The 72,089-nt window shown below is 33.7% G+C and overlaps 1 protein-coding gene across 1 annotated transcript; it reads right to left on the reverse strand.

Moving 5' to 3' along the window:
* Window positions 1–21,992: 21,992 nt before the first annotated feature.
* On the reverse strand, window positions 21,993–50,756 carry LOC107949710 (callose synthase 10). Its single transcript, XM_016884453.2, has 51 exons — window positions 50,285–50,756; window positions 48,967–49,064; window positions 47,672–47,838; window positions 47,113–47,224; window positions 46,727–46,837; window positions 46,382–46,507; window positions 45,498–45,587; window positions 44,717–44,814; window positions 44,499–44,616; window positions 44,014–44,142; window positions 43,517–43,593; window positions 43,342–43,420; window positions 42,329–42,421; window positions 42,128–42,230; window positions 41,849–41,972; window positions 41,564–41,750; window positions 41,420–41,472; window positions 40,911–40,971; window positions 40,704–40,785; window positions 39,413–39,462; window positions 39,034–39,120; window positions 38,856–38,941; window positions 37,930–37,957; window positions 37,533–37,630; window positions 37,356–37,437; window positions 37,103–37,263; window positions 36,886–37,003; window positions 36,368–36,462; window positions 36,193–36,283; window positions 35,935–36,095; window positions 35,732–35,841; window positions 33,330–33,461; window positions 33,145–33,213; window positions 32,888–33,059; window positions 32,386–32,494; window positions 31,388–31,507; window positions 29,723–29,838; window positions 29,546–29,629; window positions 28,758–28,870; window positions 28,130–28,182; window positions 26,864–27,040; window positions 26,736–26,783; window positions 26,251–26,409; window positions 25,947–26,060; window positions 25,759–25,847; window positions 25,443–25,601; window positions 25,222–25,324; window positions 24,129–24,248; window positions 23,257–23,307; window positions 22,935–23,117; window positions 21,993–22,390 (listed from the first exon to the last, which is right to left on the reverse strand). The coding sequence occupies exons 1-51, from the start codon at window positions 50,496–50,498 to the stop codon at window positions 22,154–22,156; spliced, it is 5,697 nt and encodes a 1,898-aa protein (XP_016739942.2). The 5' UTR covers window positions 50,499–50,756; the 3' UTR covers window positions 21,993–22,153.
* Window positions 50,757–72,089: the final 21,333 nt, after the last annotated feature.

Genomic DNA, 72,089 nt, shown 5'->3' on the forward strand with positions numbered 1-72,089 from the left:
GGGTATATTATTGGTGACTCGGAAAAACCCGATGTGAATGATTCCACTTACTATCAGTGGGAATGATTCCACTTACTATCAATGGGACTTTGATAACTCTCTTGTTCTGTCTTGGCTTATCAACTCTATGCAACCCCCAAATTTTCAGAACATACCTATTACTTAATTCTGCAAAAGAAATATGGCATGCAACTACTCTCACCTACTCACAAGTTGGGAATGATGCTCAATTTTTGAAATCAGCAATAAAGTTCACAGCACTAAGCAATGTGAGATGTCAATTTCTCGGTATTTTTCTGAACTAAACGGTTTATGGCAGGAGCTAGGTTATTACCAAGATTTCCAAGCCAACTGTACTAGAGATACAGTAAAGTTTCAGAAGCTTGTGAAAAAAAGAGAGGGTTTACAACCTTTTGGCCGGGTTAAACACTAAGTATCATCAAATTTAGGTTCAAGTTCTAGAAAAAAATCCTTTTCCTCTCTTAAGGAAGCATACTCCAATGTCCAGCAATAAGAAAGCAAAAGAGGTGTTATGCTTTATACAACACCAACTGAAAAGGTTGGGTTGATCGTTAGTGGCTCTCAAGAGCTAAAGAAAGATGGAAACCTTGATAAAGATAATATGCACTGTGATTATTGTGGGAAGCCACGACATACTAGAGATAAGTGCTGGAAATTACATGGTCGGCCCACTAGAGGCCATGGAAGAAAACAAAATAAGTCAAATCAGGGTCGAGCAAACTTGTCTGAGGCCGCAGAGTCATCTATAGAAACTGCATCCACTGGAACATTTTCTTCGGATGAAATTCGACATCTCAGACGTCTTCTATCCGAACTTGACTCTTCCTCGAATCCAATATCCAATTTTGTAAAAGTCAGGTAATGCCTTTAATGCTCACAATAATACTGACTCATGGATGATTGATTTTGGTGTGAATAGACATACGACAGGTTCCTCTAATTTTTTTAATTACTCCCCAAGTTAAACAAAAGATAGTGCCAGGATAGCCAATTTGTCTTTTATTCTTGTAATAGGATAAGGTTTTGTAAATTTTACACCGAATATCAAACTATCCTTTGTACTACATGTTCCTATTTTTTTGGTTAACTTTTTATTTGTTAGTGCCATCACAAATTCCTTAAACTGCAAAATTAAGTTTTTCTTTGATCATTGTGTACTCCAGACCTTCAATCAGGGAGGAAAATTGTATGATGGCTTATATATGTTGGAGGGTAGTAGTGGTTCTATTCAAGCTTTTTTTTGGAGGCAATAAGATTATCAATTAAGAAATAATGCAATGGCATAGGCGATTAGGACACCCATAATTTTTTGTTATGGAAAAGTTATATCCTAGTTTATTTTCAAAGACTCAATTTGATTCATTGTCTTGTGAAGCTTGTGAGTATGCTAAACAGACTAAAATTTTTATCCTTTCAGAAATAATAGAAGTAATACTTCTTTTATAACTATTCATTTGGATGTTCGAAGACCAACTCGACATGTTTCTTTATCTGGTAATCAGTGGTTTGTTACTTTTATTGATTGTTGTACTAAGATGACTTGGGTATATTTGTTAAAATAAAAAAATAACAGATAAAAATTTTTCTTTCCATTTATTAAAAGATTTTTCAACTTTTATTAAATTTATGTTATTATATATGGTTTGCTATTTTCATCTTGAAATATGTAGTATTATTGGTATAGCTGAACGTGAAAAATTTTATCAGCCATATCAAATTTAAACTATCTCCAATATGATTATAGGAAGAAACCTAACTACAACCATGGAAGTGGAAGAAAACTTGACAAAATATGTTGGCAAGTGCTATAATAATTTTGTTTATTATCAAATTCAAGGAGGAATAGATCTAATCTCTAGAGCTCGGGATCTACTCCAACAAAAAACTTATAAATTTTGGTCTGATGGTCGAAGAATAATGGCCTATTATATTGGAAATTACCAAGAAGTAATAAATGAAGAATCCATTTAACTACTAAAAAAAGAAAGCTGACACAAAAGACAAAGGTTGGCAAGAAAAAAAAAAGGAAGCAACATGGAAAAAATCACAATAAAAAAAAATAATCTAGTATCAGATGAAGGAATAATCCAATTACAAGATAAGGGATTATAGAATTATTTTTCATAGTCTTCTAAGTTTATCGAATTATTAGAACTACTATTACTATATGTAGAATCATAGTTTAACATATAATGATAACTAAATGGTGTCAGATGGTTTACCCGGCCACTCATGGCATAGAGAAAATGAGGTTTGGCAAGGTCACTGTAGCAATGGTGAATGCTGATATTGCATTTGGTCCAAGGTCCGATGAAGATTCTTCTTGAATGCATGTCTTCTGTCTTCAGCATGCTCTAGAAGTAGAGCAACAACTTTGACAAATTGGAGGAGCCCATGTATTTCTCCTTTGTCATCCAGGTACACCTTGGCATACGCATGCACAAATAAATATTTCGCTAACTTTTAACTAGCTGTCTCATCCTTCCTTCGAAAATATATATAAAAAAAAAATCAGGGGATACTCTTTTCTTTGAAATAATGTTCGTCATCTTATGTTTCCCTTACCGTATGCAACCATATTGGGTGATAATGAATGCGGGTTAAAAGGTTGTGCAGAAGTATTACATGTGTTTAGCCTTTTCCATGTTCAGATTATTATGCATATAGAAAGCGAACGATGGTGAAGTTAGAGGATCAAAGTCAACATGTACCTTGACATGTTTCTTCTAAGGCTAAAAATAAACCCCTCATAAACTAATATCACTTTGCGCAAGTAAGCCCCTATACTTCTATTGTACCCAATTAATCCATTTTCCTTTGGTTTTTTATCCAATAACCCTTATTTCAATTGAAAAATCAATATATGTGAAGGGTATTAGGTATGAATTAAAGGTTTATCTAGGTAGAAATTAATCTCTTATTTTGCCTGGCTAACGTCTTCAGTTTCCAGTTTTTATTTTTTGCATGTTTCTGAAAGTTTATTAATAGTTCTACCAAATAACTGTTCTAGGTTCTTTTTTTGTTTGTAGTTGTAAACTATTTGCTGTAAAACAATGCAGACTATCCTAAGATAGAAGCAGAAGTGAAGTCAGTAGCTGAAGAACTAGGAATTGACCATCCCTGTAATGACATTTTATTTGGGGATGCTACTGTTGATGACGAGGAGAGGATCCGTTCAGCTCTTGATGGTGAGGATGCAATACCCGGGAGTGGGGACTGGGCGGTAAAGCTCGGTATCAACCTATTTTATAGCGCTAATCTCAAACAGATGGCATACAATTGTGTTATATACAGTGCTTTTGGCCGTATGAGAGGTCTGGCAAACTTTAAAAAGTAGTGGCAGGAAGGTGGTGTGGTAAAGTTTGGATGTCGAATCAGGTTCATCCACTTTTGGCACGAGGGGATCGTGAGGAAAAAGATCAAGAACGAAGCTTCAATGCCCAGGCACCTTCAGATGAAAATTTCAAGAGAGAACCCAAAATGCTCAGAAAGCCGAAATAACCAAGGTGGTTAAATAGTTTCATAAAAAGAGAAAAAGGAATGCAGAGCTTGCACCGAGTAAGAAAGTGAAATGTGTCGAGCCAGAGGGTGCAGCTGCAGATGATTCTTGGGATGGCAGTTCTCTTAGGCAGCGACACAGGTTTTAGAAGCAAGCAACCTAGAATGATCAAGGAAAAAAGGGCAATTTCATATGACTCGCTTGTGGATGATTCTCTTCTACCAAAGAGGAATCTCTCTAGAAAAAAACAGGGAAAATTTATTGAAAGAGAAGACACTAGATCAGATGATGCAGATGAAGATTTTACCCATCAGCAGCATTGGAGGAATCTCAGAGGCAAGCAAGGCAAATATATTGAAGAAGATGACATAGTTTCGGGTGATTCACTTGACGAATGTTCTCTTAACCAGTATAGGAAAATTCATAGACCTTGTAACAACCCGACTCGTGTCCGTCACCGGATTAGAGTTACGAGGCATTACCGATCAAAACCCAACTCGAAAATTTTTTTTGTACTAATTCAACCACAAAATTTCCTCCCATATATATATATATATAAGCATATAATCAATTAAAATCAAACATGCATCATTAATCAAATTACATATACCAACTATGTTTCAAAATTCAACCATATCATCATCATTTACCTAATCAAAATTTGATATAATTCAAATCCTTAAAACATTTCCAAACCTATATGATTATATATCATAAATCAAGCATGTATCCAAACATTTATTTGTACACATTTATTTCATTTCAATTTACTAACTATACTACATATTACAATATAGGTAATCTACCTTGTTTGGACAGCTCTTATACATCAATTTGGACAGCATTTATACACCAAAATTTGGACAGCTTATATACAACAAATGGGCAGCATATACATACCAAAATTAACAGCACTTTTACACCAAAATTTAACAGCATATATACAGCAAATAGGCAGCATATACATACCAAATTTAACAGCACATTTACACAAAAATTTAACAGCATATATACAACAAATGGGCAGCATATACATACCAAATTGAGCAGCATTTTTACACCAAAATTTAACAACATATATACAACAAATAGGCAACATATACATACCAAATTGAGCAGCATTTTTATACCAAAATTTAATAGCATACAACAAATAGGCAGCATATACATACCAAATTGAGCAGCATTTTTATACCAAAATTTAACAGCATATATACAACAAATAGGCAGCATATACATACCACATCATATACATATAATACACATATTACTTTCGAAATAGGCTTAAATATAACTAATTTATACAACTATTAACAATTATGCTAAACACATTACACTTCTATATATATATAACCGAAATTTGCATAAACTTAAACATCATATATATATCAATAGATCAAAAACATAAAACCAAGCTTAACCAAAATGAATAAGCCATTTTCGCTTGGCTCATATCCACATATCCCAAAATTAAACATATTAACTAGACTATACATGCCATAGGTTCAAATTCAAATTTATAAAATACCAAAGACGGTCGATAGTGTGGTAGACTATGCTGACGATCCCCGAGTTCGTAATGCGACTCCAAAATCTATAAAATAGAGGTAAACAAATACAAACACACATTAAGCTATTAAAGCTTAGTAAGTCATAAGCAAAAATTCATATATGTATATATATTAATACTTATTCCACCATTAAGTTAAATAAACCAAATATCCTAATATTTTGTGCCATATAACACTTGAATAAAGATCACATTGTATTTTCATATAAACAAACCATATTGTCAAATACACATAAATATTTAGCAAAGTCGAATATTCAATAAATCATTATGCCAAAACATGCTTATACTCAAATGGTTAACTCATACTCTATATTTCATTTGAAATTATTATCAATTAAAAATAATCAACTTACCTTATCACCAATTAAGCAAATGGCTAACACATACCTGATTAATTTAGCTTTCTTAACACATTTATTTGTTTTTAGTATTGCTCACATAAGATTTACAGAACATAGAGCCTTGTATAAAACGCTGGCATAAAGCCTGCTAGGCACAAAGCCCGATACATTTCACCGGCACAAAGCCTGCTAGAATAAAGTCTGATATAATTCACCGGCACAAAGCCTGCTAGGCATAAAGCCTGATATAATTTACTGGCATAAAACCTGCTAGGCATAAAGCCTAAACTTACAGAATCGGTCTTTCACATAATTCACATCTAATTTAAATCATTCTCGGAATAAAATCAATTCACAATATTACATTCGACATTAGCCTATATAACTTCAAATAATTCATTTCAATGCATAACAAATATATATACCATAGTTAGTTCAACATTTAAATGCTTATTGACTTACCTCGAATATCGTCTATTAAATTAGCTACTCAACCACTTTTGTCTTTCCCCGATCCAAATCCGATTTCTTTAATTCTTGATCTAAACATATTCAAATTAAGTTTATTTAAGCACCATTCTATTCAATTTAGCCTAAAAACACATGAATGAGCAAATTATAATTTTACCCCTAACATTTTTACACCTTTTGCAATTTAGTCCCTAATGCATAAAACACAAAATACACAAAATTTACACATATTATGCTTAGGCCGAATATCACCCTAGTCCATACAAATCCATATTTTTCATTTATTTAGAATTTTAGTCTCTCAAAAATTTATTTTCATAATTTAACCCTAATTACTCAATTTCATCAAAAATTCAAAAACAAAACATGTTAATCTAACACATATATTTCATAATCCATCATCAAACATCATAGAACAAAATTATTCATTGATGGCATAACTTAAAATATTCATCCAAATCAAAAATTCTAGCATGGGTCGGATAGTACTCAAAACAATGATCTCAAAAACATAAAAATTATCAAAAATCGAGCTAGAACTCACCTTGAATCAAGCTAAACAATGGCCGAATACCCTAGCTTTGTTTCTTTATTTTTTTTTGTTTTGTTTCATGATGAAGATGAAGTGAAAATAATGATAATGGCTTTTTAATGTTTATTATAATATAATAATATATTATACCTTATTATAACATATATATATTATATTAATAATATAAGAAAACCATATATATCACCTAATCCTGTCCACTAACTTGGAAAATGGCTTAATTGCCACATAAAACCTCCAATTTATAAAGACAACAACAATTAAGCACTTTCATATTTAACCCTCAAATTTTCACTTTACGCGATTTAGTCATTTTCTCAAATTAAGCACACAAACAGTATTATTTCACGAAACTTTCACATATATAAATTCACACATAATAAACACAGAATAAAATATTAAAATATTTTTCAGACTTGGATTTGTGGTCCCGAAATCACTATTCCGATTAGGGTCAAAAATCGGGCTGTTACAGACCTGGCAGTCCAAATTTTGGGAGAGTCAAGATGCTGTATCAGTTGATGAACACGATGAAATTTCTCATCAGTTGTGTAGAAGGATTTGTGGGGGCAGGCAAATTAAGCCATTTGAGAGAAACATGCAATCTTCGATGATTCAGGATGTTGAGCATTGGCTGAACTACAACAAAAGACCAGCAGCAGCTCCAGCTGAAGTGCAGCATTGGACCTGAACCGAATGCAACAGTTTATTTTGTTCATTTTGTTCCTATGTAATTTGTTTAGTTTGCTTGTAATTTGTTCACAAAGTTAGTAGGATTAGTTTATAATTTGAGTTAATGTACTAGCTGATATGCCAGCCTATTTTTTGTGTGTAATTCAAGTTAGCATTAGTCATGTATTAGTGGGAGCAGTTATGTCATTAGTTAGGTAATTGTCAAAGGCTTTGTAACTCATTTATATTTTCAAATTTTGAATAAAAATTAAGGTGAATTTTTCAGTTATAATTCTTGCAAAGTTTCATTCTGTTTTTGCTTTGGTTCTTCTATTTTGTCTTTGTTTTGCTGCCAAAGTTCCAACAAATGGTAATCAGAGCCTGTCATCTTTGAGGGCCTCTGTTTTTTGTTGTTTTTTTGTCAAAACAAAACTTGAGAAGAAAGAGATCGAAGTTGTTGAGTTTTTTTCAACAGAATGAGCTTCACACCACCTCCACCACCTGTGTTTGCTGGAGAGGACTACCACATTTGGGTAGTTAAGATGAGGACATACCTTTAGGCACACGATCTGTGGAATGTGGTTGAGAATGATGTTGATCCACCTCCATTAAGGGTCAATCCTACCATTGCTCAGATTAGGCAACACAATGAAGAGTGTGCCAAGAAGCACAAAGCAATGGCTTGCTTGCAGAATGGAGTATCAGATGCGATCTTCACTAGGATAATGGCCTGTGACTCACCCAAGCAAGCATGGGAGAAACTGAAGGAGGAATTTATGGGGTCAGATAAAACAAGGCAGCAACAAGTGATCAATCTCAGGAGAGATTTTAAGAATCTAAAGACGAGAGAGGCAGAAACCATCAAGCAATACTCAGACAGGATAATGGCCACGGTCAACAGCATAAGGCTCTTAGGAGAAGACTTCAGTGATAGCAGAGTTGTTGAAAAAGTCATCACCACTCTTCTTGAGAAGTTTGAGTCCAAAATCTCATCACTTGAGAACTCGAGAGATTTGTCAACCATTTCATTGTCTGAGCTGATAAACTCCTTGTATACACTTGAGCAAATGAGGGCCAATAGGCAGGAAGAGCATCCTGAAAGAGCTTTCCAAGCAAAGGCCAATGAAAGCTCAGGTTCAAATTAGAAAAAGAAGAAGCATTGGCTCGACGGGAGGGAGAAATCAAGGAGAGATGCAGGCAAGAAAAGGTTTCCACCATGCATTCACTGCAAGAAAACTACACACTTGGAGAAGTACTGCTGGTACAGGCCAGACATCCAGTGTAGAAGCTACAAATAGTTTGGCCATGTTGAGAATGTGTGCAGAAGCAAAGGGAAGGAACCAGCTCAGCAGCAAGCTCGAGCTGCTGAGGATCTTCAAGCTCAGGAGGAGCATGTTTTCACAGCCTCTTGCTTTGCAAGCTCAAGCAAAGTCAGATGTGACTGGCTAGTGGGTAGTGGCTGCTCACACCACATTGTAGCTAATGAGAAGCTATTTAAAGACCTTGATAGGAGTTTTGCTGCAAATATCTGAATTGGTAATGGGAATCTGATTGAAGCCAAAGGTAGAGGAGATGTTGTGATCAACACTTGGTTAGGTAACAAAGTAATTTTTGATGTGTTTTTTTGTGCCTGACATAGATTAGAATCTACTTAGTGTTGGTCAGTTAGTAGAGAAAGGGTATTCATTGGTCTTTAAAAATGGCTCATGCTTTGTTAAAGACTCACATGGTCAAGAGTTAGTCACAGTAGCAATGACAGATAGGTGTTTTATGCTCGATGTGAATCAACTCAAGAAGAAGGCTTACACAAGTCTTGTTGATAATGTTGGCCTATGGCATAAAAGGCTAGGCCGTGTCAACTATAGATCACTTGACTTGCTGCACAAGTTGAACTTGGTTGAAGATATGTCTAAGGTTGAAGTCAGAGACACTGTTTGTGAAGTCTGCCAGCTTGGTAAGTAAGCTAGATTGCCTTTTCCAGCTAACAATGCATGGAGGGCTCGAGAAAAGCTTGAACTGGTTCATTCTGATGTTTGTGGACCAATGAATACTCCTTCTTTGAATGACAGTAAGTATTTTATTCTATTCATAGATGACTTAACCAGGTTCTGTTGGGTTTACTTCTTGAAACATAAATCAAAAGTATTTGAAGCATTCAACAAATTCAAGGCTTTGGTTGAAAATCAGACTGGTTGCAGAAGTAAAGCCTTGAGATCAGACAATGGCACTTAGTACATGTCTGAAAGATTTCAGAAGCTGTGTGAGCAAGCTGAGATTCACCATCAGCGAACAACAATCTATACTCCTCAACAGAATGGAGTATGTGAAAGGAAGAACAGAACAGTATTGGATATAGTCATATGTTTGCTATTTGAAACCAAGCTGCCAAGCAAATTCTGGGCTGAGGTTGTGAACACCTCAGTATATATGCTTAACAAGCTACCAACTCATGCTGTGAAAGAAAAGACACCTTTTGAAGCTTGGCATAGATTCAAGCCAACTGTTTCACACCTGAAGGTATTTGGTTGTGTATGTTATGCTCTCATTCCAATAAAAAAGAGGACTAAGCTTGAAAGAAGGGTTGTTCTAGGGATTTTTGTTGGCTATAGCAGTACCAAAAAGGGCTATAGAGTGTTTGATCCCTTAACAAAGAAGATTTTAGTAAGTAGGAATGCAAAATTTGATGAAGAGAAGGTTTGGAGCTAGAATGGTGCAAATGTAAGTCTGATTGAAGAAGATCAGCTAAACTGTGTTCTTGAACCTGTTGAAGAAAGACCAAGTAATGAAGTTATTGATGATGTTCTTGTGAGAGGCACCAGAACTATTGTTGACATCTACCAAAGATATGATGTTGCAATAGTTGAACCCTCTGATTTTGAAGAAGCTGTCAGGGACAAACATTGGAAGAAGGTCATGGAAGCTGAATTAGAAATGATCCATAATAATGACACTTGGGAATTGGTGAACAGACCAGATCACAAGAAGGTTATTGGTGTCAAGTAGGTGTTTAGAGCCAAGTATAATGCTGATAGCTCATTGAATAAGCATAAGGCAAGACTTGTGGTGAAATGCTACAGCCAGCAATATGACATTGATTTCATAGAGACATTTACTCCAGTAGCAAGGCTAGACACAATTAAACTTCTGTTTGCCTTAGTTGCTCAAAAACAACGGAAGGTTCACCAACTGGATGTCAAGTCAGCATTTCTCAATGGTTTTCTCAAAGAAGAGATCTTCATTGAACAACTAGATGGGTTCAAAGTCCTAGGAGAAGAGGACAAGGTCTATAGGCTGAAAAAGGCTCTTTATGGCCTGAAGCAGGCACCAAGGGCCTGGTATGACAGGGTTGACACATACCTGTCTAGGCTCGATTTTGAGAAAAGTGTTAGTGAAGTAACACTTTATGTGAAAAAGTCAGAGAGTGAGACTTTGTTGATTGTGTCACTCTATGTAGATGACCTGCTAGTGACTGGAAGCAAAGATGAATTGATTGATCAATTCAAGGTGCAAATGCAAGAAGTGTTTGAAATGACAGATTTGGGAGTTATGACATACTTTCTTGGAATGGAAGTGAACCAAACTGATCAAGGCATCTTTATAAGTCAACATGCCTTTGCCTTAAATATTCTCAACAGATTTTGCATGTTGAATTGCAAAATAGTCAGGACACCAGTAGCACAAGGAGAGAAGCTGACCAGCAGTGGAAATCAGAAAAGGGTTGATGAGAAAGAATATCGAAGCCTGGTAGGTTGCTTGCTTTATTTAATAGTAACTAGGCCTGATATTATGTTTGGTGTTAGTCTTTTATCAAGATTCACGCACTGTTGTGATGTTATTCATTTTAAAGCTACAAAGAGAATCTTCAGATATGTCAAGGGAACTTTGAGCTATGGAGTTAACTTTGAAAAGGGAAAGGAGCTTAAGCTGGCAGGATACTCTGATAGTGATTGGGCTGGCTCTGTCGATGACATGAAGAGCACCTCTGGTTACTTCTTTACCCTTGGATCAGGAGTTTTCTGTTGGAGATCAAAGAAGCAACAAACTGTTGCTCAGTCCACAGCTGAAACAGAATACATTGCAGCTGCTGCAGCTATTAATCAAGCCATTTGGCTTAGGAAGGTCCCGTATGATCTTAATGAAGAACAAGCTGAACCAACTGAAATCAGGATTGATAACCAATCAGCTATTGCCATAGCTAAAAATCTAGTCTTTCATGAAAAGACTAAACATTTCAAGATCAAATTTCATTTTGTTCGAGAAGCTGAGCAGTCAAAAGAAGTCAGTCTTGTTCATTATAGCTCAGAAACTCAATTGGTTGATATTCTGGCTAAGCCATTAGGAGCTACTAGATTTGAATCTTTAAGAATCAAAATTGGTGTTTGTTGCATACAGTCCAAGGAGGAGTGTTCAACATTGGTCTGAACTGTAACAAAAGACCAGCAGCAGCTCCAACTGAAGTGCAGCATTAGACCTGAATCGAATGCAACACTTTATTTTGTTCATTTTGTTCCTATGTAACTTTGTTTAGTTTACTTGTAATTTGTTCATAAAGTTAGTAGGATTAGTTTATGATTTGAACTGATGTAATAGCTAATATGTCAGCCTATTTTTTGTGTGTAATTCAAGTTAGCATTAGTCATGTATTAGTGGGAGTAGTTATGTCATTAGGTAACTGTCAAAGGTTTTGTAACTCATTTATATTTTCAAATTTTGAATGAAAATTAAGGTGAATTTTTCAATTATCATTCTTGCAAAGTTTCATTTTGTTTTTGCTTCAGTTCTTCTATTTTGTTTTTATTTCTTTGTCTTTGTTTTGCTGCCAAAGTTCCAACACAAGAGCTGATAATTGCCTTAAACAGTAAAAAAAACACCTAAAGTCAATCAAAGAAACTTTTTTGAGAAAGATATTAGAGTATCTAATGATGCATCAGAGAATGATTCTCAACATCAACTTACTAGGTTTCCTAGACGCAAGAAAATTAAGTGCGTGGAAAGAAATGATTCGTTTTCAGATGATTCACTTGAAGATAATCATCAACAACAGTGTTGGAGGATTCTCAGAAGCAAAATTGCCAAATTTACTGATAGAGAAGATTCTTCATTTGATCCATTGAATGGTAATTCTTATCAAACCACAGTGAGGTTACTACAAATCAACTAACCAAATTTATTGAGAGGGAAGATGCATTTTTATCTGATTCTCCCATCTCTTCAGCAGCTTAGGAGTATTCTACGAAATAAGTGAGCCGAACCTTTTTAGAGGGAGGACAGAGTTTCTGATGATCCCTTGGATGATACTTCTCTACAGCAGCTTCTGTAGACTCCAAGAAGCAGGCAAGGGAAACTTATTGAAAGGTAGATGTTGTTTCATATGATTCATTGGATGAAAATCATCTTCAACTAAATAAGTGCCTTAGAATCAGAAAAAAGAAAGCCAAGACACTGCAACAAATAAAACAAAAAATTTCTCAGAATATGAAACAAGGGAAATGTAGGACAACAAACAAGTAGTCTCTCGGCAAGTGAAACAAGGGACTCTTGAGAATTGTAACTCTAAAATAGAGCAACGTTGTAGACAATGCGATTCATATGTTGAAGATGAGATAGGTGAACCCAGCAGACAACTTAGGAAAAGAATCAGAAAGAGTCCAAAAGATTCGGAAACAAAACTAAAAGAGAAGAAGCAAGCTGGTAAGAAGAAAGTGAAGAATGCTTCAAACTCAAAAACTCTAACGGGCCAAGATACTGCAGAAGTAAGAGATGAGGAACCGAAGCATCAGTGTGATATGGAAGGTTGCATCATGAGTTTTAGCTCAAAACAAGAGGTGACCTTGCACAAAAGGAACATTTGTCATATAAAAGGGTGTGGGAAGAAGTTCTTCTCACACAAATATTTGGTGCAGCATCGTCAAGTTCAAATATGTGAAAAATAGAACGTCGATAATAACAATGTATCATAAAGAAAAAAGAAAAAAATAAAGAACACAAATATTTACGTGGAAACTCTTTTGGGAAAAAAACACGGGCAGAGAAGAAGATAATTTCACTATTTCGAATTTGAATGATTACAAAAGGAGTAGACTATGTTTATTTATAGGCTTGTAAAATCATATTCTAATAGATGAAGTGAAATAAAGTTGAAAAACCTTATTCTAAAATAAAATAAAAGAACTGTAGTGCTATATGGATTTTACTTTTATTTTATTTTACCACTGTATAAGGGTTCAGGTCACTCAATTCTAACAATCTCCACCATGACACGAACTCTCAATGAATAAGTTCTTTACCACGAATTCTCAATGAATAAGCTCTTTACCACGAACTCTCAACGAACAAGTTCTCCACCTCTTTCATGAAACCCCTTAAGGGATATTTTTCAACAATGAACATGATGAAAGTCTCAAGGCCCAAAATAAGGCTCATGAACGTGATAGACTCAAATTTCCTCACGACCCAATAATAAGGTCGAAGGCCAAGCAAATCCAAGCAAGACTGAACGAGACCATCCAAGACTTCGTTATTAAGGCCCTAGATGCACACACGATCGAAAAAGAAAATTAAGATTCACTTTCTTGTTTTCAAGAAAATTAAGAAACCGAATCTTGGTCCAATTTTGTTGTTTCGGACCATTTCAAGAATCATGAAAATCAAGATTTCAAATCTTGGAAATCTTGGTCCAAGGAACTAAATCTTGCAGCCAAGGCGCATTGGATTTCATGTACGAGCTTGAATGAGCCAATTTCGAGAGAAAACGAATCACAAGACTAAGTTCTTAAAAAAATGGCCCATTAAGATGTCTACAAGCCCATCCTGAAGTTTGGAAAGTAATTTAATTGAATATAAGACCAAATAATCAAAGTGGCCCAAATTGTAAAATATTTAAACTATAGGTTTAATTTTATTTTAATACGTGGATCATCATGTAAGAATTCAGCCTAAGGAGTCCATTTAATTCATTTAGCTAAATTCCCATTAAAAGATCACATTTAGAATTATTTTGTTTTTTCTTATTTGATAAGTTGTCATGTTAGTTATTCTATTAGGGTTAGTAAAACTTATTTTGGGGGCCTATAAGTAACATGGACGTTCACCTTTTTACACATACAATGGATTTATATTTTTTTGAGTTAATAATAATTCTTTTTGAGTTTTTATTCAAGAATTGCTCTTAAGTTTCTTTTAGAAGATGTTTTAATAATCTTTCAGGTTGTGGGAATCATCTTCAAGCTTTTTCTTACCAAGATCTTTTTCTTGGAGAGAGAATTAGAGCCATTGAAAGGAGTTGTGGATTCTTAATGTTTCTAAGGCTTCTTAAGACGTCATCTTCTCTTTTCTATTCTTAATTTATCGTTTCTTGCTTATTTAAGTTAGTTATTGCTATTTTGGCTTGCTGATTTTATTGATTTTCGTTCTAGGTTAAAAATGCTTCAAGAAAGACGTTATTCTATCTTGTTCTATCAAGAAACACATCAAAATTAGGAGTTTTAATTTTTTTTTTATTTCAAGCATTCTTGCATAAAACAGTTTGCTTTTGTATTTAAAATCACTTCTAACAAATCTGTTTGTGTTTTATTTTCCAAATCTAGTTGAGGCATTTTCTTGAGGTCCAAAGACGGTTTCTTTCCATCAAAGAAACCCTAATTCATTCTCTTTTGAACTATTTACTAGCCGATTCACCGTTCTTTTATTTTAATTTTATTTGACTCTCCTTTGTGACAACTAATCTGTTTTCATTGTTTCTCATTTCAATTTACGTTCGTCTAGAGATCTAGGATAAATCCATGACTTTGAAAAACTTTACGTTCCGCTACCGCATTCATCCGTCTCATTCCTTATCAGGACACCAACCAAGTCTAAGCAATGCTCAAACTTGGTTATGAGAAGTGACTTAGTCATCATATATGCAGGATTTTCATAAGTACTAATTTTGCTCACAACAATATCACCACGAGTAATAATATCATGAACAAAATAATATCGAACATCAATGTGTTTTGTTCTCTCGTGAAACATTTGATCTTTTGTAAGGAAGATGGCACTTTGACTGTCACAAAATATTGTACTGATTTGAAGGTCTTCTTTGCGTTCACTAAAGAGTCCCTTCAACCAAATGACTTCTTTACAAGTCTCCGTCATCGCCATGTACTCAGCTTCAGTGGTAGACAAAGTGACTGTAGTTTGCAAAGTGGCTTTCCAACTGATTGCACCACTTTCGATTGTAAGGACATAACCTGTGAGAGATCTTCTTATATCAAGGTTTCCAACAAAATCAACATCAACATACCCAATGACTCAATCTCTAGTTCTTCCAAACTGTAAGCAAACATTAGTAGTACCTCGTAAGTATCTTAAAATCCACTGAACCATTTTCTAGTGTTCTTTACCGAGATTCGCCATGTATCTGCTAACTGTACTGACTACATATGATAAATCTGGACGTGAACAAATCATAGCATACATGAGAGATCTCACTGCACTAGAATATGAAACATGTGTCATATACTCAATCTCATCATCTGATTGTGGAAACAAAGCTGATGAAAGTCTGAAATGGGCTGCTAAAATAGTACTAACAAGCTTAGGACTCTACATATTGAACCTGCAAAGAACTTTCTTAATGTACCCCCTTCTGACTTAGGTACAATTTACTTATTTTTCTATCTTTAAGAATCTTCATACCAAGTATTTTTTTTGTTGGTCCCAAAATTTTCATCTCAAACTAAGATGGTCTTTGATCTTTCTTATCTTTCCTTTATCTTTCGTTGCTATCAACATGTCATCAACATAGAGGAGTAGATACATAAAAGAACCATCACTATTTTTCTTCAAGTAATATAACTATCAAAGCTACTTCTTTCAAAATCATGAGAAGTCATAAAGGAATCAAACCTTTTGTACCACTGTCTTGGTGACTGTTTCAAACCCTAAAGGGACTTTTTTAGCAAGCAAATATAGTCCTCTTTTTTCTAAGACTGTAAAACCCTCTGGTTATTGCATGTAAATATTCTCATCAAGTTCTCCATGCAAAAATGCAGTTTTTACATCTAACTGCTTAAGCTCCAAATCATGCATGGCCACAATACCAAGCAAAGCTTGAATCGAATTATGCTTCACAACTGGGGAGACCACATCTATGAAGTCCACTCTTGGAATTTGACTGTAACCCTTTACAATAAGCCTTGATTTATATTTGGGTTCTTTAACTTCTAGAGTCTCTTCTTTCTTTTTAAACACCCATTTACAACGAACAACCTTTTTTCTTTTAAGAAGTTTCACAAGATCTCATGTTCTATTTTTGTGGAGTGATTCCATCTCTTGCATAGCAAACATCCACATATCTGAGTCTTCACAGCTAACTGCCTCAGAATAATTAGATGTCTCTTGGTTTGCATCTATATCTTCAGCCACATTTAAAGCATAAACAACTAGATCAGCATCGGCATACTTCTTTGGAGATTTACTCCCTCTTCTAGTTTTGCTTTTGGTAATAGAGTATTGTGGTGGAGAAACAACTCTATTCTGAATTTCTGTACTGGCTTGAGGATTCAACTCTGTTGTAGATTCTAGATTAATCTGATGCTCCACCTACTTTTGTTGTTCTTTATTAGAAGAGTCTTTAAGAGATAAGTTATGTAGCATAACAATTTCATTAAAAACATCTCTACTAATCACAACTTTTCTATTTTCAGGACACCATAACTTATACCCTTTTACACCGGCTTTATAACCAAGAAAAAAACACATTTAATGGATCCCGGTTCTAATTTTCCATTATCAACATGAGCATATGCATGACACCTAAATATCTTTAAATCTGAATAATCAGCAGGATTACTAGATCATACCTCTTGTGGAGTCTTTTTCTCATTGGCAACGGATGGAGATCGGTTAATTAAAAAGCATGTAGTAGAAGTTGCTTCGGCCCAAAACAACTTTGTTAAGTTGACATTCAACAACATACATCGAACCTTATCTATGATCGTTTTATTCATTCGTTCTGCAACGCTATTTTGCTGTGGAGTATGACAAACTGTCAAGTGTCTCACGATCCCTTCTGACTTGCACAGTTCATTAAACTCATCAGAACAGAACTCTAAGCCATTGTCTGTGCGAATGTGTTTTATTTGTTTTCCCATTTGTTTTTCAATCATAGTTTTCCAAGACTTAAATGCAGAAAACACAACGCTTTTCTGCTTCAAAAAAATGTCCAAACTTTTTTAGCAAAATCATTAATAAGTATTAGCATATAATTAGCTCCACCTCTCAAAGGCACTCTAGATAGCCCCCATAGATTAGAATGAATATACTAAAATGTTCCCTTTGTGTTATGGATTCCTCTAGTGAATCAAACTCTCTTTTGCTTCCAAGAAATGCAGTGCTCACAAAATTTCAGTTTGCAAATTCTTTGTCCATCAAGAAGTCCTTTTTTGCTCAATTCTGCCATGCCATTTTCACTCATATGCCCTAGGCGCATATGCCAAATTCTAGTAACATCATCATCTGATAAGAAAAAGGAAGCGACAGCTGCATCACCAGTAACCATAGAACCCTACAAAACATATAACTTGGCAGTCTTTCTCTGCCCTTTCATCACAACAAGAGAACCTTTAGAAATCTTCAAAACCCTACTTTTAGCTATGTATTTTTACCCTTTTAAATCAAAAGTACTCAACAAAATCAAATTTCTCTTCAATTCTATAACATGTCGCACATCACTAAGTGTTCTGACAACTCCGTCAAACATCTTAACTTTAATTGTTCCAACACCTGCTATTTTACACAAAGTATTATTTTCCATCAAAAGAACACCTTCACACTGTTTCGTAAGTTGTAAACCAATCCTGATTAGGACTCATGTGGAAGGTGCAGCCCGAATCAAAGATCCACTCCTCGCTCACTTTAGAATTGTTGACATAAGCGACTAGAAGTTCACCATCACTGTAGTCTTTTACAACATCAACTTCACCGAATTTTTCTAGTTGTTTTCCCTTTTGATTTGCAACCTCCCTTTTGATCTTATTCTGCAGCTTATAGCATTCAGATTTAACGTGCCCTTTCTTCTTGCCAAAGTTACAAGTTTTACCTCTATCTGAAGACTTCGATCTACCCTTAAATTTACCGCGAGGATTCCGTTCTTGTGTCCTTCCACGATTATCATCAACATTTCGATCTTGTCTCCCATGACCAATGAGTCTCTCTCCGTAAGAGTCGGGTTTAACCATAAGATGCTTCATCTTATCATATAAGGTCAAAGAATCATAAACCTCATCAACTATGAGACTCGAGGCTATATAAAATTGTGTCTCTGATGGTTGAATAAGACGAGGGCAATGAACAAAGTAGAATCAACCCTAGGTCTTCCTCATCATACTGAACCTCTATAGCCTCCAAGTTTGAGAGAATTTCTTTAAACACTGTTAAGTGTTCGTGCATAGACGGCACATTCCTCCAAAAGATGAGCATAAAGACGCTATTTCATATGCAGCTTACTAGTTAGAGTTTTCGACATACATTTTTGTTCCAACCTCTTTCATAATGCAGCGATGGTCTTCTCCTTCATCACATCCTATAAAATTTCGTTTGAAAAACGCAGATGTAACTATGTTAACGCCTTTCGATCTTTACGCCTTTTCTCTTCCTTCGTCAATTTCGAAGGCATCTTATCTATCCCTAGTAGGGCATCCTCTAAGTCCTTTTACGCAAGAACTATCTGCATCTTTATCTGCCATAATGTGAATCTGGTGTTGCGGTCCAACAGCAAAATTTCATACTTCAAAGATGCCATTACCGTGATTGAGATGAACAACCTAGAAGCTCTGATACTAATTTGTGAAAAATAGAACGCCAATAATGACAATGTATCGCAAAGAAAATAGAAAGAAAAATAAAGAACATGCAGATTTTTACGTGAAAACCCTTTCGGGAAAACACCACGGGCAGAGGAGAAGATAATTCACTATGTCGAATTTGAATGATTACAAGAGGAGTAGACTATGTCTATTTATAGGCTTGTACAACCATATTCTAATAGAAGGAGTGTAGTAAGGTTGAAACACCTTATTTTAATTAATATCAAATAGATGAAGTGAAATAAGGTTGAAAAACCTTATTCTAAAATAAAATAAAAGAAGTGTAGTTCTATTTGGATTTTACTTTCATTTTATTTTACCACTGTATTTTATTTTAATAAGGATTTGGGTCACTCAATTCTAACAAAATGGATGACCGACCTATTGAATGGCCTTGGAAAGGCTGCAAGACGACATTCAAGTGGGCATGGGCTTGAACCGAACACATTAGGGTTCATGTGGGTGCTTGTCCTTATGTGTGTGCTGAGGAAGGCTATAGGCAGACATTTTGGTTTGTGTCAAATTTCAATTGTCATAAACGAAAAACTAGTCCTTCAACAAAAGTAGGGGATAAATGGATAATTTTAAGGAAGTTTAATTTAATAATTTTCTAATGAACTAGTTCAATTGATAGGGTAGGTTAAGTTCACAAAAAGGGTAAGAATTTGGCCACCCATTATTGTGATTCAAAAAATTGTTACTAATGTTTCGACCTTGGGTTTCATTATTACACTCTTTCATTAACTGCAATCACAGCAATTGCTTGGATCTTGAACCAGATTCTCCTGCCTTAACCAATGTCCACTACTAGGATGTTTTGTTCGTATGCTTGTTGATTGAACTGCAACTCATTTACTCTAGTCAAGCTTGAAATCAGCTCAAACCCATCTCAATAAAGTTCCACTTTTAAAACATGCTACCTTCAGTAATAGTATTAATTTACGCCATATTTTAATATATGAGTTAATAATAAATTAATGTCAATTATTAATCTTTAGCCATTCATATGGCTTGTTTTCGAAAAAGAAAAAAAATCCGTTTATTTTGAAAAGGCCCTATATTTTACAGGAGTTTTTATTCATTTTTCTAATTTTAAGTTTAAATTCAAACTATTTTTTTATGTCTAACTATTGTAATGTATATATGATAAATAAACTCTTTTTTGATGTTATTAAACGAGACATTGCAACCATATTTGAGATAATTGAATAGCTTGTGGTAATTGAGTGTATTTACTAGGAGTCAGATTTCAGATGCTCTGTGATCTCACTGCATTTCATTTGGTGCTTACTCTACCTAAGTTCAAGCATAATTTCGAACACCTAAGACAGAGAGCTGTCTCCTCCACATTATTTCATCAAATTCGGACTGCTCATTCTTTTTCTTTCTTTTTTACTACGTATAAGATGTTTTCAGTACATGCAATGCTGTAAAAAGGTAGTATTACGAAAATCAATTTGTAAGAATCTCAAGAAATTCAACAATCACGATATCAAGCTTCAATTAAGTTTGATTAAGCTCTACCCAGATTTCGATTGGAGAATTTGAGTAGAAACTTGGGGTATATGAATTCGAATAGATTGTTTATTGCTTCTATAATAACTGAGCCAATTTTGAATTTGAGCATTTAACTTAAAAAGTTCAGACATATTTGACGTCATCGTCATCACGGCAGCGTGCACAAGTGACAGTTTTGCATACTATTCGCATCTTCTCATCTCTTGTAGGAGCCCAACATTACATAAATTGGGATCGACCCTGGACTTATATTCCATAGTCTGCAAACAAACCAGGTCAAATCTTGCTGTTTATTCGATGATTTTCGTACTCAAGTTCGTTATTTACTCGGATTAGGTCCAGAAATTCTATCTGTCAAACCAGGATGAGCAAATAAATTGAAAATCGAGAAATCAATACAGTTCAACTTGTTTTGAGATTAATGTTTATTATCCAAACCTCATAACTTAGTTCAAATTCGGCTTTTTCACATGAAACCATTTTATTCAAATAAAATTGAAAAAAAAATTCATTTTTACAAAAATAGACTTTGTAGAATAGCAGATGAACCACTTCTTTTAGACTACTTCATTTAACCTAATTATTATATTATTATAAAAAAATAAATATAACAAGTGCCTCATAAAAATGTTATAAAAGCGTAATTTCATATTAGTGTGAATAGATCATTCCTTAAATATAGTAATTATAATTATAAGCATAAGCATAATCTTAATTTTAGAAAATAAAACTTTATAATATTTTATTTATAAAAGAAACAATTATTCAAAAATTTCAATTATAACTAAATAAAGCTAAAAGAAACGCCAAGTAAAACATTAGATATAAAAAAAATACATGAATTTTCTTTTAACGCTTAACTTCTAAAATATTCTAAATGCCTTGCCAATGTCTCTGACATTAATTTATGGACACTAATTATATACACTACCCACAAGTGAGTTTGAAATGATGCCATTTGTTTTTGAATAAATAAAATAATAATTAAATAATTAAAAAACACTTGATATTGCTTCTGGAGTTTTTTTTATTCCACTGACAATAATTACCCTTATTATAATATATAAATGAATCCAAAACATGTTTTGAAAAAAAAAATCAAGAATTACAGTATTAGATATTTTAAACCCAAAGAAAGTAATATACATATACATATATATTACAAAACCAGCCGGCGAGCTAAAGCGAACCAAAACGAATGAACCACCTATTGGGTTTAATTGTCCAAAAATCAACCAAACAGAATACACCCCTAATGTCGGGCCCAAAAAGGTCACCCTTCCATTCTGCAGATTTTAGGATTTTGAAATGTGTAATTTACAAGGTCAGAATCAGAAGAAACTCCTATCTCAGACACTTTTCACGTTCTTGTTTATTTGTATTTGTTCTTTCATACATAACTCAGTATTAAATAATAAATTAAAAATCTACTTTCCAACAAACCTTAAATGGTCAAGGTAAACCTATCATTCTTCAACATACTACTAACAGAACCATCTGTGAATGCACATAAATTCAATTATAGAAAGATTGTACTCCATCAAAAATAATATATACTATAAAAGGATTGTAGTTAAATTCATAAATTAATAAATCGAGGCCAAAAAATAAAAACAATAACTAGTTCAAGCAAACCTAACCGCAGCCAGAAAGTAGAAATCATGTCTCGACATTAGCTTTGTTTCCGGCAAGGATGAGAGAAATCTCCAGCCCACGGCTAAAGGCTTGGTTAAAGAGAAGGCGAGACTGGAAGGTTGAGATGAATGGGAACCATGACAACACTGCTACTGGTGCAAATATGATTGTACCCATTCCTGCGTCATAAAATCTTGCAATTTCTCGCACCGAATCCCATAATCCCAAACTTCTTACAACCCTCTTCCATGTAACAGCCAGCTAAATTATATCAACACAACACAAAACAAAAAAGGATACGAAATTGTTAGCAACAAAATGCAACACCATATTGTAGAGTGGTTTGAACTTGAAACAAAAATGAAGAATCATTCTGCACAGATTCAAACTCCTAATCATGCTAAACTAGGTTCCTGTATACAGAGAGGTACCGCTCAAAATGCAACAGCCCATGGAATGTTAGACTAGTGGACCAAGGCAAGCAATCCAAATAAAAAATATTAATCAGAAAAAGACCCATCAGAGGGTCTGAATGAGTCAAACCAAGCTCAAGCTGTAGGAAGCTCAAGTTGCTTGATTTGAAATAAAGATCAAACTTGACTAGGTTCATTTACCAAAATGAACTCAACTGTCATGCTTGACTTGGCAATAACCGAGATGAATTTCAGTATGACCTATGAGGAATATAAGTATTCCTAAATAAGTTCTCTTAACATAAGTGCCATATTCGACAATGATTACTTCTACATGTTCAATTGAGAGAGAGGTATCCAAAGCAGGAAAATGAGGGAGTTGTAACGCTTACACATAATATGGCCCATCCAGTTGGAACGAAACCGAGGATGCTTGCAAATAGGTCAGCAATTGATAACCTGGTGAAGGCAACGATAAGGCAAAGGCCAACAACAAGTCCAATGGATATAACCCCTTGCATAAATCGCATCACCAGTTGTAAATCATGGGACTTCTTAGGGCTGTAGGTGAGTAACTGCAAGCCAATAGAGAGGATCAATCATTAAGACACCTTTTAAAAGAAAGGCAGATATGTTGAAGATTTTTTTTTTCCGGGAGGGGCATGTCTGGAAGGTGGCAAAGCTTGTCGCCCTTAAATGATAAAGGATACTGACCTTGAACAATAGGACAAATCCAACCAACACAATCCACGAAAATCCATAAAGCTGGACAGCAAAACAAAACCATCAAGAACAAGTAATAATAAGAACCTTTTAGTCTAAGAATATGAATCCTCTTGAATAATGGTCCTTAAAACAATTGGCATATACATAATGCGTGAATTGACACACAAACACAACAAGACAAACCCAACCAATACGATTCGGGAAAATCCATAAGGCTGGACAGCAAAATGATACCATCAAACAAGTTATAGTAAAAACCCTTCAGTCTAGAATATGAATCTTATTGAATAATGGTCCTAAATAATATACCAATCAAGATGCAAACACACTATTCATTGAACATATGAAACTGTTCCACTAGATATAATTTCTAAGTTGTCGGTATGAATTTGACCAACTTCCAGCAGCATTTATGGTTATATCCATCCCCTTGGTTAACCAAATAGTCACCTACAGAAAAGCATAATCCGCAGTCACCTATTCTTTCAAGAAGGAAAGACGGATGCCACTTCTTGCATGCCTGGCAAGCAGGAAGGAGGCAATTTTGTAGTGGTGGAACTCCTCCGACATTTTCCACATGTTTTTGTGTTACCAGTTCATCCAATGTGGCTCAATTATAATTCATACATACATGGACAAAAAAGCAATCCTTAGAACTTCCATCCTCAAGTTCTATGTTATGTTATTCTCCTTTCTCATCATACTAAGCACAGCATCTTTTACTTTTAACATTGGATGGAAAATGGCACGAAGAAAATACTGTGAGGGAAGTCGGAGAAAGTTTCTCTAACATGCTTCATTAAATTTGAGAAACAAAGACAACAAATGCAAGCAGAAAATTATAAGGGCAAGAAGCACACCGCAATGGATGTATCTTTTCCTGTAAGATGGAGCTTGTACACAATGCCATACTGAAAAATAAAGAATCTCAAGCTTAATATTGTCTCCAATATGCGACCTCTCAGTGTTTGGATATGTATCTGCAGAAGAAATGTAATATTTTCCACAATAAGAAACATAAGAAGAAAAACGGTTGTCAATAGACAAGCAATTCCAACCAACACCTAAAGCTTGTTTCTAAACTAAAATATTAGAACAGAACCTTATGGAAATAAGGACACTAGGCCAACAAGCCAATGCAAGAAATGAAATAAATATTTTGAACTCAAAATGACATAAGTAAAAACAAGAAGAAAGACAACATTGATGCAAGAAATGAAATAAATAATTTGAACTCAAAATGAAATAAGTAAAAACAAGAAGAAAGACAACGTTGGGCAACTTTTAAGGTCCCTCATTTCACATGATTGAAGGTGAAGAAGAGGATCTAGCTCAAAAGCTCTCTCAGACAATCATAGTTTCATACTACTAAAAGAAAGAAAATAACTTGACATCAGGTACCGCAGGAAAAAAGGTCAAATGCAATGTTGTCAAGAACACAAGGCACCCTCTCAATCCTAATAGTGCTTCTTGACACAAGATGCAAAAAAAACATACTGCCTGAAAGAAGGCACAATAAGTATATGTACGTGTTTTTGTATGTTTATTTGTGTGTACATACACACATATATTATGATTATAAACTCAAAAGACTGGTCTAGTTTATTCACAATATATTCAAAATTTTCTTTTTCTTTTGTTGGCAAGTCCCCTTCCTGATATTGAATATTCAAATATTAAGAAGCAAAGAGTTTGATATTATCTCCTTTCTTACTAGTTACTACTAAGGAATGATAATGAAATAACTAACTATAAAAAGAAATTGAAGAGAACCTAAAAAACGCAAGCGTTCTTTGCACATATCACCTTGCAAAAAAGTATTAGCCACACTAGACGTGCACCTGATCACACTTAAGGCGCAAAGACAAGGAGCATACTTTGACAAGACTAGTCAAATGCATAGACAAAGACTAAATAAGAACTAAAGAACTAATTAGCATCGCAATGATAAACCTGTTCTTCATCCCACCAAGACTCCCAGCTATCATCTCCTTTCACGCCAACTCCACCTTTATACAGAAGCCAACTGGTCCAATCATCAAAATCTTCAACAGTTCTGTTCATTAAAAGATATAAGGATGGGCACCTATGATGTGGTAAAGTTGCAAACATGCAGTCTTACTTCTGGAAGTTTCACGATAAAAGCTACAGAAGTGAAGTGCTATGGGACTTACTTCTGCCATTCAAAACCTGATGGGTTGAATATATAAGGGGCAAAAAGCCAAGAGATGACAAGGAACCAGCTGCTAAGAGTAAGCAAGACAAAAGAAACAGCACCCCCATCTGTGTAACCATATGCGATGTATACTATGAGAAGCAGAGCCACTTCAAGCCTGAGAAATATTAAGTTTGAAAGCTTTAAAATAAAAGCAGTTTTACTTTTTCATACAGATGATGTCAACCCAGCAAAGTTCCCAGATCAACGTCAACTTTTGCTGGTGACAATTGAAATTAACAGCTAATTGGAATCCAACAGAGAGTATCACTTACGCCTTAACAAAATGGCTTCTTGAATAAAGCCTGTAATTTTCAGCAAACTTGATATGACGCACCACAAAACCTCTCCCAGTTGCTCTATACTGTTGGCTCAAATGCAAAAGATGAACATACATCAATTAAACTTGAAAAAGGAGAACATAAATCTTGAATATGTATGTCAACTGAAAGAAAACCCGTACTTTTGCACCACCATGGAGTATAGTCCGTCCAAAATAATGAGTTCTAGTTCCCAAGGAGAATGTGAAGAAGACAGAACATAACTGAAGCTGCATTGTAATAAAACTGAATACGGCCTGCATATCAATCGACCAAAAGATAATTAGAAACTTATTATACCAAAGAGAAAAATATCACCTTAGCAAAGGCTGTAAGATCATAATATGTTAAAAGTTTCACAGATAACTTTCTGAAACTGGACCTACCAAACTATGAATTTTACAGGACAAAGAATATCAAGTTTCTGATGGAATCAGACTGACAAACCTTCAGCAAGCCCAATTCAAGTATAAAACCCATTATCATAGGGACGGCAGTAAAAACTCCAATCTGTACCAAGAATTGAGTATTCAGAGCTGCATCCAATGCTGTGTTACCCGACATCCTAGCTTGCCTAGCGATTTCCTTGTCGAGTCCAGAGAAAGCCTGGTTGAATTGGAAATGAGTTGACAAAACTATTGTTACAATGCAAGATCTTCAAGAAACTTTGATAAAAAAACCCCATAAATGGGATGGTTTCACCTTGCCAAGATTTTAACAAATTTTCAAATGCATCCTTTTAAATGAAATTAATTGGCTGCCAAGCTTTTATTTATCTTTAAAATGTTTCCATTAGCAGGAAAATTAAAAGGAATTCTATGAAGCTCAGATTAGATAATAACTGCCTAATTGCTTTCTTTCTGAAGAATAAGTTAAAAGAAAAGTGAACTATACATTAAAAGAACTTAGGCAAAAGAAGAAAAGTTATTTACCAGATAAACTCTTCCATACAAGAATATATAAACTGTAAGGACAGTCATCTGCGATAATGGAAAATAATATCAGACAAATCTGAAGACTAGCAATGTAATCTAAACTTAAAATGAGCTAGAGATAATACCATTGTGCAGACATAATAACCAACAGTCGTGAAGAAGAAAGATAACATTCTAAAGAAATCAAAAAGTTGTCCAAGCCTGTATACATCCCTACTTAGGACTTGCTCTCCATTTCCCCCAGCAACTTTCCCCTCAAATAAAGCAATCTGGTTCAATCCAACATCTCTTCCCTTTCCAACCTGCATTATTAGAAAATAGAACTCAAGAAAATAGGTATAGATGGGTCCAAGATATGGGTGTAAATGAGACACCTATATTTGCAAGCTATTCGAGTTCAACTCCAAAAAGTCATATTTGAGCTGAGCTCAAGCAGCTCAAGTTACCAAGCGAGCCGACCTTGAGTATCATAATCCAATTTCAAGTAGCGCCAAGCCTAATCAAGTTTGTTATTTATAATATATCTAATATATCAAATTTAAGTTACCATTTTATCCTTAATATAAATATATACTCAAAACCCGAGCCTATTATTTTTCTCCTGGTTTCCTTCTACTGACACTCTTCTACTCCCCTTGAGTTTCCTCACCAAAAGCTTTCTTCATGCTCTCAAAATCATATCTCATTTCTAAGCTATGTCTCTTCTTCCTCAAAGCTCGTTTCTTTCTCCCAAAATCACCTTCATCAGGCCTTTTTCGTTGTGAATGTGTCACCCACTATAATTGCCAATTATTCTCAACTTTAACCGAGACATACTTTTCAGGTCAGTATCTTTTCAAATAAATAAATTCAATATTTAGCAATTGTGCCTTTTCCACTCCTTTAAGTGATTATTGTTACATTTAAAAATAAAAAATAAAACCATAGCAGTCAAAGACTAGATAACAAGTTACAGAAAATTTTGAAGTTTGGGCATAATTCCTATGTCTCTATAATGATTTTTTAGGCGTTTATTATATTTATGAAAACATTTATTTCCAGTAATCTAAATAACAAATTTATCAAGCCTGTTTGTTTCTACACAATCTTTTGATTTTCTTTGCTTTCCTGTGAAATGGAAGTGGTTTAAGAAAACTGTACTCTCAAAATTTCATCATTTAAATAAAGATTGTACACAAAACAAGTTTGAACTTCAGTTTGAAATCGAACCAAGCATGAGCTTGAAAAATTAGTACTCATTTGAACTCAAGCCAAATTTTGAGCAGTGAATTTTGAATTGAGCTCAAGCTTGAGCTTTCATGAGAGCAAAGAAAATCAAAAGACAACTTCTGATGTGCCAGTCTCCCTTGGGGGAAAAAAAGAAGAAAAAAGCCCAAAAAGAAAGAACAAACCTGAATGTATTCATGATGGGTGATGTTACCTTGCCTCAATGTGGAGTTGAACCCTGTAAAAATCTTATTTAGGTATATCATTAAATTAGCTGAAAATAAGCTTTAAGCAACAATAGTAGGCTCCTTTTTTTCTGTTCGTATTGCTTCATGGTAAAATTTTCACTCTGACAATCTCCCAAGGATTGCAGTTTAAGAACTTTCAGTTCATACTTGGTGGTTACAAGCACTAGTGCGTGTTTTGCTAGAGTGACTAGCATGACTCCAGTTAAGTGGTTTATTCCCAAATACCTAGAAAGGAAGTTCTGACAAAAGAGAACATAACTGCAACGTTTTGTTATATATATATATATATAGTAAAACAAGCATTGGAAAGTTGTAAACCACAAAAGATTAAGGAAAAATAAAATTAAAACCAAGGAAAATAAGAATGAAATCTTCTCAAGTTCCCATATGCATTTATCAGATGGTTTTAGGGGTCTACTTTTGGATAAACTTGTGTACAAGGTATCCTTGGCCTTCAAAAGTAAATGCAAAGAAATGAAGAAAAGAAAGTAGCTCAAGTAGTTGAGTTGAGAATACTAATGCACTTTAAAAATGGAAACAAAAAATTCTCATCATCCAAGCTTACCTGCATATATGTCTTCACTAATATTGATAACACGAGATGCCTTACTAATCCCTCCTCTAGTTATATGAAAGATCCGATCAAATACATCAGGATGCCCATAATGCATACGAACTCTGCATTTTCCCCACATGAAAATGGACATAAGTAATGAACCGAAAAAGTCCATTCCAAGAACAACCTATCAAGTGCAGATTGAAAAACAAGCCAGAAACCCTATCTTAATGCTTCAGAGGAAAACTCGAGAAATCAACAGAAACTACAGTTCCCAAGCACTAAACTAAGCTATCATACATGAAAAATTGAAAGTAATAATGTAAATAAAAACACTTTTCCTTGAAAAATAAACACTATGAAGACAGTTCAATATGTGCAAGACATGTTTTCATGATATCAAGTTGGCAATGAGTATACTTCCTGAATTTCAAAAAAAATTAAATGAGCAACACTAGACACGACAGCTATTCTTTTAAGCTTCCCAGTGTCATACAAGAATTCATCCACTGTCGTAATAAAAAAAAGGATTTTACAATTGCAATCATGTGACAGAACTGTCCAATATAGGCCAGTGGCAGGGAAGAAGACAGTGGAAAGGACATAAAACAATCACACTAAATCCTGGCTAGCAAAGGTGTTTCATTGATCATAGAATACAAGGAAAAGTCCCTTGAGGACTCAAATGCTAGCTAAACAAGCCCTGCTGCCGATAAATTCAAGTGTTTTGGGAAATGATACACATGATAACTTTATTCATATAATCAGGAATAGCCTTTTACAGTAGATACACTCACTTGAGAGGATTTGCTAACACACGCTGGCCCAAAGTGACAAAACTAGTCTCCTGATTAGACATGAACCACGCTAGGGATGAAACACTGCATGTACATATCCACATCGTAAGTCTAAGGAAGATAAAGAAAGAGATAAATTTATAGGAATGAATATTTCAGTTAAAAAGAAACACAAACCTTCCGGTAAAAACATGCTCCCTAACACCAAGAATAGTTGGAGGTCGAATTCCATGATTTCCTCGAAACTCCTCAAGAAGATTTCTCATTTTCATTGCCTCCTCAAGGTAGTTGTCCTACACAACAAGACAATGGCTCTCAGCAAAAATTACTACAAATCATACTACATTGCCACAACATAGACATTATTTATAATCTTTAACCTTGCAAAAAAAGAAAAAGAAAAACCAACATGAAAGGCAAGTATTACAAGGCATCTGAGGAAAAAGTAAACACAGCAACTAATAAGAAAGACTAGAACACAGAGAAACATCAAATGCAACTATAACATGGATATTTGAAATGCTAGACATCCAACAAAAAGCAGAAATGTTAATGATGTGTTAACTCTGCTACAGCCTTCGGAAATTTCTAAAAAGAGCCCCTTAATATGAGCTTTCCATTAGCCCCCGTGTTACAAAAAGTATTACCCAAAATTTATGGAAGTTGTAATAAGTTGTGTAATTAAGTAATTCTTGTGTAATTGGGTAATGTTATGTGTAATTGTATAATTACACAACTTTTATGAGTTATAATAATTTGTGTAATTGAGTAACGATTTGTCTAGTTGGAGCTGATAGAAAGCTTATTTTAAAAAGCTCATGCTAGAACTTCTCACAGCTTTCCCTTAATAATAACAAGCAGCTTATCTGCACAGATTCCAGGAAACATAAACAAGCATGAAAATAGAGCAAGATCTTGAAACCAGTGAGCCATGGAAATCAAAGCTACCGTAATACGCACAAAGTAGAACCACATTTGAAGCAACCATAATAAAAGCAGCCATAGAAATATATGATTAAATCATCTACAAGCACCACAAATAGAATGAAAATTTTTACATTTTTTTTTAAGTAGGCCTGTTCATGGGCTGGGCTAGAGTGTGGCCCAAGTCCAAAAAATAAGCCCAGGTCATTTTCAGCCCAGCCCGGCCAAAAAGGCCAGTTCACTGTTAAAAAAATAAATTATTAAAAATATTTTTTAGACTAACATTTTAAAATTAAGTTTATTTTTTAAAAAAATTATTATTTAAATTAAATTCGAGCCAGGCTAGGCCGAGACATAAACCTTGTCCAAGCCCAGCCCACGACAGGCCAGGCCTACCAGGTGGGGGCTGCCCAGCCCATGGACAGGTCACAGGTCTAGTCCCAGCAGACACCAGTTTCATGGTAGAATCCAGCATTCCTAGTCATCACTCATCACTGAGTAGTGAGTACTAACAACAGTGAAGAAACCAAAATAACAGAAACTAGAGTGATAGACAAACCCAACAATAATGCATACTAATCAATTAACCAAAGAACTTATCAAGCCAACAGATAAAATATCCAAGTCAGCAGGCCTTGAGTATCGGCAACAAAAGATTTGTCCCCATTCACTTCTGCTTTTCTTGAAATGTATTATCATATAAAAAATATGTAGAGACGTGGAACTAGACAACTAGTACTGACAAAACTATATGAACCTCTCTTCTTTTTACTAAAATCACGCTGAAAGCCAAAAGGTTAAGACTGAAAGAAGCATTTACCAGCTTCCTAATTGACACTCAATTACGAATATTAAGTTCAATTTTTTTAATAACAAAAACTACAAGGACTCAGAACAATGCACAGAACACTAAATTACCTGATTCATGTCGATAGTTTGAATAGCTTCCCCTCGTGTGAAGATAATAGCATGGTTCTGGTTTTCAGGTTTCCCTTCTCCAAGCTTAGGATCTCCAGGAAGTTTAATTGAATAGACTTCCTGAATAAAGGAAAAAGGGATAGAAAAATTTAACAACAAATCTCTTCTATAACATTATAGGAGAAAACAGAACCATAAAAATTGTATATTTAACGAAAAAATTAAATATAAGAAACTATCCAGCAAGCAAATTTATGGCAATAAAAGGGCAGGAGTCATTAAATCCAAGAAAGTATATCCACCACACCCCTAAGAAAGGCACTATAAAGGCCTCGTAAAACAACCTACAGTGACTGGTAGGGTAAAAAAAAACATAATCTATACAGAAAAAAAAGATAATTATTCAGCTCTGCCGCTGAAGCAGTTCCACAATATATATTGTAATCAAAGTTTATTATTCCCACAACATATTATAGTCCAATAATTGCAATCAAAGTACAACCTAAAAAGTTGAAACAAAGTCAAATTTTAGCATGCGCATATCATATCAAATCTAAATGAAGAAATAGCTCACTGACTTCAAGGCCAAGAATGACAAAGCATAAACGTACTTGCAAAGCAAACAAAATGAAGCAAGCTCTCATTCCGACAAATGACTATTTTGAAAACATTAAGAAAAGAACATTGTTGCACTTGCAACTTGTTTACTATCTTTCCACCATCACTTGAAATTTTATTTTGACTAAGGATCTTTATTTTAATTCAACTAATGTGAAAAGAATGAATGGAAATGCACATCATTAGTAAAGGACATCAAACCATAAAAAAGATGTTGCACGTTGGAATGCTCTGCCTACCCCCACCAAAATAAAAATACAAATTCAACCTAGTTGTTAGCTCATTACTTGTATTTTTACTTAGAAAAACTCTGTGCAACCATCAATCCATGCCAATAAAAGATTTTTAATAAATACAAAACAAGAAAGTCAATGCTGAACCTGATCTTTTCCATTTATATCAGCTTTGACAAGCTTTGAATAAAATTGCCTTTTCCCGTCCGCTCCAACCTCCTCAGCATGTATGAATGCAACTCGAAGGGCTTCATTCCTAGAAACAAGAAACAAAATACCATTGTCATTAAAGCCATAACATGGTACAATAAATCAAGGATCATACCAATATCATAAAAGCCACGAGGTGCAATTAATCAAAGATCCTGAGTAAATTATACAGAAGCAAACAGAATGAAGATGGTAAAGCCTTTATGAAATGATATTATCGTAATGCTAACAACAAGGGATCTGTAACTGTAAGGAATGGCATTAAAGTATCTGAACGACAAGCAAGCCAGACACTTAGCATCCAAGCTTTTGACCAACCAGACATGCTTTACTACTTGGCAACTGAATCTTGCAGCTCAGTGTCCCCCCTGAATCAACTTTATATTAAGGTCAATTAGGTGCTATTATCTGTCTTCAATCAATAAAAGGCAAACGATACCTCTGTAGCAAAAGTGCAATATCAACAGCCTCAGGTTTCTTATTCTGCTTCTGTTGACCATAAATTTGACATGAAACAACATAAGTAAACTTTATATCTGCTTGTGCTCGAGCTTCACGAGACAATTCAAAGCCTTCAGTTGTCAGGTAGTCGCTTTGAGAATATGCGTCCACTGTTAAACAAGAAAATATGGTATGAGCATATCAATGGCTTATCCTTAACAGTACAGGTCATTGCATAAGGTTTGAAGTGAATACCTCCCAAAGATCTCCTTTCTAGAAAACTTTGTAGCATTAATGCCCTTCTATAATACATCATACCACGAACTGCATTTCAAGATTATAAGAGAGATCATATTGAAAGAATAAACAGCCTTTCGGCATCTCACATAATACTGGACTAGATATATCAGGTATTCCATAAGAAAGAAATACTGGCTAACCAGTCCTGGCTAGAGTCTGCCCTCGATAAGATGCCCAAAATCGAAGCTCCAAGTCATTATTACTTCGTTGAGCTTCTACATTCCCGGTAGACTTTCCCTCATTAATCCGCTCTAAATAATTCTCCCATTCATCTAAAGTCAGAAGAACAGGGACTTTATCACATAAAGATATAACCCAATATAAAATAAGCCCTCAACAACAGGCAAAGGATGCGAAGCAAGAAAATTTCATAAGTCCACGAATATAACTAAACTAAAAACAATAGGGATGACAATGGGGCATGTCAGAGGTAGACATCAAATGCTATTTATTTCTGCTCCCACTCCCCTACCAGTGTTGTCAATCAGGAACTTATTTGCTTCTCAAATCCAACCATAAATTGCACGATAGTGCTAGGAAACTCAAGTTTTAATTATTTTCTTTGTTACTGCTTTCTATCAAATTTATTACAAAACAAGTAACATTTCAGCAAACCCCAATTCGAAGTGCAGAGAATCATGTGTCTTAAAAAAACAAATTCACCAAACAAAAATGATTGCAATTAATATCAATTCTCTCTTTAGAATATATACAAAAAGAAATGCTTGCAAATAATTCCATCCAACCTGGCATGCTACAAAACTTGACCAGGAATTGGAGAAAGAGTTCGAAAACAATTCAGCAGTTAAGAGTAGGTAACAACACATGCTGCTTGGATGCAAATAAAGACCTTTGCATTTATTAGAAACACATTATATTTAAGAGATAAAGCTTGACACGGCTGGCATCAAGCAACTAATCAGAATCGACAATAAGAATGTTAACAGCATGATTTTATCAAAATGCCTTCAGCATGTAATACTTTCCAACTTATAACCAGAATTCATCATACAAAAAGAGAAATACAGGAAATGTACTTTAAAGGGATGGAAAGGATGTAAGATAATTTGACTGGATAAGGTAAGAAGAGTAAGGTAAAGGTAAGGAAAATTATGCTACAAAACTGTCTGCTTGCAAATAATTCCATCCAACCTGGCATGCTACAAAACTTGACCCAGAATTGGAGAAAGAGTTCGAAAACAATTCAGCAGTTAAGAGTAGGTAGCAACACATATGCTGCTTGGATGCAAATAAAGACCTTTGCATTTATTAGAAACACATTATATTTAAGAGATAAAGGTTGACACGCCTGGCGTCAAGCAACTAATCAACAATAAGAATGTTAACAGCATGATTTCATCAAAATGCCTTCAGCATGTAATACTTTCCAACTTAAAAACAGTATTCATCATACATAGAAAGATATACAGGAAATGTACTTTAAAGGGATGGAAAGGATGTACGTTAATTTGATTGGACAAGGTAAGAAGAGTAAGGTAAAGGGAAGGAAAATGATGCTTTATTGTCTGCTGGAGGAGAGGAAATGAAATTAAAGGATACATGAATCTACAGCATGATTTTACCAAAATGTAACAATACGAATAGTAACAGCACAATTTTGACCAAAATGCCTTGAGCATGTATAATTTCCGACTTATATAACCAGAAGTTAAGAAGCTATATTCATATATAGGAAGGAATACAGGAGAACGAGGTACTTTAAAAGGGACAGATAGGATTTATGATATTTTTTTGGATAAGATTAGAAGAGTAAGGTAAAGGGAAGGAAAATGATGTATTATTGTCTGGAGAAGGAGAGGAAACACAATTAAAGGATACATGAATCTACACTCTCACAGCCATTCTCTTTTAGTGTACAAAATATTTAGAAAAGGAAGAAAGAACAAGAGAATGAATGTCATTCACAATGAAAACTTTGATCCCCTTTCCATCCACTTTTCTTTCCTCCACTTTGGGAAACAAGTCAAATGAGGTTTTAGGGCAAAGTGAAGAATGTTTCTACTACTTGCATGAATCATAACCAAATAAGGAGCAGCAAATAGTGTTTCCATTCTTTCCACCCAAGCCGCCTTAATCCAAATTCCAATGAAGATAGAACTCAACAAGAAAGCACCACAACGAAGAATTTTAGGTATTCAACATCGACAATATGATAACCATCACATAGTACCGAAAATTCAAAAGGTAACACTCAATTAACCATTTTGTGGCAGTCTGTCGATAACAATAATATTGGAACACTAATCAACAGCTCAGTATTTAACAAAGGACCAATGCAAGTCACATGATAGGGAACGTAACATCTAAATAATCTTCAGCAACACAAGATGGCGACATAGAAAAGAAACATATGCTCTATCATGATGCTGGAACAGCAGTTAAAGATTCATTGGAAAAATAATAAAAGGGGGATGGGAAAGGTAGGACTCTGACTTAGATTGAACATTCAACTATTGACAAACAACAGCATTATGATACAGGAAAGGATAACCTCACTTAAGATAATTATGAAATGATATACCTGGAAAGATTTTCTGAAGATAGAAAATAGTAGATATTCCATCCTCATTTTCCTCACGCAATTCTTTGGGGCTATAAAGTACAGTCTCACTGTAGTATGGGGTAAAGACACTGTTTTCAAACAATAAATAAATAATTAGTTCAATATACAATAATATTGCAGAATCAAATTTAAGTCAATTTTCAGACATTGCATCTACATACCAAAATGGCATCATTTCGCAAACTGGCTTAGCTGGAGGCATATCCATAAATAATGAATTAGTGAAAAATTCCAATCTTCTCCTCGCCTCTAGATTCTTAGGAATGTTAGCTGCAGAATCCTTTACAGTCAGAAGAAGATACAGTCGCTTCACCTGCTCCCTCTGTAAGAGAAAAAGTTGGACACAGTAAGTGATGAAACAAGGGTAAGACAAGAAAAGGGGAGATTAGCAGTATATATCAAATTCAACAAATGCATACAATTTCTGGGTCCTTGGGCCACTCTATTCTCGAAAACAGACGACCTTCATTTCTTGCTCTAGCCAAAATGTTCCATGTATCAAGCTGCTCCCTGACGTCTCACAGCAAAAGCAAATGTTTCAGAAAGGAAGATTTAATTGAACGCACACTAAAAAATGAATGTCCTAGAATTTACCTCAAATCAGGTGATAACAGGTCATGTGTAACAACCTCATATAGTTGATAAACAGCATTTGCAGCACCTTTCTCTTCAGGTTTTTCATTCCTTAGCTAAAGAAAAACAGTTTATTATCAGAACACATTTCGAGCAGCAAAAAGAGTATGATGTACATCTATACAGACTTCATTATATATCGGTACCAGGCACATTGAAAATTAATTTATTATGCTCAATTTCTAATTGAAGAGACACCAGCATTGAAATCAATTTATTATGCTCAACACCTAATTATGCAAAAGTAAAAGAGCAATCAAACATATCATACTGCAATATCAAGAAATTTCAAATTTACTCATAGAATAGAAAAAAAGGAGTCATACCAATAAACCACTACAATGGTGGGGAATGGAACAGAACGAAGAGGAGGGAAAGTAAAAGAATAAAAAGCAAATGAAACAAAGAGGGTTTTTGTACTATGAATTTAGCAGCAGTGATTGAAACAATTAAAAGATGAAAAGAGTTTCTATTATTACCAGCCCAAGCAAAGCAGTCAACTTTTGAAGAACCACAGGAAGCTTCTTCAAAGACAAGGTTATGACAAGTGAACCCTCTGATATACTGTTATTAATCTCACGGTATATCCTTTCAACCCTGTCATAAACAAGGTAAAGGACAAGTAATTGTGGGCAGGCTCTTAATAATAACCCCATGAAAAAATGACAAAAAATAAAGCATGCAGCTGCTACATACCAGAGTCTCCCTTCACCATCCACCAATGAATGTAAAATTTTTTCAATACTGTAGTAGCACTCCTGAACTGCATATGCCATATATTCATCCTTGCATATCCTATTCCAAAGATCAGCCTGTGTATCTTTGCAGTCAATAGCCAGATCGACTGCCAATAAGATCTGAAAACATGTTGCCCATGAACATGAAAAATATTAGCATAGAATCAGTCTTTCAGTAATTATTTGTTTCAGTACAATTTAACAGGTCCCACCTTACTGCTTAGAAGAAACAAAGGCCACTGAACTAATCTTAGACTTCCTCTGTTGCTGGGAATTAAAAGCAAATCCATCTCCCTTAAAATATAAGAAATTAAGGGCAACCAGTGAGTACCAATCTCAAAATGAACATTAGCATCATGAGAGCAGTAAAGTCTAACTCAATAATTTACCTGTTGCTGATATAGTCTTCTTCACGCAAACTTTTAATTATCTCATTCCAAAATGGAGAAAATAGGGCAGCATATGTCTTGTTATTTTCCTGAGAAGCCTGTTCGTGAAAAATAAACAAGCTTTTAATTATTTCATTTTGTTTTCATTCTTCGACTCTAACAACCACAGGATGGAAAGACATGTTTTCCACATTTCCGCTTTGCTTCTCTTCCAATTTTCCATCTTTCCTTCTTTCTACCCACACAACCTGGCTAAGCCTAAAAGATTTACTTCTACAAAAGGACCATCTAATCAATCAAGATTCTGCCAGCACTAAAGATTTGCAAAGATACAATCACCTTAATGAGTTTTAGAAAATTAGAATTAGAAGTGAAGAAATATAAAGGCATCACCCACCTCAGGTGTTTGTCTATCAAATGGCATCCTGTAAGAGCAAAAAAAACGGAAACAGAAAAAGGAAAAAGAAAATTAAAAGAGATAAACAGGGAAATTATATAAAAAGGAAAACATATTTGAACCTATAAACAGTGTGAAAACATTCTCTCGTTGTTAAGTTATGAAGTTATTTAAGAACTGCAGAGTGTTTTACATGCTACTCCCTTTTGTTTTTAGACAGGGGAAGGAAGAATTCTGGTAGAAATAGTTACTTGACCAAATGCAGCATACACCACATAAACCATATTTGAATAACATCAAACTACTTTCTTTGCATATAAAGGCAGACCAAACAACAGCAGGTAAAGGCTCGAAGGATAGAAAATGGCATCTATTTTAATGACTTCGCAGCCAGCCATATAAGGACCAAGTTACAAACAAGACAGAGAGAGCAGAAATTAAGACGAGAGAGAGGGAAAAAAAATTTAATTCAGGTTAGCCCTTTTCCATTCCTTTTACTCTTATGTCCATTTTTCTTGGATGATTAACTAGGTAAAATAGTCTGAAAAACAATTAAGGCCAGCAAAGACCTAATTATGATCAATCAGAAACATTCAATATACAAGTAACCTATATTCCCCATTCTGTATTCTAACAAGCCAATATGCTATCTGGGGCCTGCTTCATTGAGTCTATCCATGGTCCACAAAATTGCAATAAATATGATCATACATCTCTGTTTATCTTTGACACAAGTAAATAACTATGATTAAATATCTATATCTATCTTTAAAAAAATACATTTTAGGAAATCAAATGAACAACAACAAAAAAACAGAATATAGAAAAGGGATTGATGATCAAATTTAATAAAAGGGTAATCAAAACTGGTACACCATTTTAGCCCAGAAGCCTATACTTAAAATTGCCAAGATGTGAACAATTACCTTTTAGTTTGTTGGGAAACAAGGTTATTGGCAAAGACTTCTGGGAAGCTCTCAAACCGTTTATGCACCATTTCAGTAGAGCGTATCTGTGATAAAAGCAACATTGAATAGTAGGAATCGTAACAAAGGAGCACAGACTGTAATATCGCCAAGGATAGAGAAAACACCAATGTAATACCTCGCCTAACCGAGCCCTTGCACCCATGACACCACCAATAATTGCTGACAGTAAAGTGTACCATATGTGAATGTCCATGAGATAAATCTGGAGAAAAGGGAGAGAATACAGTATAAGTTAAACAAATGTATGTCAAAACATTTTCATAATATTTAACCTTCTTGACAATAATCAGCTGAAATTGGATAAAGCCAATATACTGGACAAGCAAAAAAACTCAGGCACAGGCAATAGCCCAGAGCATTTGAGATAAACCAATGACCTACTTGTTTTTAACAATTTTCTATGTCCAAACATATATATATGGAGAGAGAGAGAATGAATAAGTCAGAAAGCCAACAAGTTCCAAGCACATATGCTTAAATAGATATGTACTCACAGCGATAACAGGAGCCCACAGACAAACAATGGTCAAGACATTATTATTATCTGCAGAAAAAATATAAAAAGAACAGATTAATGACACAAACTTCAACTTGAAGAACAGACACCTCAATGAAACATAAGTGGGTAGTATTCAAAGCTTTATAATTTCACAGTATTCTAACAGTCCAAGACTATAAAATATAATAATATTATGTCACCATGAGGCCATAACAAGATAAGATATGACCAATATATGTACGGAGAAAACTTCTTGATGGACAAAACACAACATGAGCAGAACCGAAATATTTGCCACATGAAGAGTAAAATTCTGATAGGGGATTTGATTCAGGTTCTGATTGAATTTTATTCTGATCTTTATTTCCTTGAATTTCCTTAGTGATTTAATAAAACTTTCATAGTAAATCAGGATATTTTGTTGTCATATTCTTGTTTTCCTTATCAGAATAAAAAATAAGGGTTTCCATTCTATTTCCTAAATTGTAAAACTTTAAGTGGTATATTATTCATGAATAAAACAAGTTGAAAGTTTCAGCAAAATAAAGGTACAGAACTCCCTTAGAGCTCCACAACCATAGGCAAAAATAGGAATTGAAATAAAGGCAAAGGCCCTTTCTTAAAATCTGATTTTTGTGCTACCTGTCCGGTGACTCAATATATTCCTTCCATTGACACCCTATATCTCTCGATTGCATATAGCAATCCACTTCATTACCTTCTTGTTGATAAAATTGATAATCAGAGTACACACATATGAGGCTCAGATACATGAACAATTATGATGATCGATGCATATCTTGGTAAGTAATAAAGGGAAGTCAAACACTTCAGCTCCATACTTCCAAATTCCAAATAAGATTTTCTTAAGCATTCTCATGTACAACAGATGGAACAAACTTGGACCAAGACAAGCACTTAATTCCAAATGCTTATATAAAAGATGAATGTACAAGACATGCAACTTGGGCACATTGAATGGAAATTTTATCTTCTTAGCGTAGCCAGAACAAAGTGCGATCTAAATGTTTGAGGGAAATACATATCCATTTTAATAATAGCCAAAAAGAACCCATAACTTTGGAATTTAACCCCTTATTCACTTAATTTGACTCTAATTTGTACAATTAGCAAATAAGTTCTCGATAATTTAATTTTCATCTTCTTAACACTGTAATAGCATAACTTTTACCTGCTACAAGATAAGGGAGAAATATGTTTCATAGAATCTAAAGTTGGTGCTTTATAAAACCAAGCAAACAAAAAACAAGGGTTGATGAACATACTCTTCGAGACAAGATCATGCCAAGAGTATTGCAGAGCTGGAAGATCCACAATTGTATTCGTAGGTGACACAAGGGGTCTTATCTGTAATTCAGGAAAAAATATATAAAAAAATGTCTGTAATATATTTAAATCCACATATTTGAAAGCTGTCTACCATAAACTACAAAAACCCTAGCGAAAGGTAAAATAGCAACTTGATGGCTTGCCTGAAGAAAATACGCAAATGTGAATTTACAGAGAAATATGACCAACCAGAATAAGACATATCTGCAGCAACAAAGAACCAAATGAAGGGAGTAGATAGCACAGGCACAGAAAATATTAGCGAACTTCATTATTTCAGAAAAATAAAACGATAACAAATAAACATGACATCATCATACAATGCAAAAAGAATATAGAGATAAAGAAAATTTGTTGACCGGCAATCTATCAAGTACATCCACAAGCATTTTATCATCAATATGAAGCGTTAACTCCAACTGTATATGGCAAACAAAATCATGGCACCATTTTCAGCCAAAGTACTGAAAAATTACATCATTACAGACTTAGAGGCACCACAACACACCCAAAAAAAAAATTCCCTGAAGAATCAAGAAAAGGAACAGGATAAAAGGTATTGTCAACCACTTGACAATGTAATAGACAAAATCAACGTCAAATGATCACAGTAAGCATGAAATCCCAATTTCAATAGAACACAAAAACAAACCTGAAATAGTCGGTCATCCTTTCATAAAGGCCACGCCCAACATAATAACGCTCCTGAAATGTGCAAATTAACATATATGAATTACCAAGTGATCCATTCCAAAATCATTTGATCATCTCAACTATTAAGAAAAAGCGAACAAACCTGATAAATCCATTTGAAAAACTGGAAAAATGATTGATCCGACATTTCAGACAAGGTATGACATGCAGGAAACTTCTGTAACAAGCCAAGAATCAACCGCAAGGCTGCATAAACACCCAAGACAAGTATATATATCCGAAAATATAATGAATTGCTGTTCCGATCATTCATTTCCTCCAAAACCTTCCTGCATGTGTATATATATATGTGAATCAACATGAACACATAACAGATGACTATCAACAAGAAAACAATTTCAATCATTTAAAAGAAGCACAAACTTACACATAAACATAGGTCACAAATACAGAGGTCAAGCCACACCAAAAAAATCGAATAACCAGCCTGGAAATGGCCATGCCTCTCGCAGTGGCGTAAGCCCCAAACATGAGCAGGACATCTAAACAACCTAACTAAGCAGAAAGGTAACCAAATGAAAACACGGTTAAGCCCGGACATATGCAAGTCTTGCCAATAATCCAAATTAAAATAAACTAAGCATGAATATACAAGAAATATTTAAGTAATAACTGCAGATGAATATCAATAAAGCCAAGAACGTACTCTCTATGAAGTTCATAATAGCAAAAGTCGGTCCGATACTAAGTAATATCTTAAAAGTATTTAAATTAAGATGTCCTTTTCTGAATGCTATAATTGCCAATGCCTGCAAACAAAAGGAAGTCAACCAATTTCATCTTCAGAAGATAAACAGACTATATGCAACATCTATAAGAATTTTTCTACGGAAGCAAAAAGGCCTACCTGGAACATTATAACCAGAAAGATCCAAAGACGATGAAAACTTCGATACAAGTGAAGGAATGTCCGATGCTCTACAAAAGAGCTTTTACCAGTCTGTGAAATCAATAGGAGAAAAGAACAAGGGGATAATTATCAGTTTAAAAAAATTGGTTAAGAGTCATAAAGGAGCAGCTGAAATTACATAACCAATATGGATGTATAGCCTACTTTATTTACAAAAAAGAGTAAGCAGAAAAAAGGTGGTCATAAGAAATAGTGATTCAGTACATAATAGGAACATGATGGGACTGCAGGAAGATCAGAAAAGAAATGTTTTTAGCAGTTTTTCCATCTTCGCATTCTATTTGCAAGAGGCGATTCAGCACCAAAATATGATAACAGGAAAGAGGGCTCCTAATAAATCAATATTCACAGTAAAGGATCAAGAGATACAGCATACATCAATAAAGCAGCAGCAGGAGCACAAAAGAGTTGCATGCAAAAGATTTTCAGGGTAATTAAAACAAAAAGATTTTTATCCCTTTATAAACTTAATAATTCTTTCCCTTGAAATATAAATTCAGAACTGAAATTCAACCCTTCATAAGAATAGCAAACAATGCACAATGCCTTTCCTACTACATTGGGATACACTCCACAGATCAGATTTTACCATTATGGTCCCTTGAGAACAGCACCCAATGTAATATTACCAAGTAGCCTTAGACCTTTATATCAGAAATAGGATTACAGTTTCCATATAACACATCCATGACCCCTTCAAGTACCATGATTTATTTAGCTCCATAGGCGTAAAAGGAACTTCCCATGACAGTTTCCATAGGCAAAGGGCTGTTTCCATGACTCAAACCCATGACTTTACTAACAAAGGAGCAAATTTATGTTGCCACTAAGGGTTGCCTCAAAGGTTTAAAATTAAAACTCCAGTAGGTAGACTTCCAAAAGATTGAAAGAAAAATAAAAGGTTTAAATAAACAAAATAGTTTTGGTCAGAAATGATCAGTGGAACTTACTCTCTTCCCCTTCTTAGGCCACAACAGAAATGGGGATTCTCTCCTCATGGGCCAGCTCAATTCAAAGCAAGCAGGTGACCTATACATATAAATTATAAATGAGAACAGGATTGTAAAAACTGCACATCAGTGTGCCAAACTTCACCAAACAAAATCCTTAGACAGTGTAACAAACCAAAAGTATTCATTGAAATCGTCATAATTACGCCATGAAGAATGTGCAGCTTTGCCATTATTGTTTCTAGCAGCCTCCTGAACAGCTAACATAAATATTAACAACAATTCCAAGAACATATAGAAAAAACATATCAAAAGAAAAAATAAGACTCTAATCAGGTCTACAGCCCTCCAATGAGTCAAGATCATTGCCTGTAACCAAGTGAGAATATGAATGGTAAAATCAGGTCTATAGTTTTATGATGTTAATTTTTCCCAAGCAAGCAAGAACCCCAGAATAATCCTCTCACGGGGACAGCATTAATTCCAAAATGAAAGGTGCAAATCACACAAAAACACGACTAAAAACAGAATAGCAAAAACTGATGACCATAGTCAAAGCTTAATGGACATGCTAAAGATAACTTTCATAAGCAGGTTAGCAAATATGCACCACAAACATGAATATGAACCCTAAAGAAAAGAGGATATACAGAAAGCACAAAAAGAACTGACCTCTGCCATCGTATTATAAATAGGACATATGATTTGCTCAAGGAAGGACACAGAGCCACTCTCAGCGGTACAGCTTCGAGCAGGATTAGCTTCTCCATGATCCACTATTGAATCCAACTCCCTTGCCATCTAGAACACCAAAATAAAGACATTATTAATGAAACCACATTAGACCTGTCCAAGGGCCTGGTAGCCCACCCAGTCCGGACTTGAACAAGAATTTTCGCACCTTGGGCTGGCACAAATTCAATTTAAGTAATAAAAAATATTTTTTAATTTAAATTTAATTATAAAAGTATATAAAATATCAATTAAAATATATCTTCTTGTTTTTAATAGTGAAATGGGCTTTTAGCACGGGCCACGCCCAAAATGGATCTGTGCTTGAAATTTTTTTGGAACGGGCCTCGGCCCAGCCCATGGACACCTCTAGACCACATGCTAGAAAGTAAAAGTAGCACCAACTTAGAGCTGAACAAACTCACATGATGGAATATGTAGCAAATACACTCAGGCAGAAAACGGACATTTGCAGCTTCACCCCATATGAGAAAGTATAAAGAAACAAAAAACAGCTTCCTATCCCTATTAATTGCTTCCAAACTGCAGGAAACAAAAATAGCATCAATCTAGTAACAAATTAAAAAGTACCTCAATGCATAAGACAAGAGAAAAGGAACAGCTTCAAGGTTGCAGCTGTAACCTATTCCAAACCAGTCGTATCCGCAAGTATTTGCACCATTTGATGTAGTTATCCAGGACTTTCAAGAAAACCTCATTGATTGCTTTCTCATCAATTTTCTAGAAAAAATGGAAACATAATTAATGAAAAAAGAATTTAATCAGCAAACTGCAAGTTATTTAAGATGCCTAACTTGAAAAAATAAACAAGGAGCACATCGCCAAACAAAATTAGTAGTTGCAGACTGCAAAGAAAAGCACCTAACCTAACATGCTATCGCAACCAATTTCATCCAATCCCTTATTTAAGTGCTAAATATGGGTCAGTTTAAGTGCTTCTAAAATCCACAAAAAATTTATTATTATATAATTTCATTAAAAAATTAACAATAATGAGAAATTTCCTAAAAATCTAGCCATCCAGGTTTAGAAAGAAAGCTTGGCAATACATAAAAATTAGCATGTTTGTAATTAGCTAAACCCCTAAGCCATCTCCAATAACTTGGCCAGCAGTAAAACCTTTGCATACAACATCAAACTATTAAGCTTCAGTTTTCAAGGATATCTAAAAATTAAGCATTCCAGCTTACATAGCACGTAAACAGAATTTTGTATTTTAGAGCATAGACAGTCACATAAGGAGTTCCCCTCCTAAAATCCAGCAACTACAATTTTGGTGTGTACAATTTTCTAAAATAGAAATGACAAACAGAAAAAGAACAACAAAGAATCAAAAGCCTCTATAAAATCTTTTGAAAGGAAAGGCACCAATAAAATAGTAAAAAGGATTATTAAGAACTTACTGGATCAGCTTCAACAGGTATACCAAGTCGAGATTGTGCATTTGCTATAGTAAGAACAACATTCTCACGCTGGTTCCTTACATTATCTTTCTGAAGAGGGAAAAAGGTTTGGTTAACAAAGAAATGGAGAGATGACAATGGATTGATGGTGGAAAAAAAAGAAATATCAGAAACTTTGTTAAACTCAGCATACGTAACTACAAATCAGTTATAATTAAGTATTCTTCAACAATCATTACAATATACATTAACATTCTACAAAATATGCACCCGATTAATATCAGATTCTATCAATCCAATGATAAAGCATAGAGCAGATTCAGGCATCTAGTTCTTCACTACGGTTTTTCAAATCAATCAAAATACATAGAAACATGTAACAAAAAATGATAAAGGGTAACAGTTCACTTAACCTACATGCTAAAAAGGAGATAATATGGTAGTATAGGTAAAAAATGCACAGCATCATTGCATTAAGTAATAAAAATTATCAGATAGATAATCATATCAGCCTTCTCCCTACTCTTCATGTAGGTGTAGCCCAAGCACTGCAAATGACCAGTCATGTAAAAAGGCATCCCACCAGCCAATTCCACAAAAGCAATCATAAGTCTAAAAGAAAGCTTCTGAAATATGTTGCAAATGACAGCAAATAAAGAATTTCATATCCCAAAAAGTTATGTCTTGCTTTATGAGGGTTTCACGATGAAAAGTATACTGACATATATGCAAGGCAACAGAAAACAATACATAACATCCCAAAAAGAGCCAGAGGAAAAGAAACTAACATAAATGGCAAGAATAATTCTGCACATATAACAAATTTAACCAACAAATCAATATGATCCAAGTATATAAAGTGCTAAGTACACACAGTCACAAACCTGAAAACCAAACACGTACTCCAGAAGATCAAACATGTCAGGATCCCGTTGCCCAGAAATTGAAAAACTTGAAGGAAGCCTGGGAAAATGTTCAGTGTATCTAATTGCAGATATTGCACCTCTAACCTGGTAATATTAGCATAAAGAAAAAAAATTTGAGCCACACAGCTTTAACCAAAGCACGCTGTCAAATAATGATTTCAACATAAACATAGATCAAGCAGTAAACAACAAAAGCAACTACAAGTTTGCAACTATAAGCCTTTGAAGTAACCAATTCAATATGAGGTTCTAGCAACCAGTGGGCAAAAGTTGTAGCATGACTGATTAAAGATTTAGACTTACTTCAGGAAAAAGTCCAATAGCATTTGTGAATGATGGTGCTTCTAAAGGGACAATATTGTAGGGCGTGAGTTCACCAGATATAGTTGCATCAGCATTTTTAATTCTTCGCAACTGAAAAAATATATAAAAGATCATATAGTTTTCAACCAAATAAAGATCAACCATATACCTTATTTCAAGACATAAACGAGTTAAAACATGAGATAAAATGGCAAAGAGCGAAGTTGTTAGTAACAGTTTCATGGAGAACAGATTATAAAAGAGAATATCATAGGAACTTCATTGACAAGCTAGAAGTACAACATGCAAATGAATAATATATAAATATTGAAAATATCCAAGACGCTCACTGAAAAGCACATTCAGTGGGTGTTAATCACATGTACCTCATCCTTAATAAGCCTTCCAACCCCATCCGGATCAGCATCTTTGCTAAGTGCCTCCATGACCTCCACTAAGGCCCTCAAAGTAGCAAGGACCTTCTTCATTCCTAAAGCACTAGAGATTTCATGGCACAAAAAATAACAATAATAAAATCATGAAATAGAAAATATGCCAACCAAAAAGAAATAGAAAACTGGCCAAGATGAAAATTTAACGAACAGATAAATGTTACAACTAAATCCAACTTCAGTGTGGTGCTTAGCTTCTACACTAAATTTAAACAGGATGCAAGTATTTAAATTCCAATGTTAAATCATCAACTTCAGAGTTTTGTAAACCTTCCCTCTGTACTTATTTAAATTCCAATTGATGATAGTTTGCTTAGACTAAACTTAGAGATCATTCATTAAATAGGATAAAAAATCAAATAATTGTATTAATTCCCCCAACATATTCTAATTCAAGACAGATGGTTTGAGAATAGTACTTAATATTGCCAAAAACATAAGCACACAAATTAAATCACAAGGAAACTAATAGAATAGCATCAGGTATCCATACTCTCCCAAACTAGTAGATGAGAAGGTTCCAGATTCCCGCCATCTTTGTTCTTCTCTTTGGATATCATCTACTTTGTGCCGCCTCTTATAGAGCTTATAGAACTCCCATAAATGTTCAATATCACGATTACGATCTATTCGCCCACCATCCCTTTTGGCAAGTTTTTGCTGCAGGAAAAAGAAAATGGCGATCAAAATAAGAATTTAGAATGAAATGATTGGGGGGAAAAGGCACCAAGGTTCAGTCATGTAGTAGTAGTTGTTAGATAGCAGATGAAGTAAATCAACATCAAATCCAAATCAAGAATGAAACAATATAATTTGTGGAATAACATACAAGCATATTGTTGTAATCAGAAAACTCGACGGAAGATGAAATCAATATACATAGATTATTAGAAATAGAAATATAAGTAAATCTTAAAAAAGTTGCATTGACATATTTGGTTCACCAAATATTTTACTAAGAATATGATGGTAACTTCCAAATCTATCCTTATCAAATAAAATGCAAATTTTATTAGTTTTATATTTTCCAATGATATTTATAATTGACAAAAATGTCAGTTTAAATCTTCTTTTTAAATAATAGTTATTTTAAATACAAATAAAAGAAAGCAATTATGAGATGAGAAAGCAAATTAATTGAAATGAGAAAACAACAAGAAAGTTTTATATATTTAATATGCATGAAATGAGAAAGCAAATTAATTGAAAGTTAATTTGATAGTGATTAGAATAATTCTAAAATTAATTTGATTTCATGATTTTGTAGTTAGGAAAAAAACTGGGTAAAAAATGAGAAAATTGGGTAAAAATAAATATTAATCAAAGTAAATTTTAACTTTCCAATTGCATGGGAAGTTACTTTCCCACCACTCTTTACAGGAATTGCTATTGCATCATCATGTTTATGAGAAAATTGGCACATACCCAAAAATATGGACACTTTTAAGCAAGCCAAATATAGGAATCAGATTCCCACAAATTAAATTTTTGGGAAGGTGAGCACATTCCTTCATACCAAACACCCTCTAAGGTTAGTGGTCAGTGGGGGTCAAAAACAACAGTGAAATGAATATATTGGCAAATTGTAGCAGTGTAATATGAGTAGGATCTAAAACAGATAAGTGGTAAACATAGCTCATACCGACAAAAAACAATACCATTGATCTGGACCCTAAGAGAAGACCAATGACCATGGTAAATTTATTGCTATCTAGACAGGATAAGCATAAACATTATTTAAACTATATGAAAAAAACTACATAACATCAAAAGCTTACATAATAGTACCTTAATTACAGACATCAAACCAGTCTTGAACTGAAGGACACCTCTACCTTCACTATTTGGGTCCAAGTTTTGGGCCATACCATATGCCTGCTCACAAACTGAAATTGAAAGCATATAAATAATAAACATATCACCATCCAGAAATAAATTAGGATTCAGAAGTGGAACAAACGGTTAAGAAAAAAACACACAAATGCCTAGAGTAACCATAGACATACCAGTCAATGTACAAATCTAATAGGCCATTGGAGGTCAAATATAAAAAGAAAGTTACTAAATAATTTTTTTTAGAAAGAAAAAATGACCACAATAAGGAGAAAAGCTGGCCACTCTATCAAGATGCTTATTTACTTTGGGTGGGTCTAAAGTCATAAAGTAATTTGGATTCCTAGTATATTGCACACCAACATATTCACATAGAAACATATTCAAAAACATAATAACATTGCAGTGAGATTCTAATTAACAATGAACCCAAAACAGGTTGATTATCCAATTTTTTTGCCAAAGTAAACAGCAAATTCTTAGATGTAAATAGAAATTCTCAAACTTCCTCATGTTATATCTATCTGACTAACTTGGCTATTAAAATCAATATGATCTGATGCTTTCAGTTTAATCATTCAACCAAATCAGAAATCTGCTTTAACAACTCAACACAAATAACTGTTTGGGTTTAACTAAAGTCCTCAAATATTGGAATTTACAAGCCCTTGAATATACTTCATGACAAAATATGACACAGACAGACATTTATGTACAATCTGAAAGAGACCCAAAGATCATTCAATTCAAATCGCATTGCCCCACAATAGTCATTTCTATGACATAAAATGGTTTCCATTACAAGCATGCTTATACCTTATTTTTGTTCTATATTACTACAGTTATTGCTTCTGTAAACTTAAATTACGCAATCATGTATAGTTAACCTCTTGTTCCTGCAATAAATCCATCAAATAAGTTCTTATAGTGTTAGTTCAGCTAGACGTGGAAGTCTATGCCGACTAGTATTTCATAGACCGAACAGACAAAGCAAGAACAACACAGCAGGTAAGGAAGATCGAGAACCAATTCGTCTAAATTCAAAACTCCCTTCAGCACATAAACGAAAGGAAGGAAGAATTCAACTCCTACCTATTTTATCTCTGATAATCAATAATATGAGCAAACAAACTCAACCTCGTACATAAACACCAGCTTACTCTATAAAGTCACTTTCAAGTCATTTCCCCTTCCGTGACATAAATTGCCATCAGATCACGTGATCAAGTACCAATAAAACAAAGAAAATAGGAGGAAGAAGAGAGAAACGTACGTATCCTGGCAACATTCGGGTCCTCCGCTTGAATCTCATCCGCAGCCTGAAGGATGGCGTCGATATTAGTGGCGCGACCAAGCGAGGGTGGGAGTTGAACAGCACCGGCGATCCCACTTGGTCTTCTCGCATGACCTTGACCAGCATCTCTGAGCTGCTCTCTTTCCAAGGTAGCACGCACCAGTCTCTCCCAGTTTTTTAAAACCCTAGCCATGGAATCTCAAGAATCTACCAAATCAATAGATAGAACCTAGTCTTTCACATGAAAGAGATGAAATTGAGAAACAAAACAAAAAAACAAGAGACGCCAACTCTGGACGAGTTGAATAGCACGACTCGGTGGTGGTGAGTTGGATCTACAACGAAATATACGAGAACTTCTCAAAGCAGATTTGAAATTGAGGTTTAACGAGGAAAATGAAAGTTAACGCGGAGGCAAAAGAGAAAATGCTGATGGGTGGAATTACTGATAGACCCTCGGTTTTTAAACCGTCTGATCAGATCAAATATTGACGATCTCTCTGATCTCAGAGAAATGAACGGATCAGATTTGTTGCTGTAATTGTCCGCAAACAATATTTTGATACGAGTTTGTAAAGAGGGCTAACCAACTTTGCAGCGGGACGCGTTTGTTATTTTGGAAAGGTAGACTAGTAGACGCTTAAACCTTAAGAATTTATCATACCATGCTTTTTTAAGAAAAATATAATATCTAACCAATATGTAATTATTCAGAGTGGCACTCCTTCTCCAAGCAATTGACCCATTTTTAAACAATGTCGAAATATTATCTTTTATACTTTATCAAGAGTAACAATACTATGAAATACAGCCCAATAAAACTAGTTCACAGCCTCGAAAGCATTTTGATTACTAAACCTACAAAACTCAGGTGCTACCATAGTTACAAGTGAGTGGGTTATAAATTTAAAGTTGATAGTTCAAGTCCCCACACATTATTATTCTCACATCCTTTATTGACATATTTTCTTTTAAGTAATCAACTAAAGAGCTCTCAACTTTGTCAACCAAGCCCATTAAATAGTTATTCGGGTACATTGATTCTCGACAAAGTATCAGACAAAATTTATACTAATAGATAACACTTGACAGAGTTGGGGGACTGGTAGGTTGTTTGGCAAATAACAATTTGAAGATAAAGAAATATTGAGAGCATTATGAAATTATCATTAGTATTTATTTTTTTTAATTAGATTTTATTCTAATTGTTTTTAAATTTTTGATTTTTTTTTAAAGTTTAGTTTGATTGTATTTGATTAAATTTAAAAAATTAAACTTTAAATTTAGTTTTTAACATTAAAACTTTTTAAATATATTGTTTTGATGTTAATTTTAAATTTTAAATAATGTATTAAAATCATAATTTGTTTTTATCTATACATATAAATTAAATTGAAGGTTAATCTTCTTATAAAATAAATAGATAGAGAGTAAAGAACAAAGAAAATGGAAAAGTAAAAGAGAGAACGTATTTTATTGATCAATTCATTAAAGATATATTATTTTGACAATTCATAAAAGATTTAACTTGCATCTAATGGTTGTTGTTACAACATTTTATGAATCACTATATAATAAAGTTTATATTAAGATCCTTGAAAGATTTATAATGCTAGAAGCATATTGAAATTCTCGAGAAATTGATCATTTATATGAATTGGAATAATTTGAACATATGTGGTAAAATTGACTGAGTGAATAGTAGTTGAATGAGGATTATAAAATAATCAAAAATACCTATTTATATTTTTATAGAAGAATTATAATTAATGTTTTCTATGATTATTGTTGAAACTCTAGAAGAGATCAAAATATATTTCTCCCACATTTTCTCCCACTCATGACTTTCAAAAGAATGGTGATATAAATGATTAGCAAATATATTCAAATAATCATTTGAAAAACTAGTATTCGAGATTGAATACGTAGAATATGAGAAAGTATGTGATGTTTTCACGAGGGGAGTAAATACGCGTTCTACTCTTTTTCCCTTAATCGAGGTTTTGTCCCATTGGGTTTTCCTGGTAATGTTTTTAATGAGGCAGCATAATATGCATATTATAGACATGCGTACTCTTTTTCCTTCACTAGGATTTTTTTTCCACAGGATTTTTATCTTAGTAAGGTTTTAACGAGGCACATTATCTACCAATGGACATCTAAGGAGGAGTGTTATGAATATCTTATTAAGTGGATGTCCATCAAGATCAAGACAGGTTTTAATGTACTTTAAATTTTTATAGTCAATAGAAGTAGATCTCTACTTCATTTATATTTCTTATGCCTATAAATAGAGACTTTAGAGAAGTTTTATAAATATTCCGATTGACCAATAAAATACACTCTCTCTTTTACTCTCCCATTTTCTTTGTCATTTACTCTCTTTCTATTTATTTTATAACAAATCTCAATTTTTAATATTTTATATATATATTTTAAATAAACATATTCACATGAATTATTGCGGTAAGTGTGGATTCATTCTTAACTTAGGAACCTCTCTAATGGCAAACTCAAAAACCATCATCCCAAGCGACCAAGCTAATCAAAACAACCAAATTACCACAAACCTAGAACATTAACCAAACTCAACCACAAAATTGAAAATTTTAGATGTATATTTACAATCCATACAACCAATATGCTCAACATTACCCTTTTTCAACTTAGGTATTGCAAAGCTTACCCTAGTTACCAATCCCCAAACCAGACATATACAACCTATAACAAAAGATGCAAGCTCCCAGTAATTCTCTAAATTGCAAGACCAACTTTAAAATTTGCAAAAGCAATTTGGATAGTCTTAAGAATTCTAACAACAATAGCCAATTGAGATTAAATGATCAGTCGTATTTCCAGTCATCATGGGGGATAGTGAACACACCATGATCGTTAATGCAAAATTCTCAATAGTGGATCAGTCTTCAGCGTATAATATCATTTTTTGGCAAACCATAATGGGAATGACAAAGTTGATTATGGCTACTTTTAGCCTCATGGGCAAATTCCCAACTCATTGAGGCACAACATACATGAAGGTAAATCAACAAACAACCAGGCATTGTCACATCCTATCACTTCAACTGACACAACATGAAAGGTCTTCGGAGCTTACAACAAAAAGAAGGGAAAACATTAAAGGGTCGAGCAGAATGAGCAATGACAGCCAAGTAAATATTGTAGACAATACTACTTTGAATTTGGAAAGTTTAAAGGTGGGATGTGAGCTAAGCTTGCACGAAGTTGAGTCCGCCAAGCAAATGGAAGCTTTTTTGCTTTTTGAAGGTGGAGCAAATAAGATAACTAAGCTTGCAATGAGCCTCCTAAAGCTTGAGAGAATTGATGCAACTATTAAGGGTTAATGTAAAAAAGTTTACTTGGACTATCGCAAACATGTTGGGCATAGATCCTTCAACAATTATGCACTCCTTCAATGTGGATTGTTCTACAAAATCGATCAAACAAAAAAATAGAAAATTGCCAAATGAAAAAGTAAAATGGGTAAATATAAAGTTTAACAAACTCATTGCATCAAGTTTTGTCCGAAATGTGACCTATCTAAATAAGGTGTCAAACGTAGTGATAGTTAAAAAGTGAAATGATAATTAAGAATGTGGGTTGATTTCACCAGTCTCAATAAAGTGTTCCCCAATAATAATTCCTCCCTATTGTCTATTGATAAATTAGTAAATTCAATTGTCAGCTATGAGTATACAAGCTTTATGGATGCTTTTTCAGGATAAAATCGAATCTATATGGACTTTAATGACCAAGAAAAAACATCATTCATTATAAAGATTTTTTTGCTACAAAGCAATGTTGTTTGAGTAGAAAAATGCAAGGGCCACTTATCAAAGGAGAATCAATACGATCTTTAAGGACCAATTGGTAAGAGCATAAAAGTGTTTGTTAATGATATGATGGTCAAAAGCACATCCATGAATCAACACTTGAAGGACCTGCATGAGGTGTTCCAAGTCCTACGGACCCATAACATGAAGTTGAATGCAAAAAGGTGCTCTTTTGGAATAGGGGCGGGAAAATTCTTGAGATTTTTAATCTCAAGCAAAGAGATTGAAGCCAACTTAGAAAAGATAATAGAAATTCTATAGATGAACCCCCCAAACTGTTAAAGAGGTTCAAAAGTTGACATGAAGAGTGGTCACCCTTAACAGATTTGTGTCCAAGATAGCCGAGAGGCGTATTCCAGTTTTTAAGACCATTCAAGCAATACCATTTTAGTGGACTTCAGAATTCCAAAAGTCTTTCGAAGAGTTGAAGCCTTATCTGAGCTCTAATCACCTCAATGAAACCAGGTGATAAGTTATATGTCTACCTAGCAACATTTAATGAAACTATAATAATTTTGCTTGTTAAAAAAGACGAACAACATCAATTTCCAATGCGCTTTATCAATATGGTTCTTCAAAATGGTCAATTGAACTATGCTAAGATTGAAAAGATCATGTTTTTGCCTTGGTGATAGCCTTTAGAAAGTTGATATGGTACTTTTATACTTATTTGATTATGGTTTTGTCTAATCTATTGTTGAAAGAAGTTTTGTAAAAAATATACTTGTCGATTGGGTCGTCATGTGGAGTATCAAGCTCAATGAGTTTGGTTTAAAATTCATTTGTAAAAGGGTTATAAAAGCCCAAGTTTTAGTAGACTTAGTAGCTGGTTTTTCCCTATGTTCTCAAGGTTGAAGATTAGGCCATGATAAAAGCAAGAGCAAGTAAATCAGTTAGTGTGAACAAAATAGTCAAGTTAGCCAGTTAGGTGAACTCGTCGCTTGAACCCTAATGGACTGTAACAGCCCGATTTCGACTCTAATTGGACATGGTGGTTTCGGGACCACAATTCCGAGTCAAAAAAATATTTTAATATTATTTTGTGTGTTTATTATGTGTGAATTTAATTGTGTGAAATTTTCGTGTTTTAATTTCGTCGTTTGAGTGCCCAATTAAATAAAAGGATTAAATCGCGTAAAATAAAAATTTAATGGTTAAATATGAAAGTGTCTATTTGTTGTTGTCTTTTTAAGTGCGAGGTCTAAAGGTGTAATTAGACCAAAATATAGTTAGTGGGTGACATATGACAACATTGTCCTTTATATATATGTTTTATATATTTATTATATAAGGTTAATTTAGTAATTTATTAAATTATGTCATATAATTAAAATAAGTAAAGAAAGCATAAAAAAAAAACAAAACATTCTTACCTTGGCCGAATGTTAAGCTTGGGAGAATTCATCAATGGCTTTTAGGGTTTTGGCAATTCCCATTGAAAATTAAGGTGTGTTTTGGTTTCGGTTTTTGATAATTTTTATGTTTTTGAGATCGTTACTTTGTATACTACAAGACCCATGCTTGAATTTTTGAAATTGTTGATTATTTTGTGTTTTTCCATTGATGATAACTTGTGATATGTGATGTTAGTTGATGAAATATGAAATATAGGTGTTAGATTAAAATGTTTTGTTTTTGAATTTTTAGTGAAATTGAGTAAATAGGGCTAAATTGTGAAATTAAATTTTTGGGGGACTAAAATGTGAATTAAATGAAATGTGTGGACTTGTATGAGAACCATGAATATTCGGCCCTTGTGTGGTATGGGCAAATTTTGTGTAATTTGTGTTTTATGCAATAGGGAGTAAATTGCAAAAAGTGTAAATATTAGGGGCAAAATAGTAATTTTCCAAATTATGTGTTTTTGGACTAAATTGAATGTGTTAATAAATAAATTATCTCATTTTGAATATATTTAGATCGAGAACCAAAGAAATCGGAGTTAGATCGGGGAAAAGTCAAAATAGTCAAATAATCGTCCGACTTCGATTTTCCATCGTCCGAGGTAAGTCTACTAGCTTATAAATAGAACTAAATTAGTATATAAATGTGTGTACGAATCTATATTGAATTATTATTGATTTATAATCAAGTATACTTTGGTTGAATAGATTTGAAATATGGATAGAAATTGTGTATAAGCTATGTTCGGCTAAATGGATATATGCCTATATAAGTTTTGGAATTTAATATAGTTACGAATGGTATATAGATAAATATATATATACATTGTTTGAATATTTAAATATATATCTATATGTTTCTGTTTTTATTTGAAAATATTTGATGATATGAGAAATGTAAATGTAAACATAAGATTCGAACATGTACATGTACATTCATGTATAACTTTTGGGATGGATTAAAAGTGTGTATATTGCATATGCATAGGTAAATTTCGAATAAGTGTTTAAATGTGAGTTGAAATATATATGTATACATTCGAATAGGTCTTAAACATATCTCAAGATATGGATGTTAAGTTTACATATATATATATGGGTAGTATTGAATACGTACAAATATATATGTATAGTTAGTTTCGAATAGGTGAATATATATATGTAAAATTCTTGTATTGAAATTAGTTAAGTAGTAAGGTATATGAATATATGTGTGCGCATACAATTTATAGAAATTTGAATTGAATTGAAGATAGGATTTTATAAATTCTCTTAGGTTTGAATATGATCTTTTACAATTATGTGTTTTATTTAATGAATTACCTGAGGAGTATTTTGTATATGTGAAATTGAAATTTTCAGATTTAAAACCTAGCAGGCTTAAGGCCGGTGAAATAATTCGGACTTTAAGTCTAGCAGGCTAAGTGCCGGTGATCTGAATCAGGTTATAAACCTAGCAGGCTAAGTGCCGGTGATTGGAATCAGGCTATAAGCCTAGCAGGCTAAGTGCCGGTGAATATGTTAAATTAAGTGATTATATGCATTTGATATATATATAAATGATTATGGGATATATATAATGAATAATTACATGAGCATTTGTCTATATGTGTTTGAAGGATCATATATATGCATTCGATGAAATGCAAATGATAAGTATATTAGAAATCAGTATATGCAATTAATGATTATGTCTGTAATTTGATTATAAACATATAATGTTTATACATATGTTCGTTTATATGTATTTTAGATATGTTATAAACTTATTAAGCTATAAAAGCTTACTTCGATTGTTTTTATCCATTTGTTTTATAGATAAAAACCAAGCTGCATACTCGGGGATCGTTAGCGAAGATCATCACTCTACCTACTATCTCGGTATTAAAATATTTAAATTTTAACTTATGGCATGTATAGGCTTGATAATATTTTGGGAGTCGTACTTTAATATGCTGTATATATATAATTAATAGCCATACTAAATTAGCTTATTTTTCTTGTGGTTTAACTGAACTAAAATGTTATGTTTTGTTATAAAAATATAAATTAAAATTATTAAAGTAGAATTTATAATTGTACTTACTTCATATTTGACTAATTTAACATAGATGTAAAATTTTTGAATTCTACTGAATGTCTGTGTTAAGTTGCGTTTTGTCCGATAACGCCTTGTAACCCTAATTTATTTACGTATACGGGTTAGGGGTGTTACATGGACTTTGTTCGTGGATAGTGCCACTAGTAAGTATAGAGTTGGTGTACGGGTCTTACTCATTGACCTACAACATAATGAATGGTAGCATGTATTTTTTGGAGAGTTTAATGTCTCGAATAATGAAGTAGAATATGAGACACTAATAGCAGGTCTCAAGCTAGTAGTTCGACTTAGGGTAAAAAATTTAAAAATTTAGAGAAACTCTTAGCTAATAGCTAAACAAGTCATGGGCAAATACAAAGATAAGGAACCTACCCTCGTGAAATACCATCAACATGTCACAGGGTTCCTAAGAAAAGTCCAAGCAATAAACCTACAACAAATAGTTCATAATGAAAAGTAACGAGCAAATACATCATTTAAGCTCGTAACATTAGTAGAAATCTAGTAGAAGGATAAGGTTTTACTTGAATATCAAACCCACCTAGATTATACACAATAACAGGTTTTCTTTATTGATAAGAGGGATACATGGATGACACCAATAGTCCAATTATTGGTAGATATTGAAGAGCCAACAAATATTCAAGAAGTATTACTGTTTAGGAACAAAGTAGCAAAGTATGTACTTGTTGATGACAATAAAAGTTGTTCCCAACCACTCTTTCATTGTTTGGGACCCTACAAGGTAGACTACATCTCACGAGAGGTTCGTGAAGGTATCTACAGACACCACATGGGAGGAAGATCCCTTTCCCAAAAAATCCAAAGGTAATGATACTATTGGCCAACAATTAAAGACAAACCAAACTTGGTAGTGAAGTGTAATATTTACCAAAAGTTTGCCCCCATCCCCGGACATCAGTTGGATTTCTACAAGTAATTTCTAACTCTAGGCTATTCGCCGCTCAAGAGATGGATATGCTTAGCCCTTTTCTGAAAGCTAGAAGAAGGAAAAGGTTTATTCTTGTTACTGTTGAGTACTTCATCAAATGGATAGAGGTTGAGCCACTTGTTACCATAACAAAAAAATTGAGAACTTCGTCTGGAAGATAATGATATATAGGTACGACCTCCCTCACATTGTTATTATTGATTGTGATACATAAATTTAAGGAAATATTTAGGAGTTTTGCTAGAATTTAAAGGTTACAAGAACAAAATTTTCAATAAAAACTCCTGAAATGGCCAAGTTAAAACCACAAATAATAATAATGGTTGGTGAAGTAAAAGGGGCATGGCTAGAAGAAGTGCCTGAAATATTATAGGCCCTTCAGACAACGTCACATACAAGAACAAGAAAACGCCTCACAATTTATTATTCAACATAGAAGCAATCATCTAAAAAAAATCAGCTTCAACTACTTTAGAACTTCACATTTTAATGTTGATCAAAATGATGAGATGTTAGAAGCCACCTTGACCTATTAGAAGAAAAATAAAGGAAGCTACAATAAAATTGACTACTAGAGCACAACAGGTCGCCAACTATTATAACTCTAAAGTCAAGAATAAACAGTTCTAAGTTGGAGATAGAAGTGTCTATGGGTCAGGCCCAACCAAAATCTTAGGCCTGATTAGGAGGCCCGAGCCCAGCCCGGCCTAAATGGGATTAAATTTTTGTCTAAGCTCGACCCAGATTATATATGCTAAACTCAGGCTTGACTTAACCCTTTTTTTTGAAAAATAATTTATTACATTTAAAACATTAAAACAAATATTTCCCAAAAAATTATCAAATTGCATTAACAAATATTAAAAATTGGATGAAAACTTATTAGCATTTGATGAATGTAGACCTCATTAACAGAATACCAGAATCATAAAAAGGAATAATAAATTTTGCATAGTGGTGTATATAATATGATTTGGGTAAAAGTAGCAAAGAATGAAAAATGACTTGAAGTAAAGGATGGCATCAAAGTTGTTTCATTGAAATACATTAAAGCTAAAGGATAAAGTACAATAAATTTGATAATTAGTGAAACAACTTGGTAACTAAAACCAACCACAACAAGGTTATATTCTCACACAATTGATGTTGAAAACCTAACAAAATTAAAAGCTTTACAATATCCAAACAAATTTATACAATTTTTATGTATCAAGCAAAATAGCACCAAAAATAGCAACAGAAATTAGCACCTAACAGCAGCTGTAGAACATAAAAAAACAACACCCAAAAAAGCACAAAAAACAACCTACAAAATGTAATCAACCATTCAAAATATCTATATATCAAGCAATCAACATGTTTGATTTTATAACAAGCTATAAATTCTAAGCTAAATTATATACCTAGAAAGGAATTGAATAATCATCCTCATCGTCATCCTCATTCTCATTATTCTTGCAATCAATTTCTAATATAAAATAAGAATAAATAGTTAGATATTCAAATTGATAAAATGTTATAAAATTATAACAATAAAACGAGAATAATAATTACCCATTGGAAATCCCTTACCTCACATCTAGTCATCAAAGCAAACAACGGCTTGAACCATTTTTGGTTTAAGGGAACTCTTCAAAGGTGTGATAACTTTCTTCCCCATGCTAAAAGTCGACTCGAAAGCTACAGTCGATATCAGAATTGCCAAAAGATCTCGAGCCAAAAATGAAATCTCAAGATATTGTATTGAACTTTTACTCTAATAATCCAATACATCTATTTGGCTATTCAACTCAAGCTCTGGTTCTTCTAAATAAATTTGTAACTATGACTTTTCACTCTTAGTACTAGGTTCACTTAAGTATCATTTATAATCATCACTCTCATCATAATCTCCTCTCAACTTAACCCTATTAACATTGAGTTGATGCAAACTAGAATCAACAGGATCGTTATCCGAAACATTGTAACTCCCGGCCAAAGAAGAAGACATGGATTTGGAGTTCTTAACATACTCATCAAACAAAAGTTTTAAGATTGCTAAGAATGGTTTGCACAAAGTCTGAAGCATGAGTACCATAAATTGTAGTAAAGCAATAGTGCACATATTTAACTTGTAACGAGGATTTAAAATTGCAACATCTTACAATATCAAAGAATACTCATCCCAATATTTATTAAATTTCTTTTGCATTTGAATGACAATTGGAGTTAAAAAAGAATGATGACCTTTAACTGTATCAATTAAGAACTTGTGAACCTTCCAAACCCCTCTAAAATAAAGATTAGTTGTTAAATAATTAGAAATAGAAAAAACACAAGTCACATCATAAAGGACTTTAAAAAAATTGTAAAGAATAGCAACACTACTCCACTCCTCATCAAAAAATACAAATATTTGATAATCTTTATCCCGTTGGCCCCAATAATCTGACACATCTTTATAGTAAAGAGTAAATTCAAGCATAAAATAAGTAGAATTCCATCACACACATATACATCTTGACACAACTTTTTGGTCACATTCAAATGAAAGCTTTTGTCGGCCACATCATAAAATCTTTTCCCACGAATTCCTGACTTTTTTTGTACTTAATTATATCTCATATCTTACCAACAACATCACCCGCAAGTTCCAAACCAACTTTAACTATAAGATTCAATATATGTGCACAACATCTAACTTGAAAAAAAACACCATCACACAAAAAAGCTTAGTTTGCACGAAAATGGTTTTTAAGACAAGAAACCATAATATCATTATAAGAAGCACTATCCAAAGTGATGCTAAAAAATTTCTTTTCTATACCCGACTGAGATAAACATAAAATAAGTTCATCCGTTATATTTAAGCTATCATACGGAAGAGACAAAGCTCTAAATCTTATGATTCTCTTTTGTAGCTTCCAATCTTTGTCAACTCAATGAGCAGTAATACAAATTAAAGAAGTTACAGTTATAAGAAGTTAGACAAATTAAACCAGGTGGTTTAGCCAACTCTTCTTTAATATGATCTCTTTTTTTACATAATAAATTAGGACATCCTAAGTAATCGTTTCTCTATTTATATTCTTAAAATTAGGACTAGCAATATTATCATGTATCTAAATCCTAATTCTTCAACTGTCTTAAATGAATACTTGCCACACACAAGAAAAGTAGAAACAACTCAACGACACTCATCAGCATCAAACTTGTAGGCTTTTATAGATGAACCATCTCCTAAAGATAGTTGAGTGGCTATGGTGTATTGAGTGATGTCCTTATTAAAAATGTTCAAACAACTATTTAGATGACGTCTTAAATGAGAGGTTCTGTTAGAAGATTTAGCAAAAAAGATACTTTTACCGTGATTACATTGTGCCTTCAACTCATGTTTTTTCTCACATTCCAGCTTTGTCATTTCACCCCACACTTTTGAAGTAGAAGACTTTTGACATTTGAGAGTACTTTCATATTCATTAAAATCCATCATCCACAAGTATTGGATTGCTCAATCTAGCCATTTTCATAAAAACTCAAGTCCCAAAATAGTAAAAACTCAATTAATATATAAAATAAAAAAATAGAATCAATTATTAAATACATATATGGTTGGCTATGGCGGCATGATTTGAAAGCTTGCTAAAGTACGAGTACTGATAGTGGAATTTGATCATTCATTTTCGTAGGCATACATATTTAACATCCCAAATTTGAACACAAAATGATATAAACACCATCAACCAAATAATAACTCACCTTACTATAAAAAGATAGCAGCATAATCTCAAGTAGATTACTTCATGGCATGAAGTGCAAGGAAAGAAACAAAAGTATATTTGCATTAATTTCATGACATAAAGAGTTGACCTATAAATGCTTTAATTAATTATATATATACAGGTTAATTCATATATATGCTGAAAAAATCATTTGAGAAACAAGGCTGAAATTTTAAAAATTTATCGATCTACGCTATTTTTGGAGAGAGAAAGAAAAATGTGTCCTACAAGACGTGTTTTCACTTAGCTAAAAATTATTATTTTTCTTCTTTTTCTTGCAGTTGGAAATTAGAAGTTTGTAGATTTATTTTTATATGTGTTTGAGATAGACATCGTTTTAGTTTAAGGAATGATTGAATTTACGATTGTGTCGTGGAGCTGGGTGACCTACAAATATCATTTGCCACGTGAGTATAGAGCCATCACCTGGGAAGCTGGACCGCGTTGCAACTCTAGGTCCCAGTTGACGGGGATTATACAGTTTGGGGTTGAAGTGTAACCAGGGCTTCAAGTTTACAAAGTTATGCTGTCAATAGATGGAGCATAAATGGAGCCATAGTTGACGATGGTTATACCGGCACGAAAACTAGTTTCTCATAAGAAGATGATGCTTTATAAAACTCAAACATAAATATGAGGAAGAAAATCGCAGTGGCGTTTTAGTATAATCAAATAATGCGTCTTATCCACCACTACCGAAAGTGGTGACCCCATTATTATAACTTATGATAGCATCAGGGTGTACAGGTTATACTAACAAGGTCACCGCCTTCAATAGAGATGGACAACACGAATAACTTGATTATACTGGAAGGCCCCCTGAGTTTTCCTTCCTCACACCTATGTTTGAGTTTTAAGAAACATGCTCTTTTGATGAGCAGACTTGTTATTGTGCCCGCTTTAACATTGCCAACTACAACCCCATTTATGCTCTATCCCTTGATAGTATAACCTTTGTAAACTTGAAACCTTAGTTACACTTCAAGCCGAGACGGTATAATCACTGTCAACTTGGACCTCGAGTTGCAAAGCAATCTCAACTTCTCAGGTGATAGTGCCATACTCACACGACAAGTGAAATCTGTAGGTTACCGACCTCCATGACATCATTGTGAACCCAAACACAACTTAAAACTATGACTACGTCTCCCTCAAAGTGAGAGAGAAATAAATCTTTAAACCTAAAAATTTTAACACGCAATAAGAAGAAAAAAACAATTTATAGGAGATTGAGATGTGGTGGGTAGGGGATGAAGAAGGAACATTTATATAAGGGATGGGGCGGGGTATAAAGGGGAAAAAAATTTGTTCAAAAATTTCGAGTTGCAGGGCTCAGAAGCAATTAAGCAGGGGTGGTTGAAATGGCCAGAGAGAAAACGCTCCCTGCAGAAGAGCTAATATTAATTACTGAAGTGTAGAAGAGCTAATTAAAACAGTAACTTATGCAGTGAAAACACTAACTTATTTGTTTATTCATTAATTTTTCCTATAAAGTAGGGGTGAGCATTCGATCGAATCAAGTAAAAAAAATCAAGTTAATCAAGTTGGTGAGTCCTATTTTATCATCCTAACTCGACTTAAAATTTTTTTGAATCGAGTCAAGTGAAATAAAACTCAAGTTGAGTTGAATCAAGTGAAATTGTTTGAGTTAAATTAAAAAAATTAAACATGTCAAATTAAAATCTTGTTACAATATAACTAATTTCATATTTGAAGCCATATACATTTGAAAACTTTTTTAAAGCAAAATAAAAAAAATTACTTTAGCAAAATGAACTTGAATCGTTAATTAACTTAGTTAGGTCCTAAAATTATTATTCTAGAATGTTTTAATTTTTTAACTTTCTTTATATATTTCTTAAACTTTTTTTGAATTTTTTTATAATTTTAAAAATATATAAATTTTGGAATTTTTATAAATATTTTCAAATTTATTTTGAAACTTTTTATAATTAACAAATGGACAGAGAAAAACTTAAATGAAAAAGTAACATAAATAATTGTAGATTTTAAACTCACTATTTAATTGTGTACAAATCAAACCAAATTAATAATTGTGTGTCATACATTGTAAATAAGTGTTCATTTCATATGTAAAACAAAGTATATAAAAATTACAAAATAACTTAATCATCAGTTTCTCGAAAGTATGCCACAATCGGGTGGGCGTTGGATACGGCTAGGGTTTCGTCGCACTATTTGGTTTGGCAGCTCCTCGTTGACTTCAGCTTCAACTTGACGTCTATGTCGGGATTGATTGTTGACTTTATCTTCTTCCTCCATGGTTAAGTGCATGTAATAGCTCTTTTTTCAGTGGTGTCAGAAGCAGTATTTTCGGGACCAAAAATCTGATTAGGAAGTTCGTAAATATTAATGTAGTATTAAAATAAATTTGGAATTGACAATTTATGCTATTCGAATAAACAATTAGGTTCAAGTGGTATGACCTTAAAGTCAAGTAGTATTAGAAAATGAGGTATCGGGACCTCGTTTTTATAAACCGAGCTGTAAATATTTTTACAAATATTTATGGAGTTTTATTAAGGTTGTAATAAAGTTTCGTTTCAAAATTTTAATGTTTGGATAGTTAATTAAGGAAAAAGGACTAAATTGTAAAAGATGTAAAATTTGAATTCTATTAATTAAAGGTGTCAAATAGCTAAGGAAATGTAATTAAATGGACTAAAATAACAAATATACCATGCCATAAATTAGTGGGCGGTTCATGACTAATTTTTGTTAATTTATATGATATATTTTAAGTTTATAAAGTAAATAATAAGCAATAAATAAAGAAAAGAAAAAGTTAAAAATAAGAAAACATAATGTTTTCTTCTCCAATTGTTTGGTTCATCACTGAACCTCCCTGGAAACATATTCAAGGTTCGGCCATGGTAAAATCTTTGCATGGTAAGTTATTTTTCACATGTTTCTAATAATTTTTATGTTTTTTGAGATTGTTACAATTAGGTCCAGCTAGCCCGTACCTTCATTTGACTTGATGTGAAATTTCTACAAATATGGGCTTTAATGGAAGCTATGAACATTCTTTTGGCATAGTTTTCAATAAAAATGGTTAATTTGCATGTTTTAGGATTGGGGGCTAAATTGAATAAAAGTAAAATATTAGGGGAAATTTTGTAAAAAATTTAAAAAAGACTAAATTGTATAAAATGAATTTGTTTTGCTGTCTAAATTAATGAATTTAATGAAATTATTAATTTAGATCAAGAATGAGTTGAAAATCGAGGACATGAGAAAATTACCAAATAGCCCATGTACTTTGCCATTTCTACAATTTAGCCATGTAAGTTTGTATGAACTGTAATTATTACAATGTTAAGTAAATTAAATGTCTACTATGTTTTTTTTACTGTAAATGAATCAATATAAATGTGAATGTATCCACATTATGACGAATTGACGGATATTGAGCCCAGTTTGAACCTTAGGAATTTGTAGGATACAAATAACATGTCATTATGGTTATCATTTTTCGAGTGCTGATCCTGAATATCCTACCAATGGCTGAGGTTCGACATTTGTTTGGGATACTCATCAGCTTGTGTGAGCAGCATTGTGTAGCTTACATTCCGACCATCAACTTGTGTGAGCAAACCCAAGTTACCATGTTTCGAGTGCTAGTCCTGAATGTCCTACCAATGGTTGAGTTTCGACATTTGTTGCGGATAGTCGTTCAGTTTGTGTGAGCGGTATCGTATAGTTTATATTCCGACCGTCAGCTTGTGTGAACAAACCTATTTTATGGCTCCAGTGAGCAATGGTGTAAAGGAAAAGGAATGATTACGACCATATGTTTAGCACATTTTGTGTGAGCTTTCCCGCATATCCGATTTTATTCTAAATGGTTCAATGAGCATGAAAAGAAAATGAACGGTAAGTGTTGAAACGAACTATAACATGAATCTATGAAAAGGATTAAAAAGGAAATATTTAATGAAAGTATACTTAAGTTCATTAATTTGATGATTTCAAATGATGTTGCTCATGTATAATGACTTACTGTATGTTATTTCAAGTGAATTATGAGTTGATGCACTAACATGTGTTGTTGATGACGCTTAGGCTTGTGCCAAGCTTATGGTAGGATTATATCTACTCAAACTTATGATAAACATCGAAATGATAAGTGTCCAAATTGAAATATGTTTATGTGCATGAAAAGATTGTATGAATTAAAAGATATATTTTCTTATAAAATGGCTTATCATGTGGTTGATCCCAAATGAAGTATGTATAAATGCACTAACTTGTGTATTAATGATGATATTTAGGCTTGTGTCAAGCTTGTGTGATTGGTGAATGTTTATGCTTATGCCTTGTATTATGCAAATGAAATGGGTAAGAAAAGGTAACAAAATAGTAAGTTTATAATTGAGATGTAATATGATGATATAAAAGGATTGATGAGTTAAAGGACATACTTATATGTAAGAAATTTACTTATTCTATGGATGAGTTTACCTATGTCGTGAATAAACTCACTAATTCGTGAATTGATAATGTTATTTAAGTTTATGCTAAGTAAATGGAATGGAAAGTAAGTAAATGAAATGGAAAGTGAGTAAATGAAATAGAAAGTAAGTAAATGGAATGGTTAGAAAATAAATGAAGTGGTTCATAGTCTTATAAAAAGGTTAATGATGGTGTAATATATCTTATAAAATCCTATTATGTTAGGAGTGAAAAATATATGTGGTGTTGATGGACTTACTCATTTGTAAGTTGATAGTTATGTAGTTTGATAAATTATGTGGCATTGGTATATGTTTATATTTACCTGATAAAGTTCATTATTGAAATGGAAAGTTATGTTAAGAGTTTATACGAGCTTACTAAGCATTCATTGCTTACGTAGTTATTTTCCTTTACTTTTCAGATTATTGGAGGCTTGATCGATTTGGAAGCTCCTCGAAGATCTATCACACTATCTAATGAATATATCAGTAGATTTTGATGTTTTGGCCAAAGTTATAATGACATGTATAGGTAGACTTTTGTTTAATGATCTAGTTATTATGTTTGTCATGTATATGTTATTATGGTTGATGTACTTATGGTACTTTGATGCCTTGATGGTTGGTGTTATTATGGCTAAGTTGGTGCATGATTTGAATGACCAATTTGGTATGTGATAGTGTAGTTTCAATGTGATCAATTATGGTATAATTTGGTATAGAATTGAGCTAGATATGTATGGATGAATTATGGCTAATTATGTTTAAGTTTTGGTATATTTGCTTGATTGTTATTGAGGTGCCTATATGGCATATTGGTTGGATGGAATAATGGCTTAATGAATTGGCCTTATTATGCATGTTTTGGTATGTTTTGATGCCTTGGTTAAAGATGCAAATGGCTTGTAGGTGCATGTTTTGAATGGGTGAAATAAATGGCTTGATTTTGGTCAACTTCTTGTCCACACGGCCTAAGACACGGGTGTGTGTCTCAGCCATGTGTGACGCACAACCATGCGACACGGTCGTGTGTCCTCTGTAGGTTTTAAAGGTTGCAAGTCAGGTAGTTACACGGTTTAGCACACGGCTTGGCACACAGGTGTGTGTGGCCATTTTGAGGGTTACACGGTCTAGCACATAGGCATGTGGCTTGGCCATGTGACCCAACTCAGAGAGTTACATGGATATAGGCTGGGACACGACTATGTGTCCCTATTTCGATTGTTACATGGCCTAAGACATGAGCATGTGTCTCAGCCGTGTGAGTCAAACGATCATGTGACCCTTGCAGTTTAAATTTTTCTAACTTTTTCCTTAATGTTTCAAATGTCCCCGATTTAGTCTCGAATTATTTCTAAAGTGTTTCTAGGGACGATATGCATGTGTATGAGTGGAATTTGTTATGCTTAATGAAATGTTTAAAAATGAATGTTTTGATGTTACGATTTTACGGTAATTATCTGTAACCCCTGTTTCGACGACGGATACGGGTTTGGGGTGTTACACTGCAATTGTGTCCTAGCTGCCTATCGTGGATCCCCCTGTTGAGTTGGCGGCTACAAGGATGACCCACATCGGTAGAAAAATGATGTTGGGGTGTTTGCGACACTATCGGTGGGCCACTATATGCTGTCACATGGCCCGATTGCGAATATAAGGTTCATGGGTGAGTCCAGATGCGTCGATGTTGTTAGCGAGATCGGCATGTAATATGGCACGGTAGGTGGCGGTCATGCATAATATATCCCTGGAGTAGGAGTTGATGTAGGGAATAATTGCGCGTACTGTGGTGCTTGTGTAAAATAAATTGGTGTTACATGTGTTGATGTAGAGAATGATTGTGCGTACTATGGTGGTTGTGTACAGTAAATTGAAATTGAAGTTGATGTTGTGGGGAATGAGTGTGCATGTTGTGATGCTTGTGACAAAAAACTAGGTTATAAGCAAAAATAAATTAACCATACTGACTGAGAGGTTGCACGACAATCGAGTCCTTTGGTGCAGATGGAACAGATGTCGATCCATTCGCATCTCTATCTCCCAACCTAGGATTGATGGGCCCTCGTCTTAACCTCCGACAGCGATGTTGCCTACTCCTTTTCGAAGCCAAAATAGATATGATTTGTCATTATGCTTGAACCAATCCATGTAATATGGAGAATTCGCCAACTCCAATGTGAGAAATGGTTCACGCGTAGGCAAGTAATCGTCCCGACGCTGCAACATCTCAATGTACTATTTGTGGAATGTTGGCTAATCTTCCTCGAGTTTCCCTTCAAGTTGGTCTTATACATGTCATCGAGCTCCTAAGGTGGCAGTGGAATACGTTGCATACACCCAAACTGCCACATGACTCGGTTGGATTCTTGCATTGCAACTGTTACAAAGATGACCAATGGTACTTTGACATGACAGATGTTGCGATTGGCCAAAAATTTGGCCAAAACGCATTCCTGAGTCCTCAGATCCGCATATGGCATCCATACAAATTGGATTACAAATTTATAATTTTTAGAACGTGCCTAATATTTAATTTCATGTGCTATATTACATATTATATAACTTTAAATTCATAAACTAACCTCCTCATCGATTTCTTTATCTAGAGCTAGTACAATATTGTACTGAATATTATTTGTTAATATTTACGAGAGTATTACAATATTATGTTGAAGTTTGCTTTAATCATTTTGGTTATTTGGAAAGTTAGATAAGGTACAAGTGTATCGGCTCTGAAGTCAATAGTTTTAGAATTGAGGTACTGAGACCTCGTTTCCGTAAACCGAACTCGTAAATATTCTTATTAAATACTTATGTAGAAGTGAATTGAATTTGGGTTAGAAATTTTCATTAAATTAGTTTTTAATTAGAGTACATGGACTAAATCGTGTAAGTGAATAAAGTAAGATTTATAAAGAAATTGTAAATAGAAATTGAATATCTAATACTTGTAAAATAAATAGACCATTATTTATATGTTTTAATGATGGCCGGTTATGCTTTGTAGTAGATGTAATATATATTATATTATAATACTTACTTATAATAATGAGTAAATAAAATAACAATGAAATAAAAATAAAATGAAAACAAATAGTAGGGAGAAAGAGAAACAACTTAACATTTTTCCATTTTCTTGCATGCCGAAGGTGGGAGGAAGAACAAGGGAAAATCGACTTAGGGTCTTTATTTTTCAAGGTTCAATTGCTAATGTCGACTCAAATTCCTTAGAAATGAATGGAAACGCTACTTTTATACATTGCATTATTTGGTAGGTATATGTATAAGGTGAGTTACTCCTTTGAAATAATTTTATGAGATGTGGATTTGATATGAAAATGAGATGGTTGGATCCACGTGTCCAAGTCCGAGTCACGTTAGTAGGGGAAGTAACCAGTAAACTCGAGATAACAACTTGAGATGGTAATGATTTGAAAATGGAAATGTTATTGAATAGCAAATTTGATAGAATGGAGTGAAATATGGAATGAAAAGTGAATTGGAAACTATAGTAGTGGATGGATATGTATTTAAGGAATGATGTTTAATTAAGTATGAAATGAATTGAACTATGATTGAGATAATATTGCATAAAATTTTTTTAATTTGAACATATAATTGTATTGTATTTTACTTTTATGTTCGGATTATAGAAATACGGCTGAGTTATATTCAGCGTACGGTTTTATTTTCCGTGTGTAGGTTAGGTACTTATCGGTTCAATAGTCCACTCAGCATCCAACGACCATCTTGAACTCAACTGCTGGTGATATGTTCTTTGATCTTTGCATGTATCTAGGATGTTCTAGATATATGTAATGTTTGTTTTGTTTCTTGATGCTATTTGAGTTCTAAGTATGTAAGTATTGTGTATATATGTGTTGTTGATAGGAATGATCATTTTGAAGATGTCTTGCTAGAGTAATTTGGTGATATGCATGATGATTAGACAGTTGAAGTGTTGTTATGTTGGATGAGTTTTTGGTTAATGCATTTGGTTAATGCATAGTTGTAAGAATGATAGTTAATATATGGTTTGATCTTAATAGATTATAATGCTTTGGTGTGTGCTTTATAAATGAAATTGAATGCTTAGTTGTTCATGTTGAGGTACCTTAATGACTTAATGGCTAATTATTTAGGTTGGTCGATCTTAAGAATATATATATATTTGGCTTGGATTTTAATATATTGAATTGAGTTGTACATGGATAAGATGTTTAGATGATGATTTGCATGAGTGGATCTTTTAACAAGTAGTTTTCACCATTTCTTAACTCAGGTATCGATATTTTTACATCTAGTATCGATACCTGACCTTATGAAAGTTTTAAAACAAACAAAAGGCCAAAATGGTACCGATTTTTATTTAAGTACCGATACTTTTTCATAAAGTATTGATACCATAAAATAAATATCGACGCCATTGATTTTCAAGTAAAAGAATTGAATTTTGGCATTGATTTTCAAAAGGTATCGATTTGGTATCGATACCATCTGTGAATTTCTATTATTGACTTTTAACTTCAAAATTTTACAATCCAATCTTACTATATGCTTGTATTTTGTAATTTTGTCCTTGTAGAATTATAATTATTTAATATAGTTCTTTATATCCATAATTTCTTGAGAAATAATTGAATTTTCATTAAGTAAGGTATTTATTGAATTGTTGAATTATGTTGCAGCATCTTATTACTCGGGTCCAACGACCGGGATTGGTAAGAAGTGTTATAGATATCCTCCAGATCGGTTGGTATACCGCTGTGTCTCACAGGGTTGTTCCACTGATTAAAATAATATGTTTTTTCAAAATTACAACAGTGAAAAATAAAAACGAGAATGATATTGTCAAATGAATTTTTCCATATTACGTCTCGTAATTCGTTAGGGAGTTCCACTCGGAGGCATAAAAATGGTAGTCGATACCATGCCCACGATTGAAGAAGGAGCGTGCAACCACTGATTTTAGTTTTATCTGGCATTGTCGTTCGACACATTTCTCGGTACAATGTCACCAGCACTGCTGATCCCCAACTAAGTCATCTTGATTCTTTCTAGTCGACTAGTAGTAGTAGCCTCCTTAAATGTACCAAATTGTGAGATTTATCTAGCATTAGCAAACCCTCGTTCAACCTCAAGATGAATGCACATGCGAATTTTTCCGTTTCAATGTCACTCACTGAAGCCTCAATAATTTGGACGTTGCCCTCTAACCATCTCATCTCGATCTAGCTA

This window comes from Gossypium hirsutum, chromosome D03 (assembly GCF_007990345.1).
Source record: "Gossypium hirsutum isolate 1008001.06 chromosome D03, Gossypium_hirsutum_v2.1, whole genome shotgun sequence".
In the NCBI taxonomy this organism is placed as follows: Eukaryota; Viridiplantae; Streptophyta; class Magnoliopsida; order Malvales; family Malvaceae; genus Gossypium; species Gossypium hirsutum.

Excerpts from the sequence above, each read along its gene's own strand:
- LOC107949710 (XM_016884453.2), bottom strand. The coding sequence starts at position 50,498 with ATGGCTAGGGTTTTAAAAAACTGGGAGAGACTGGTGCGTGCTACCTTG. Across the intron at positions 31,508-32,385 it reads ATATAAATGGAAAAGATCAG|GAAGTCTATTCAATTAAACT; the intron begins GTTCAGCATTGA and ends TCCTTTATTCAG. Across the intron at positions 23,118-23,256 it reads GATTTGTCCTATTGTTCAAG|TTACTCACCTACAGCCCTAA; the intron begins GTCAGTATCCTT and ends ATTGGCTTGCAG.